This window comes from Mytilus galloprovincialis, chromosome 1 (assembly GCF_965363235.1).
Source record: "Mytilus galloprovincialis chromosome 1, xbMytGall1.hap1.1, whole genome shotgun sequence".
NCBI lineage: Eukaryota > Metazoa > Mollusca > Bivalvia > Mytilida > Mytilidae > Mytilus > Mytilus galloprovincialis.
The window spans coordinates 8,668,626-8,740,714 of record NC_134838.1 but is presented as its reverse complement, the minus strand read 5'-3'; the positions used below and the strand labels follow the sequence as shown (position 1 = coordinate 8,740,714).

The 72,089-nt window shown below is 32.8% G+C and overlaps 1 protein-coding gene across 5 annotated transcripts; it reads left to right on the top strand.

The window, feature by feature from the left end:
• The first annotated feature begins 21,452 nt into the window (after positions 1-21,452).
• LOC143064677 (uncharacterized) lies at positions 21,453-54,817 on the top strand. 5 transcript variants are annotated; one of them, XM_076237707.1, is made up of 17 exons: positions 21,453-21,640; positions 33,718-33,969; positions 44,577-44,715; positions 47,308-48,363; positions 48,887-49,035; positions 49,329-49,423; positions 49,656-49,720; positions 50,100-50,211; positions 50,532-50,629; positions 51,007-51,063; positions 51,483-51,657; positions 52,002-52,132; positions 52,462-52,508; positions 52,773-52,861; positions 53,067-53,152; positions 53,419-53,483; positions 53,932-54,817. In XM_076237707.1, the coding sequence occupies exons 1-17, from the start codon at positions 21,597-21,599 to the stop codon at positions 54,056-54,058; spliced, it is 2,787 nt and encodes a 928-aa protein (XP_076093822.1). In that variant the 5' UTR covers positions 21,453-21,596; the 3' UTR covers positions 54,059-54,817. The 5 variants fall into 5 exon arrangements, with proteins under 5 accessions (XP_076093822.1, XP_076093831.1, XP_076093814.1 ...); XM_076237716.1 differs by lacking the exon at positions 21,453-21,640 and adding an exon at positions 21,695-21,850; XM_076237699.1 differs by lacking the exon at positions 21,453-21,640 and adding an exon at positions 28,316-28,389.
• Positions 54,818-72,089: the final 17,272 nt, after the last annotated feature.

Sequence of the window (72,089 nt, the reverse complement as noted above, 5' to 3'; positions counted from 1 at the left end):
ATCGGTCTTTGCCAAGACAGTTTATCAAATTCTAAATCCCTTCTACCACCCAATCCCCGATACACTATCATCACATAAAGGACAGCAACTTGAACCATGAAAAGAAAAAAATCATAATTTTCATGTATGTTCTTTTTGGCTATTAAAAGACTTAAATAAATGTATGTTAATTTTGCAAAGCATATATGATTAAAATTTTAATTTCTAAAAGACACATCAATTTAGGTAATTTCTACGTCCCCAAACTTATTTATCAGTTTTATCAAGATGTAAAAATGTATACGCTAGCAATAAAAAAAACCTTTTTTTATCGAGTGATTATACACATTTCTTATAGCTAAAAATCTTATGTGTTTACGTTTAAAAACTATAAAATAAAGGCTCAAATTAAGTACTTTCAAGGCACATGGTGTATCAACATTTTATCATGAAACCAGTATCGTTATTTGTATATACTATATTCTTTTATCAATCTTATAAATTGCATGTGCAGTATATATCCGTGATGTCAACAATCTAATGTGAGTGTTCCGGACCATATAAGTATTTGGACCTCATGGGATGACTATTACTGAACAGCAAAATGTCTTAATGGAAGATGACTTCCAAAAATGTCTTAATGAACTATTAAACAAGAGTTCAACTGTTTTACTAACTGACAAAAAAAATCGATATGATAAAGAGTCTTATAATTGATACTAGAGACGAACAGAAAACAGATACACCCAACTTAGACAATTAATTGAAAGACAATGGGTTTTTAACTTGTAACTCGTGCTGTTTTGGCTAGCCTTTGAACTTTAAAATTAATACATTTCATGTAACCGTCATTGTTATTGATAAGTTTATTGTTTTATTGAATCGTTTCTAATGTATAAAATTGAGAACGGAAATGGTGAATGTGTCAAAGAGACAACAACCCGACCACAGAACAGACAACCGCAGAAGGTCATCAACAGGTCTTCAACGCAGCGAGAAATTCCAGCAACCGGAGGCGTCCTTCAGCTGGCCCCTAAACAAATATATATACTAACAAAGTCCAGAGGCTCCTGGCTTGGGACAGGCGCAAAAATGCGGTGGGGTTAAACATGTTTATGAGATCTGAACCCCCCCCCCCCCCATACCTTTAGCCAATGTAGAAAAGTAAAAGCATAACAATACGCACATTAAAATTCAGTTCAAGATAAGTCCGAGTCTGATGTCAGAAGATGAAACCAAAAAAATAAACAAAATTAAAATAATACATAAATAACAACAGACTACTAGCAGTTAACTGACATGCCAGCTCCAGACTTCAATTAAACTGATTGAAAGATTATGTCTTCATCGTGTGAATATCAGGCAAAATTTTTCCCGTTAGGGGTTTAGTATCATACCATCATAACACATATGAGAAGATATACCTATATGGTTCCAAATTGGGGGTTCCCCTTGGGCACTTATTTTTTCGCCACTCTTTCGCCAAAACAATATGTTTTTAGCCACTTTATTACTTTTTTCGCTAAATAACATAGAATGAAATTCAAAACAGTGTGGCTGTGGCCATTGATTGACACATTAAATTCATCCATTGACTGGGACAATTTAGGTGAACGTTTGTATGTAACGACCACTGCTCACTATGTACTTTTTAAAGACACTTAAACTATGGGGTCACCAAAGGTTCTCAACACCTTAATAAAGTAATTCGAAAAATTAATGAGAAATAACACGATGTTTTGATTTATATCAATTATATAAATCAAAACATAAAGGTTATTCCTGATTAATTTTTCGAATTATTTTATAATTAAAGGCGTTAAGAAACCTTTGGTGACCCCACAGTTTAAATGTCCATCGTAGGTACGTCGTGAACAGTGGTCGTTACAGACAAACGTTCACGTAAATTGTCCCAGTCAATGGATGAATTTAATGTGTCAATCAATGTCCACAGCCACACTGTTTTGAATTTCATTCTAACTATATCTTTTTTTTAATTTTTTTTCTACCCCACCCCACCCCTAAACCGTTATTTTTCCCGTTTGAATTGTTTTGAACTAGTTTAAGGGGCCCTTCATGGATTGTTGTACGGTGTGAGCCAAGGCCCCGCGTTGAAGGCCGTACCTTGGCCTATAATGGTTTACCTTTATAAATTGTTATTTTGAGGGAGAGTTGTCTCATCAGCACATATACCACATCTTCCTATATCTATCATATGGTCTGACCATACGCGTACAGTTTGAACATATGAAAATACGCATATGGTCGTGACCATACGCGTATGGTCCTACATTTTTTGTAATACTCATATGGTCCGGAACATAAGCATAGACAATTCGAATTGAGACGTACATGCATATATTGTATAAGATGAGATGTATGTTCTTAAAAGAGTATACATCTTAGGATATATTTCATGATCTATTTGTCTTGTATCTTGTATTATTTATTCTATTGTTTAAGAAATGGAAACCGAAAATGACTAAATGCTACAACTGTGAGGAGGAGTCTGATTATACAAATATAATAATTGGTATACAGCAACTAAACACCATGATAACTCCCTTGTAATAAAAGAAAAGTGGAAAATATGAATATTAATCAAGACATTAAAATTTTGTTCCTGGTGTCGTTCGATGCACTGGACAATCTAGCTGGTGATAGCATATGATATACACATTTTGTATTTGTCTATCATTGCTAAAAGAACATATTTTGGCTAATGATCTATAATTCATTTTTTCATTGTTGATTTTATCTGAAATTTTATTCACATTTTATGTTCAATGGCAATAAAAATGGGAGGGATTAAGTGTGTGTGTGTTTTTTTTATGTTTTTTTTTGTGTCTTTTATTAATCTTCGGAGTTCACCACAAGAAATATTATTAACTGTAAAATAAATCAAAAGTAGCATGAAATGAAGTAAAAATGAATATGAGACCCCTGCATAATGTTCTAGACACTGTTTTGTTAAGGATCAAGTTATATCTAAATGAACACTGGAAAGTAGTTGTATAACGCTCTCCAAACAGAATATTTGCATTAAATTAAAAAAAAAGATTTCTTTTTGATATGTTTTTGATGACTTATTGGGAAAATATGATATTTTCCTTCACTTAATTACAGTTGTAAACTAGAAAAAAGTCGTTTTTTAAAGCCTAGAATACCTTCAAATTTTCTGTAAAAAAAAACGGACCATTTGTCTAAAAACCCGGACGAAATCACAGTTGCTCTCGAAAAAACCCGGACAATAACAAACACTGATTTATTAAATAAATACAAGGAAATTGAGATTCTTTGTTGATCAAAACATATGTAGTATTCAATATAAGATGGGTAGTAATGTTAAAAACTGTTATAATTACGAAATGTCCGTTAATTGAACTTATCGCATGTTTTATCACTCGAAAAAGCCCGAACTACACTCGAAAAAAATGGACCAAATCACTCGAAAAACCACGATCCTAGCCGGACACTATACCTACCGTGAATTTATGTATTACTGAAAAATTATTACACCAGGGTTTTCGATATCACAAACTAGTCAAAACATTTACTAAATTTTATCATCGGTATAAGGACATCATTCGTAAATATAGCTCAACATGCAGACTTCTTATACGTTCAGGTATTTCACATCCAATTTTTTATGGAAATATTCTTTATAAAGCACAAAGGTGTCAGTATTCACCTCAGAAGCTAACAAAACCTTTGAATAGACTTATTAAGAAGGGATATAGCTACGATACTGTTGTCAGGTCATTAAAGATTGCATATTTTGGCGTTAATATTGATTCACTTATAGGGTCTTCGCATCGGAACTAAACACATTTATTCAAAAGACCGGTGGTGGCATGACACGGGTTATGTTCTTCTCATATATGTTATGATGGTATGATACTAAACCCCTAACGGGAAGGATTGTGCCTGATGTTCATATGATGAAATCATAATCTTTCAGTCAGTTTAATTGAAGTCTGGAGCTGGCATGTCAGTTAACTGCTAGTAGTCTGTTGTTATTTATGTATTATTGTCATTTTGTTTATTTTCTTTGGTTACATCTTCTGACATCAGACTCGGACTTCTCTTGGACTGAATTTTAATGTGCGTATTGTTATGCGTTAACTTTTCTACATTGGCTAGAGGTATAGGGGGAGGGTTGAGATCTCACAAACATGTTTAACCCCGCCGCATTTTTGCGCCTGTCCCAAGTCAGGAGCCTCTGGCCTTTGTTAGTCTTGTATTATTTTAATTTTAGTTTCTTGTGTACAATTTGGAAATTAGTATGGCGTTCATTATCACTGAACTAGTATATATTTGTTTAGGGGCCAGCTGAAGGACGCCTCCGGTGCGGGAATTTCTCGCTACATTGAAGACCTGTTGGAGACCTTCTGCTGTTGTTTTTTTCTATGGTCGGGTTGTTGTCTCTTTGGCACATTCCTATTTCCATTCTCAATTTTATAAACATTTTCATGTTAAAAATGTTTACTATTTAATATGCAGTTTCTTTAATCAGTAAGGAAAATAAGTTGCATGTATATAGGTGACATATAACATCGTGTTCGTTCCCCACCGGTTATCTAGTAAAACAAATGTTTTGACAGTTAGTCTGATAAGAACGAACCATTTCATGTCTGTTGTTTAAACTAGATATGTTTTTGCAGTACCTCGGTGTTGTGTAGCAAGTTCAACGTTATTTTAGTGAAACATTATTCACATCTATTTTCGCTGTGCAAGAACTTTAGCTCAATTTCACGAACTTCAATTCAATTAAAAAGAAGTGACATATTTCATAGGTAGATTTAATCTCAAGATTTCATATGTTTGAGTGCAGATACTATTGCAGAAATCAGTACCACACAGTCTATGGTGATATTATGATAACTATGCATTCGTGTTATGGATACCTTATTTTGATTACAGATAACGACGTACATGGCAGTGCTTTCCCATACATAATATATCATGTAACGTCCAAGTAATTTCAAACAGATTCTGAAAGTCGCCTGACAATTGCTTTGAACTCATTTCAACAAAAATTAAAATAGTATTTTCCCTCTATTTGCACTGGAGCTGAATGCTGTACTACGATGTCTGAAATGTGAATAATTCTGAAATAAAACGGGATAATACTGTACAACAAAAATATATTTTACTGAAACAACGCGGTCTTTCAAGAGTCAAGTACTATCACATAATGTAGCAATATGTTTTATCACAGCAGGCATTCAGTTTCGATCAACAAATGTCGATCAACAAACATACCATGCTGGATTTCAAATTTTCAGAATTGGTCACAAAATGTTGATATTGATGTAAATAAATTGGTATTTTTGTCAGTTTTATGAAATTCGGCGACAGACAGGTGACAGACACTACGTGGAGTGGATTTTGTAAATCATCTGACAGTACGGTTACAGCAGGTACCTATCAACCATTTCCCCCTGGTTGCATATACACCAATCAGCCATTTCTGTTTACACTATCCGTATTTAGTTAAAACTGATCTCATGTGTACCGATTTTATCAAAGGGCAATTCAATAACACAGAATTGTATAATTATATCAAAATAAGGAAATATTAAGAATATTTAACAATAAAGCAATGTTGCTAACGTACAAACAGTATATAGACAGAGATGATATTTTTATATGCAACTTTCCTCAGAAAGTGCAGGAAGGTGAATGATTAATTATAGAAGAAAAAAGGTTGAGGTCACATATTAAATGAGATTTTAACAACATTGTTACATGGCCTACATAGCCAAAGACGTTTTAAATTCATATTGTAGATATTTCCTCATACGGATAAGTCACCAATAAGTGCATTACAAAAATAGCTCTTCTTACTATTTAGGTAAAATAAGTTTTTTTAAAACTACAATGACAAATCTAAAATTATCCAATAAAAGGCATTAAATTGTATGAAACAATTATCATTCTGAAATTCATACTAACTAACAGTCATCATTAATCGAGAAAATGGGCTGGACACGTGTTACCGATTAGTATTTTATGGACGAAAATATTTTGATATTGTAAAAAAAGGTATTTTTGTTTGTGTTCATCATCATCATCATACTTTATTTTCTCCTAAAGGAGATTGACAAAATGCATATCAATTACGTATAATTACAAAGTTTTGAAATTAGATAATAGAATTAATGTCATTAAATATTTTGAATTCAAAAGTATTTACAGTCTACAGTATTTAAGATAGGAAAATCCTTCGTTAAGGACGTCTAAACAATGCTCTGGTGTTAAAAAGTCCAAGAGAGCTTTGGGATTGCCAAGCAGAAAACAGGACGCGTACTCGTCTGATTTTGAAAGCAGTGTGTATAAGAAATTGTCACTAGTCATTTCTGATAATCTTTTATATAGCAAGTGTCTTTGTGTTTGAAGTTCTGTGCACATTCTAATTTGATGGTAAAGTGTATCTTGAACAAAGTGTCCACATAGGTTGCATTTTCCGCTAGTCGGGGGAGTAGACCAAAGTTTAGCTACATGTTTAGCGGTTCGAAGTCTGTCAGTATATTTTGCATATTGCCATTGTTCTCAGACAATCTTAGAAATCGTGTAAAATCGTTGTCACTACGCATTCGCTCTTCCTTTTGATGTTTCTCATCCAGGTTAATCGCACTATTGACAATGTTTTTCCACTGTAATTTAGTTTGGAAACAGCCGGTAAACATATAGCTATTCAAAAAATTCAAAAGTGAATATTTTGATAAAATGTTAGTTACATCTGGGATGAATCCATGTTGTTTCCTACTGTTATCTCCGAAATACTGATAAAGTATATAAATGAAAATTTGTTTGGTAAGTGATTGGGCCTTCATTTCACAAAGTTTATACAGGAACATCAATTTCCGTTTTTCTACTAGTATAGGTAGTCTCTCGAGGTTGGTTATAGATTCACACATATCTGACCGTGTTCGTTTCGGAAAGCCTTGAATATGTTTAACAATGAAATGTTGGAAAGTTTTAAGACTTTGATGTCTTTTGGTTTTAACCCGTTCCATAGCTCACATCCGTAAAGTACCGCAGATATAACAATTTTGTTGTAGAGGCGACATACAGTTAACAGATTTAACAAACAAGATCCAGTACCGGCTATAGCAAAATAAGCATTGTGACCCTTCCTACATGAATGCTGAATATCTGTACTCGGTGATAAGTCAACCGTCCTTAATATTCCAAGATGCTTGGTCTCAGTTGAAATGTTAACACTTTTATCACCTAGATTGAATACAAGATCTAGTTCAGTTCTGTAGCCTAAGATAACAGATTTCAGAGGATTAAACTCAGCATATTTTGGAGTCTTTGAGGCGAAGTACCAATGCAAACTACATTGTCAGCAAATGATGGATTACTTGTACGAATATTTGAAATATTTGCGGTTCCAACGCATTCTAATTCATTTAAAAGGTCATTAATGTACACCAAGTAAAGGAAGGTCGATAGTACACCGCCTTGTCTTACGCCCTGTCGGACTTTGAAGGGTACTGATACGTGTTCATTGACGTAAACGGCACTTGTTATATCACTATAGCAATCAGAAATCACTTGTAAAGCTTTACTATTTATCCCAAGTTGGTGGTACAATTTATAAATTAGGCCGCTATGCCACACCGTATCAAACGCACGGGAACTGTCCAAAAACGCAACGTACAATTTGCATCCTAATTCTAAAAGGTAATATATAGCTTCTTGGAAGTTGAAGGAGGCAGTGATACAGCTAAGTCAATTAAGAAAACCTTGTTGTTGTGAATTTGGGAACAAATCATTTTGCAAAGAGATTAATAGTCGCTTCTTTAATATAGTTTCGAACAACGAAATACGACCGAATCTAATCACTGCATTAAAAATACGGAGAATGACTGTATGTAGTTTACTACCACTGTATCCACATGTACGTTTTGCAGCTTGTCATATCCTGGTACTTTTCGTAGCTTGAGGTTTCTAACCTCTGTTTCGATTTCGTACAAGGTTATTTCACCTCCTGGGAGGAGGCCATTATTTGTTGCACATGACTCGAGTGTGCGATCTACGAATTCAGTCACATGAGCCTTGAAATCACTGTCAAATTTTGCGTTTTCAGTTGTGTATAAATGTCTGCATAAAAGTCAGCAAAAGCATTTGAAATTTCTTCTGGAGATTTACATTTTCGGTTGTGATGTAGTATTTCTGAAATTTGGTTGGTTTTACGGTTTTTCAGACGTGATATTAAGCGCCAAAAGAGTCTGACATCACACTCAACTGCTTCGTCGATTTCACGGTAAGTTTTGTCCATGTAGGCATTACAGGCAAAACGTTGACGATTCCGGAATTCGTTTTTCGCAGATTTGTATTCGACGTAAGAAGGAAAGTTCGCCCCTCGGGGTCTGCCTTGGTTAATCCATTTCCTACGAGCCAAATGTTCAGCTGTATGTGCTTGTTTTACTTCATCTGACCAATACGGCTTAGTTTTGGGATTAAAGCTTCCCAACGGTATTGTTTCGTTTGCACAGTCTTTCAATTTATCGGTAAGTTTGTAAGCTAGTGTAACTAAATCGGACAAATTACATAACGGCAAGTCCAAGAGCTCATCTGCTATTTTATTGGTAAGTTCGTTGTATGCATCAAGACTGCTTTCCGATGCTTTGCGCCACGACGGCCAAACATTATTCCAACCGTTTGTTGAATTGCAAACATACGGTATACTCAGTTTCAAGAAAACAGGTAGGTGATCCGAAGTAAGACTTAATGTTCCTTCAGGAATATTTTCACAGGAAATTACGTCACCAGCTTATTCCTCGCTAACCAAGAAGTAATCCAGAAAAGTTCGAGTTGGTATGTACGTAAATGATGAAGCATCACTAAGCGTGCTTGCATTAACCGGGATAATGTTATTCCTTAACATGAAATCGGAAAATACGATTGATTTATTCACATTGGTTCGATCAAGGTCGGTTACTCTGCAACTAGTGTTGAAATCACCGGCTACAATTACGGGACCAAATTTTGAAAAGTTGCTGACATAATCTTCAACAATGTCCATTTCATATTTGTAATTCTGAATATTACTGTCTGCGGGTAAGTAGACCGAAAAAACAAATATTTAGTAGTTATCGTTACACTGTATTTCAATTCCTAGTATTCTTTCGGAGACGGGACAGTTAATTGGTTTTATGTTGAACTTCAATATTTTCTTGTACATAATTGCAACGCCACCTTTTCCACATTTACTGGTTTCAATATTAACACATGTATCCACTATACCTAAACTATGGTAATTAATATCTAATGTGTTAAGAAATTGCAGAGAGTGGTTAAATAACTTATGCTCCGATAGATAATACGGCAATGTCACAATTAATATACTTAAAGAGTTCAGATAAGCAGACTGATGATGACATGATACCACGTACATTTCAAGACATTAGAGAAAGCATGATTATAGTTATTAAATATCCAGAATGTACATGAATGTTACTAAGAGCCATCTTGATAGTGTCTCCGTTGAATTATCATTAGGTCTTTCCACCTTTCGTGTGGAAAGACCTATTGATTTTGTTCTGATTATTTTTTTTTTCTTCCGCCTAATTTTTTTCTTGCGGTGTAAAAATGTTTCAAAAGATGTCGCTTAGTTTTTTTGTATATGAGATCATATAGTCTATACGCTTTTGAAACTCACCCTGTTTAACCGAACACTTTTCTTTGTAAGAGTTATCTCCCCAAACACTGTTTTTCTTGTTATCAGATCTCCTCCGCAACCGTAAAAGAAAGCGACAAATTTATTTTTCCAAACTGCTCGTTATATCCTCAGGATGTTACGTTTTATTCTGACCGAAGCTTTACGAAGATCCCATATGAGAGTAATTTCCCCTTTTGTATTGAAATAAGTGAAATAAATTTGTAACTGGAAAACCATAAGTGATAGAGGCCTAGGGTCTTTTGATTTGAGGCCCTTGCTCAAAAAGTATGAAAATGAGGTCAAGGTCAAAGGTCAAGGTCATGTTCAAATTTTTGATTTTGGCTTGTTATCTCTTATTTTCAGAAATCATACAAGATATCGACAAAATATTTTCACACAATTGTTAGTTACGACATGTCGTAACACATAAATTTTAGTCGAAAGGGTACGTGGACATTTGACGCGAGTTTTCCCCCTTTTTATATCTAATATCATACGTATGGTAATATAACTCATTAACAATATAAAGTAGAGGACTAGAGTCTTTTGATTTGAGGTCCTTGGTTTATGACCTTGAAATTGAGCTCAAGGTCATATGCTAATTAAACGTTCTAGATTTTGACCTTTGCTTTTACCTCATATGTACACATGATAAAGCCATGGGACTTTTTGCATTAAGTTGTAAGCAAAGTGACCTTAAAAAACACAACCGGAAGTGACCTTTTGTAAACCGGAAGTAGCTATTTTTTGTACTAAATCAATGTAAAAGTATATAGAACCATATATTTTTGGAATCAGTGTCAAGTAAACTATCAAACAATACCGGAAGTAAACTTTTTAAACCGGAAGTAAAAGATTATCTCCCTTTAATATATATTTTTTTATAGAAACCATACATTTTTTTAATAAGCTTTCAAAAAGCTGTCATTTGGCGCTAAAATTTATATTTAAAACCAAATTTTAATATTTTAATATAAAAATATAAAAAAGGTCTTAACTGGTGGAAAGACCATCAATGGTTCTCTGAACAATTGGTTTTTAATTGTTATTGCGATCGTTCCATGCACGATTATTATACCAAGGTCGACAGATAATGATGTTAGGCCAAAACTCACTGTTTTTGGAGTAATGCTTTGATTCCATCGTAACGTTTATTCTACCGGAAATTCTTCCTTTGCCTGGTTTGAATAGTATGACGTGCGTAATATTAACACCACGTTGTTTCGCATAGCTCAATAGGCCCTCCTTACTCGAGGAAGGATCTATGTTTGTAATGTAAAATCTGGACGTCCGTTTTCGGCTTACACCGGTAAAGATCTCATTTATTGGTTTTGGATCATTATGACTCCCATTGATACGTACGGGAATTTGAAAAGCGGGTTCTAATGGTTTGGCCAATTTAGTAACTAGGCAGTCAGCTTTTTCGTTTATGCCTTCTAGAAGTTTGTCTCTATATGAATCGCATTTTATGTTCGTGTTCGTTGCTATTGGAATTTCCTTTCCGCAAGATGGCGTAATTAAATCAGCATTATTATCTGTTTCAATGATTTCTTTTGGGCGCTTCACGCAATGTTCTAGAAATCTACAGAGTCGTAAGCGCCAGGTATTATATGATCGGATTGTTGGGGGTCGATCTGATCAATTTCGGTTGAAATCAATGAATCGATTGACACATTTGACACAGTGGATTTATTCGTCGTATTAACGGGACACATAGGTGTAGATATGTGTTCACTCGTAGCTATTGTTGACGGTTGTTTATTTACTAGTATTTTGGGACTCAATACGGGTTGATTTTTTTCTGAATGCTTTTTGTAAAGACGTAATTGCGATACGATTTTGTTTGATTTCCGATTGGATTTCTTTCATTTTGCTACTATGTGCCATAAAATTGAACTCGCCCACGTCAGATGCTAACCAACTCATGGTCTTGATTTCCGATTCAAATTTCACTATTTTTGGAGTAATTTCAGCTTTTAGTAACTCAAATTGACGTTTGTGGTCGTCAATAACATTTTCAAGTTTTTCAATTTTTGCTTTTAATTTCTTTTCAATCCCGTCTTTACTTTTTAAAATATTTTCTAACCCATTGACTCTTTCAATTAGCAACTTCAATGTACTGTTAATATCAACCTGGTTAACGGGGTTTTGTTCACAAATGGTATCATTATTCAAATTGTCACTTGTTGAATTAACCGACCTACTGAAAACCGAGTCAAGCTCAGAGGCATCGCCTTCAGTAAACAATTGGACATGCTTTGATACTATATCTGCCCTTAAATTTTACTAAATAACATTTTTGTTCGCTTTGGAGATTCCGTATATCGTCAGGTTATCGGAATTCTAATGGGGACTAACTGTGCACCACTTATTGCGGACCTGTTTTTGTATTACTATGAGTTACAATTTATGACAAAAATCAGCAAAGACCCATCGAAACAACATCTGATACACAAATTTAATAATGATTTAAATATTTGGATGATATTTTAGCTCTCAATAATGACGACTTCAGTATGTATACTAAAGAAATGTATCCTGTTGAACTTACTTGAAATAGAGCTAATACTAACAAAGACCACCGCCCTTTCCTCGATCTTGATATATATATATCATTAACGGAAAGCTTAATACTAAAATTTATGATAAAAGAGATGATTTCTCATTTCCTATCGTTAATTATCCATTTTTAGATGGTGACGTTCCCTTGTCACTATCTTACGGTGTTTATATAACTCAACTTGTACGATTCGCTCGTGTAGGTAACAATGTTTAAGATTTTAACGAGAGAAAATTATGCATTACTGAAAAATTATTACACCAGGGTTTTCGATATCACAAACTAGTCAAAACATTTACTAAATTTTATCATCGGTAAAGGACATCATTCGTAAATATAGCTCAACATGCAGACTTCTTATACGTTCAGGTATTTCACATCCAATATTTTATGTAAATATTCTTTATAAAGCACAAAAATGTCAGTATTCACCTCAGAAGCTAACAAAACCTTTAAATAGACTTATTAAGAAGGCATATAGTTACGATACTGTTGTCAGGTCATTAAAGATTGCATATTTTGGCGTTAATATTGATTCACTTATAGGGTCTTTGCATCGGAACTAAACACATTTATTTATTAACAAACCAGTTGTTGGCATGCCACGGGTTATGTTCTTCTCATATATGTTATGATGGTATGATACTAAACACCTCACGGGGAGGATTGTGTCTGATATTCATATGATGAAGACATAATTTTTCAATCAGTTTAATTAAAGTCCGGAGCTGGCATGTCAGTTAACTGCTAGTATTTCTGATGTTATTTATGTACTATTGTCATTTTGTTTATTTTCTTTGGTTGCATCTTCTGACATCAGACTCGGACTTCTCTTCAACTGAATTTTAATGTGCGTATTGTTATGCGTTTACTTTTCTGCATTGGCTAGAGGTATAGGGGGAGGGTTGAGATCTCACAAACATGTTTAACTCCGCCGCATATTTTGCGCCTGTCCCAAGTCAGGAGCCTCTGGCCTTTGTTAGTCTTGTATTATTTTAACTTTTAGTTTCTTGTGTACAATTTGGAGTTTAGTATGATGTTCATTATCACTGAACCAGTATATATTTGTTCAGGGGCCAGCTGAAGGACGCCTCCGGGTGCGAGAATTTCTCGTTGCATTGAAGACCTGTTGGCGACCGTCTGCTGTTGTCTGCTCTATGGTCGGGTTGTTATCTCTTTGGCACATTCCCCATTTCCATTCTCAATTTTATTTGTAGAATATAACAATCCTTGGCGTATTTTTGTATGCTACTAGATTTATTTGTGGTTTTTCTATTGCAAAGTTTCCCTTTTGGGCACTCTTCTATCTCGCCCGCTCGTGATAGCAGAATATTTCAGTACCAAGTTACTAATAAATTCGTTGCCTTTTAAAGTATGCACAATCATGTCAATGTATTTTTCTCTGGGAAGGCCATCTAAAACCTTATCTAAGTACATTATAGTTTGCTGCGATGGAATGTATGAGTCTTGACTGAATGTGATACTATCTTGCGAATTGGACAGGCTTATGTCATTGTTTACATTTTGGGACTCCAACCATTGGTCACATTGATGATTGAGATGAGTTCAATACATCCATTGCATCAGTTTTTTGTATTGTTCCATTTGTTTTACCTTCTAAATTGCTATTAAGTCTTACTGACACTAATTCTGTAAAGGTTGGACTTATTGAATCGTCATTATAATTGGAATTCTGACCACTGTCAGGAGGACGACCACAACACGTCGCCATCTTTAATCTTTTTCAAGTCACCATATGGCCTTCAACAATGTTAGTGTAAATGCTCTTTTGTTCCGACGTTGGAAAGTTCCGGGCGGAAAGAACTAACTAGCCGAAAAGTTCCGAAGGAACTTAATAACTAGTTACTTTGTTCTTCCTCTGGTTTAAAAGTTCCACCGGAACAAAGTGACTAGTTGAAAAGTTCCAACGGAACATATCAACTAGTTAGAAAGTTCCTTTTTGCAAAATTAGTTAAAACCGGAACTAACAAACTAGCCCAAAAGTTAAAACGGAACTTACCAACCAGTCACAAAGTTCCATTTGGAGAATTGATGCAAAGTAAAAGTGTAACATATTATATTTGAACCTTTCAAAGGGGAACCAAGATACTGATTACAAAAGTCAAAAGGAACTTATCAACTAGTCACAAAGTTCCTCTTTGGCAAATTAGTCAAAACCGGAACTAAGAAACTAGCCCAGAAGTTCCTCCTCATGTGGGTACTTTTAAAAATATCAATTTCAGATTAATGTATAACAATGAATTACAACTTATTCCGTTATGAAGGCAACATTCTGACCGAATTAACTAGTTGTTCTGTTCCGCCAGAACTATTCAACTAGATACATTGTTCTGGGACTTTTTAACTAGCTACTTTTTTTCATGTATGTTCTTTTTGGCTATTAAAAGACTTATGTATGTTAATTTTGCAAAGCATATATAGTTTTTATTACAAAAAAGAATAGCATCTGACAACTAGAGGCTCTCAAGAGCCTGTGTCGCTCACCTTGGTCTATGTGCATATTAACAATGGAGACGGATAAATTCATGACAAAATTGTGTTTTGGTGATGGTGATGTGTTTGTAGATCTTTCTTTACTGAACATTCTTGTTGCTACAATTATCTCTATCTATAATAAACTTGGCCCAGTAATTACAGTGGAAAATATTTCCTAAAAATTTACAGAAATTAACAAAAATTTATGAAAATTGTTAACAATTGACTATAAAGAGCAATAACTCCTTAAGGGGTCAATTGACAATTTTGGTCATGTTGACTTATTTGTAGATCTTATTTTGCTGAACATTATTGCTGTTTACAGTTTATCTCTATCTATAATAATATTCAAGATAATAACCAAGATCTGCAAAATTTCTTTAAAATTACTAATTCGGGGGCAGCAACCCAACAACAGGTTGTCCGATTTGTCTGAAAATTTCAGGGCAGATAGATCTTGACCTGATAATTGATTTTATCCATGTCAGATTTGCTCTAAATGCTTTGGTTTTTGAGTTATAAGCCAAAAACTGCATTTTACCCCTATGTTCTATTTTTAGCCATGGCAGCTATCTTGGTTGGTTGGCGGGGTCACGCCACACATTTTTTTTAACTAGATATCCTAATAATAATTGTGGCTAAGTTTGGTTAAGTTTGGCCTAGTAGTTTCAGAGGAGAAGATTTTTGTAAAAGATTACAAAAATTTACGAATAAATGGTCAAAATTGACTATAAAGGGCAATAACTCCTTAAGGGGTCATCTGACCATTTTAGTCATATTAATTTATTTGTAGATCTTACTTTGCTGAACATTATTGCTGATTACATTTTATCTCTTTCTATAATAATATTCAAGATAATAACCAAAATCTGCAAAACTTCCTTCAACTTGATGAACAATTTTACTCCATGTCAGATTTGCTCTAAATGCTTTGGTTTCAGAGATATAAGCCAAAATCTACATTTCACCCCTATGTTCTATTTTTAGCCATGGCGGCCATCTTGGTTGGTTGGCCGGATCACGCCACACATTTTTTAAACTAGATACCCCAAAGATGATTGTGGCCAAGTTTGGATTAATTTGGCCCAGTAGTTCCAGAGAAGATTTTTGTAATAGATTACTAAGATTTACGAAAAATGGTTAAAAATTGACTATAAAGGACAATAACTCCTAAAGGGGTCAACTGACCATTTCCGTCATGTTGACTTATTTGTAAATCTTACTTGCGTGAACATTATTGCTGTTTACAGTTTATCTCTATCTGTAATAATATTCAAGATAATTACCAAAAACAGCAAAATTTCCTTAAAATTACCAATTCAGGGGCAGCAACCCAACAACCGGTTGTCTGATTCTTCTGAAAATTTCAGGGCAGAGAGATCTTAACCTGATAAACAATCTTACCCCATGTCAGATTTGCTCTAAATGCTTTCGTTTTTGAGTTATAAGCCAAAAACTGCATTTTACCCCTATGTTCTATTTTTAGCCATGGCAGCCATCTTGGTTGGTTGGCGGGGTCACGCCACACATTTTTAAACTAGATACCCCAATGATGATTGTGGCCAAGTTTGGTTAAATTTGGCCCAGTAGTTTCAGAGGAGAAGATTTTTGTAAAAGTTAACGACGACGGACGACGACGGACGCCGGACGCCAAGTGATGGGAAAAGCTCACTTGGCCCTTTGGGCCAGGTGAACTTAAAATAATGTAAACAACTCTTGCCTGTACGATCTAAAAGACACATCAATTTAAGTAATTTCTACGTCCCAAAACTTATTTATCAGTTTTATCAAGATGTAAAAATTTATACGCTAGCAATAAAAAAAAAAAACCCATTACCTTGAAAAGTGTTGTGGTTTAAAAAACATAATAAACATTTATTCAGGTATTAGACCGAGTTATCTGATAAAATATAAGTTCGAAAATGAATAAGTATTGTTCCTTTTTAAAGATTTTCGATTTCATTAGTATATTATTATTTACGCATAAATAACATCTTTTATGACGCCATAATAACGTGTGAAGTTGTTTAACTGCTGATTGTAGAATTAGTAAGATTTCGACCTTGATTTAGCTAGTGTCATGTAATTTTCCTTGACCTTTCATTATTCTTACAAACCTTTTGTCCTGGTTCACTGCTCGACAGTAGAACCTACCGACACGAAGCAGAGATTGGATCAGGATCACAGAATAACTAACCTATAAAAGCGGAATAAATAAACTATGCATCATAAATTGACTAAAATTTCTGAAACCTAAGATTTTGAAGTAAAGAAGGTTATAGTTTGCTAAAATCTTTCCTTAAGTGACGCTTTTAAAGTCACTTAGTACAACATTGTTCTGGTGCATAGCATATTCTTATTTTTAGAATAGTCGCGCACTAAAGAGTTGTTTCATTGTGGATAAATTGTTAACATTTCTTTTGTAAGTTAACTTTCATGTTTACATGAAAATGAATCAAGTGAAAATAATTGTCTCTTTGCTCATGGTGATCTGAGGTATTGTGTTGCACAGTACATTGCTAGTGCATAGTCTGATCATTATTCTTATTTGAAGCGATGTTACATCGTAAATATATTCTTTATAATGGCGTGTAATTGTCTGGACAGAAAATTCTGACCAGAAGTCAACAAAATTCAAAAACGCTTTCATTCATATCGTGAAGCATAACGAGGTTTATACAAACAGGAATCGAATAATGTCCCAACAATCTGAAAAACTATTCTAAAATCAAAACATTTAAAAACATTTTAATGTTTTTAATGTTAACCATTTAATATGCAGTTTCTTTAATCTGTAAGGAAAATAAGTTGCATACATATAGGTGACATATAACATCGTTTTCGTTCCCAACCGGTTATCAAGTAAAACAAATGTTTTGACAGTTAGTCTGATAAGAACGAACCATTTCATGTCTGTTGTTTAAACTAGATATTTTTTTGCAGTCCCTCGGTGTTGTGTAGCAAGTTAAACGTTAGTTCAGTGAAACATTATTCGCATCTATATTCGCTGTGCAAGAACTTTAGCTCAATTCCACAAACTTCAATTAAAAAAAGTGACCTATTTCATAGGTAGATTTAATCTCAAGATTTCATATGTTTGGGTGCAGATAATATTGCAGAAATCAGTACCACACAGTCTATGGTGATATTATGATAACTATGCGTTCGTGTTATGGATACCTTATTTTGATTACAGATAACGATCGATCTACATATATAGCAGCGCTTTCCTATAACACATCAATATAACTTCCAAGTGATTTCGAACAGATTCTGAAAGTCGCCTGACAATTGCTATGAACTCATTTCAACAAAAATTAAAATAGCATTTTCCCCTCTATTTACACTGGAATTTTATGCTGTACTACTACTCCAATGTCTGATTCTTGATAATTCTACAATAAAACGAGATAATAATGTACAACAAAAACATATCTTAATGAAACAACTCAGTCTTTCAAGAGTAAAGTACTATCACATAATGTAGCAATCTGTCTTATCAAAGAAGGCTTCAGTTTCGATCAACAAATGTTCATCAACAAACATACTTGCTGGCTTTCAAATTTTCAGAATTAATCACAAAATGTTGATGTTGATGTTTAAAATAAATTGGTATTAAATTTGTCAGCATTGTGAGATTCGGCAACAGACAGGTGACACTAAGTGAAGAGGATTTTGTGAATCATATGTAGACAGTACGGTTACAGCAGGTAACAACCATTTCGGTTTACACTATCAGTATTTTGTTCAAACTGATTTCCTGTGTACTGATTCTATCAAAGAGCAATTCAATAACACAAAATTGTATAGTTATATCAAAATAAGCAAATATTAAGAATGTGTATAATAAAGCAATTGTTGCTGACGTACGAACGGTAGACCGAGGTGATATTTTTAAAATATAACTTTTTTTCAGAAAGTGCAGAAAGGTGAATGATCAATGATAGAAGAAAAAAGGTTGAGATCACATATTAAATGAGATTTTAACAACATTGTTACATGGCCTTACATAGCCAAAGACGTTTAAAATTCATATTGTATTTTTCTTAATGCTAGAACAATTAGATAATTGCATATATTTATTTTTGGTTTTCTTAATTTATATGTAAGAATAACAAAGCTAAGCCAGACTGAATATAAATGTTATGCAACAAAGTTTCAAAACGCAGTTCGGTGGAATAGAGATTTTACCAAAAGAAAGGTAGTGGGGCATTTGATATTTCTTATCTGAATATCTTTGGAATATAAAATAGTTTTACTTTCCGATGCGGTTATTAATAAATCATATTTTGTGGAATGAAGTCTTGTATTTTGTGATAGCTTCCTGTTTACATTATGTTTTTCAATGTTTGTGGCTATTGCTGCTGTCGCGATGTAGTTTAGAATATCAATATTTGTAAAAATGATGTTTTTTTTTTTTTAAGAAATTGCATGGTTTCTTACTTAACTGATATATACATTTCTGATATAAATTCTGTGAAGTTTTTTTTTTATTGTGAGTTTAACTTTTATGACACATTGTCTAAAGAGACAATCATGAATAGGTGATATTGGTGCGCGCGTAAAACTGGATTCCACTCCCCTCTCAATATTAATTGCTTGTACTAACTCAGGCTTTTTGAGCCATGTGTTGTTCGGTGTTTTTCTCCTTTATTATGTATACATGAACATCTTAGTTTGGCGTTGATGGTTGGTTTTGTCTACTATCCACTATTGTCGGGGATTCCTGTGACCCCTTTGATGTATTCATGACAATAGGGAACACCCCTGTGATGTAATATCAAATCAAATTATTTATTGGTGTAAAATCCAAATATTGGATTGTAACCAAGGCCAAACAGAACAATATTTACAAATATACAAAATTCAAAGTTAACAAACATTCATATAACATAAGTTTATCAAATATTTATATATTTTGGGGAGGTGATACTTTTGCTTATTTTCAAAAAGTATACAGTTTTACTGTACTAAAACAAGAAAACAAGTTCTTAAGTAAACTAAGACACATTGGTGGCCTTCGGCTGTTTTCTGTTCTTTGGTCGGGTTGTTGTCTCTTCGACACAGTTCCCATTTCCATTCTCAAATTTAAAATATCACATTTGTAGTGTCAGCTATGTTATTCCATATATAACATACGAATCCTTAGTACACCTAAGTCATTAACCCCTTTAACAATAAAATTTGTTATGTCATACTCGTTATATGAAGAAAAAAAAATAAGTCATGTTTTTTTACATCAGAAATGGTTGAATTTGTGTACGATAGTGGCTATCCAGCATCTGTCAAAATGAACACGATGTTTAGCAATTTTGAAAAATAAATTTAAACATTTGCTGAAAGATTTTTTTTTTAACACAATTTTCACTACACAACAAACGACAAAGTGAGAGAACAAACATTTTTAAAAGTAGATAATAGGGTAAATATTTGTTTCATACTTTGATTCGACAAGACCTATTTGTAATTGATATTAAATTCAATGACACTCAATTGCGTGTCCGTACCAGTGGCGGATCCAGAGGGGGGGTTCCGGGGGTCCGCACCCCCCCTTTATTTTGGCCGATCAATGCATTTGAATCGGGACAATTTTGCACCCCCCCTGCACCCCCCCTTTGCCCTGGGCTAGCACCCCCCCCTTTCGAAAATTCCTGCATCCGCCACTGCGTACCAAGTCAGGCGATCTCAGTCTCTTTTCACAAAAAAAAATCTTGGATTGCAAGTTTTTATTGAAATATGCATGTCTTACGAATATTTATACTCTCAAGATATTTTGTGTAAAAAAACGCTAGATCGTATGTTTTTTGTTTTTATCCCTTTCCGCACACGGTTTTTCTGGTGAGTCGGTTGTTGCCGGTTGCTGGTTGTAATAATTTTCACCATTTATATTGTTCTCTCACTTGTCTTTTGTTGTGTTGTCCAATATATTGTAATTGGGATTACCGATTATCCTTTTGTCATAGAGACAAGTATCAAATCACCATAAATTAATAAAAATTAAGGTTATTTTTTTATTTACAAATATTCGTTATAAATGGTGAAAATTATTACACAAACTTCGACAAAACAATAATAGCAATTCACACTATTGTATATCGTTCATCCTAGACATACAGGTAAAACTTAACAACAAACGTATCATTATCTAATAATCAAGTCGATTACGTAATCAATTATTATATTTTATAGAAAAAAGTATAATAAAGACCATGAATAATTAATCAAATCACCTGAGTGAATCATAATTTCCTTGTATCATTTTACATATATCAAGTTAATATTTAATAAAGTAAGGTGCATATAGTAAACAGTCTCGTAATTTATAAGAAAAATTGTAATTGACTGTTATAGGTAGTATTTAACTGGCGACCCACAGAGAGACCCCACTACCTTTAATATTCTCTTCAAAGCCTTATTACAGTTAAATGAACCCTGAGAAATCTAAACAAATTCCATTCAATAGCTTATTATGTCCGAACAATGAACAAAAATCTTACGTATTGAATGGCAGAGTTCCTGAAGCATGTCAAATCATATTTCCCACCTTAACACAGCGAAAAAAACATCCAAAACAATATACGGAAACAACTTGTTGTTGTTTTACGCATTTACGAGATGAATTATTAAAGATGGTTCCTTCAAAGATAATATTTAATACAATAATGCAGAAGATAATTGGTTTTTGTCCGACTGCTGTTGACACAACGTGGGACAGGTAGCTTCGTCTCACCTGAACAGTTATAAACATTCTGCCTTCGCGTTGGAAGTATCCAATAGGAACATTGAACTGAAGTCTATATTTGTATTCTTATTGAAGAAAAAACTGGTTCCAAATACAATAGTGTTATTTTTGAAGACCTGCAAGACAAGTTTTCCAGGTTTAGAATGAGCGGTGATCAAAGCTCATTCAGTGAAGCAGATGATACAAGGTAAGGACAAAGTGTAGGAATCTCGAAAGGACGATATTATTGTTATTAACTGCACATGTGTGATATATAATATCAATATCTATATAAGTACATATATTTTTATGGATTCTGATAATTGGAATTACCAAAGAGAGCATTACGCATGCAAGAGAGGTACATGTTTTGAAATTTGAGCCATACCAAAATACTTTGTATTTACAAACCAAAGAGGTAAGGTATCGTTTTTATTTTAGAAAGTTTTTAGAAAAGTTCTATAGATTTAATTATTCTCAACCAATCAAAATTCTGCTTTTTGTAACCTTGGTTAATTGGTATTAGTAAATAGATAATTCCATGCAGTTCTTATACTGCATTGGGGGTCTCGGGAAATCAAGATTCCTCTTATATTGTCTGAGAACTAATATATTTAATCGAACAAAGTGTGTATACATGTAAATAATTTTATAATAGGCTATTTGAATTTTTGAAGCATAGTCCACTATTACCTTTCACAGATTTAATTTTAAATGAAAATAAAAATTAAATAAAAATGATTTGTGCATGTTTCAGTTAAATTTGATGAACTTAAATTCAAAGTGGAATTTTAATTAGATCAAAAGAAATTTACATGCAGACATTACACCTCGTTAATAAAGTTTTACTGTCATAGATGACAAGTTTTACAATTGTATTGTAGTAAATCTCTTATTATCCTGTATACAGAAACCACTTGGTGCACATTTTATGTGTGGGTCGTATTAAAAGCTTAACACACAATTAGAAAATACATGAGTGCAAAGGAAAAAGTCTGATTGCGATCAAGACGTACTTTTAAATTTAATTATTTTTGGCAAATTTGCAAGTTGGCTGATTCGTGACATTTCCATTAAAATTCCATCAATATTTTGTCAATATCTAAGTAAATGATAGTGTAAAAACACAGTTTGACTATGTATCCTTCAAAAGAGACATTTAATAGGTGACACCAGTTCTGATTTTTATCTGTCTACCTCAGGCACAGAAGTTCTTATAATTAACGGTATTTTATTTTATACCTTTTCCCACGGCCATAATTTGTTAGTATTTAAAGTAAACTTTCACTAGAATTGATCAGAATTGTTTAAATCAGTGAAGTATCTTAATAATTGGTGGTAGCTGTGACCTCTTAGCTCCTTCAACAGCAGGTGGGAAGGTCATTACGGGTGCCATCTTATTTATGTCCCATTTTCTTTTCATTCAGTTTCAGTTTAAATAATGTGTGAAAGATATTCATTGGATGTTCTTTCACTAAGGGACAGGGAAATCAATATTGAAATAAAAACGAATGACCGCTACCCCGCTACCGTTTATAATTTCACGGTTGCTTTTTGTCAACCCACTCAAAGCCTCTTTTATAATTTCGAGTTAGAGGTGTCAATGATTGGTGTGATTATCTTTTTGCATGTGTGCTTATAAAGCAAATTATAAAGTACTGGTTCAGTGTTTTAATTCATAACTAAATATGCAAATATCAAATTTTTATACTTTATATACAGAAAACATATATTTTTTCGCTCCTAGTTAAAATCTTCTCACACCGATGTTACGTTACACTTGCCCTTTTAAAACCCATTCATCGTCAATAAAATAAATGGAATTTTCTTAATAGTTCAAAACTAATGCAAAATATTATTTTCATTCTGTGGTGTAATGGTTGGATACACATACTAATATATCTGAATGAAACGCACCTAAATTGTATGGTAAATTGTCAGATAACCAACACCCTTTTTGGTTGTATATTGTTTTGGTTCTCAGACGTTCTCCCACACTCTTTTATTCACACCACACAGTCTGTGAAACATTGTCGGGATTCTAGTATTAAATCATTATTTTCTTTCAAAATTTTGTAGTAGTATAAAAAAAATGAGACATGGTATTATTGTCTATTAGACAACTGTCCAACAGAGTCCAATTACGTTGACAATAGCAATTGCAGGTCACCGTACGGCATTCAACAGTAATAAAAACCCAGACCGCATAATAAGCTATTGAATACATGTTAAAACAATAAAACAAAACAAAACAGCAGCCTGATTTATGACAAGACAGTAAACGAAAAGCAATGACGACCACTCTTGACTTGGGACAAGCATGCACATAGAGAATGTGGCTTGACTAAATTGTGATAGGGCTCAACCCTCCCAATAATCTTTGACAAGTAGAACATAAGAAAAACTGTAAAAATCATTTGGAAGTCAGTTAACTCTTCATTTCTCTAAGGAAAACAATAATAAATAAAGCACAAGACAAACGTACCGATCTAAGAGGACTCGAAATGACTGAAAGCCAGTTTAAAGCAAATAACAACTAATAACTAAATCATGTTCTCCCAGACTTGGTTAACTACGACATCAATTATGTAACACAAGTATCTTCACATTTCAATTTAAATTTGTGACCAAAATATTCACCGATACATCATTCCACGTTTTCAAAATGATGTGATTTTAACGATATGATAGCCCCGGGTATAGAATTAAAATTGAAGTTCAGACTATATACATTTAAAGTATTGTAGTGGTTACGATTAAATCATCCTTAACTGAATAAAAGAGGAATAAAAAGCCGACATCTTCTCTTACATAGTACCTTTAAAATTTCACACAGCTTTTCATTTCAAAGTATTAAAATGACAATAACAATAAAATAAAAAGTCGATATAACACAAGCATAGATTTGTTCTTTTAAAGCTTTCATAATAAGTAAATATACAAAAAGTAAAATCACAAAAATACTGAACTCAGAGGAAAATCTAATCGGAAAGTCCATAATCACATGACAAACACATCAAAAACGATTGGACAAGAACTGTCATATTCCTGACTTGGTACAGGCATTTTCAAATGGTGGATTAAACCTGGTTTTAAAGCGCTAAACCTCTCACTTTGATGACAGTCTCATCAAATATATTGTAATTGTCTACACTAACCATCATATGAAGATTAACAAATTTGTCAAAGTGAACATGTTTTTCTGTGTGTTTCAAAAACACACCACCCGAACTAAATAGCTTTTCTACCGGTTTCACTGTTTTTGTGACCATTAGTTTTTCTCTAGATTGTGGTTAGTGCTTTCATAGATGTATAACATCTTTGGTATGGTGTATATTGTATAACATAGATATTAAATAAATCTAGCCTCGAGGGTTTTTGAATATGCATCGAGTATAAAGTAATGTAATAATAACAAGAAATTTCACACTAAAGTTTTCAGCGCATTACAAGGTCTTCGAACCATTGCGCTTAAATACTATCTGGGTTCTGTGAGAAATAACATACATATACAATGGAGATCTACTATTTTGTTGATATAGTGAATTTTATAATATACATGTAAAAAAAACCTAAAAAGATGCAAAATGTTCATAACTCTCCTTCACGTTTTTTGATATTCATTCATTTTGACCGTTTTAAACAATTTGTTTTCATCTTTATTGTGGTTAATGTGGTATATATTGTATAACATTGGTAATATATCTAGCCGCGAGGGGTACATAATGTGCATCGAGTAAAAAGTGATATAATGTTAAAATAAAATTTCACTTTGCAACGCGATTCAAGTTCCTTGAATACTGTCTTGCTTCTGACGGAAATAACATACATTTACTATAATTCATTTTATGGTTATCATTTATCTACTTCCACCTCCATTACTACCCCCCCCCCAAAAAAAACTTTGGCCACCGAATCTAGAAAATCGTATTTACATTTTCACAAAAATCAATCTATAGTAGTACATCACTACATCGTTTGTGTCGGAATACACCATCATTCAGTTTCTCGTCGTAAAGAAAAACCGCCAAACATGTAGAAACAGTTATACTTATAACAGAGTGATTATATTAATAATCAATCCACATTAAATGTTTTGAAGAATGTCAGCCAAAGATCGATACAATAATTGTCTGTTTAGCAACTCTTGAATCATTGATGTCAAACTAGCAATCCAAACTTCCTGGATACCAAACCGCTTATGACATTGTTTTAACTCCTGAATCATTGATGTCTCAAACTAGCAATCCAAACTTCCTGGATACCAAACCGCTTATGACATTGTTTTAAACACTCAATGAAATTATTATAGATCCCAACCGATTTCTTTTTATTTCATTACTAGTAGTCTTGCATTCTATTTAAGAAGTTTGCTATTTACCACTTTTCATGGGATTGTAACTTTTGTAATTAATTGGAACCGAATACTCTGTGTAATTGATTCTATGTAAAAATTGAACTGTTTCTTTAATCGCCACCATTTGTTCCTTTCTTCTCAATATATATAATTTCTGCTTGAGATACATTTGTAAACGATGAAGCGATAATTTGCATGTTAAAAGTTACTGAGCAACACGGCTGCAGCTTGTAACGTTTTAAAATTATGTTTTTGATCTATAGAAAAGAAACGAGACAATTGTCTACAGCGAGACGAAAGCAAACTCTTGTAATTATAGTTATTAAAGGTACTAAATAGAAAAGATATTAATCCCATAATTTTTTTTAGAACAAGTTCAAAGTTAAGGACTTAGGTTGGAAGTCATGGGTTAGATATGTTTTACTTATTGCAATTGCTTTTTTTTATATAGTTTGTTCTTACGTTGTATTGTTACACCACTATCTCAGTTTAGGGGAGGGTTATTTATTGCCTTCACACTAGTTTAACCTGAGAGTTTAACCCGCCACATTCTGAATGCGCCTTTCCCAAGTTAGGAGCCTATTATTCAGTGCTTTTCGTTTGTTGCTGTATATCATTATTTTGTTCATAAACCATGCTGTTAGTTCTCTCGTTTGAATTGTTTTACGTTTGCCATTTCTGGGCTTTTGATAATTGATTATGTCGACTCGTATGGGTTTTACTTATTGTTGAAGACCGTGCGGTGACCTATAGTTTATTTTTGTTCCATTTAGTTTTTTCTGGAGAGTTGTGTCACTGGCAATCACACCACATCTTCTCATTTTTATATTTTTCACTTGAATATATTCCAAAAATGAAAACAATCATTCGATTTCACACTTGGTTAATTGATTGATAATTGTTTGTTTAACGTCCAGTTTTAAATTTTCATGTGTATTTAAGACGATAAAGATAAAAAATAAATACGATAAATCAGTTCTACAAAGTGCGTGGACCGTGGTGAAGGATGTGAATTTCTTCTGCAAAGTAAACATGAAGAATTTTAATGCATATTTCGAACGAATGTCCTAGAGAAATGAGTTTTTTTTGTGCATATTCAAGACAAATGTTAATGACAAATGAGAGTTTTTATGCATATTCAAGACAAATGCTAATGACAAATTAGAGTTTTTATGCATATTCAAGACAAATGCGTTTTTTAATGCATATTCAAGACAAATGCTTATGACAAATGAGAGTTTTTATGCATATTCAAAACAAATGCTAATGGCAAATGAGTTTTTTGTATCCATATTCAAGACAAATGCTAATGACAAATGCGTTTTTTTATGCATATTCAAGACAAACGCTTATGACAAATTAGAGTTTTTATGCATATTCAAAACAAATGCTAATGGCAAATGAGTTTTTATGCATATTAAAGACGAAAGTTTATGAAACAAGGGAGTTTTGATTCATATTCAGAACGAATGTCAATGAAACATGAGGTAATGATTGAAAATTGACCATGACATTTATTCAACCCAGACATGTTTTATAAACGTGTCAGTAAACGTATATGCCGACAAGATTTGATGTGATAAAAAATAAAGGGCTTAATAGTGTTTAACTCAAATTTGACAAACAGATAGATTTTAAATCACTTATGAAAAGTGTCCGGTTTCTTAAATTATCAGTTCGAAATAAAATAAAATAAAGAACAATTATTTAGAAACAACCACATACTATGTCAGCATGAAAACAACACATAAAATTTGAATGATCACTTGGACAAGAAATAGGTAGGAATAGTTATCAAAGGTACCAGGATTATAATTTAGTACGCCAGACGCGCGTTTCGTCTACATAAGACTCATCTCAAAATATTCATAAAGCCAAACAAGTACAAAGTTAAAGAGCATTGAGGATCCAAAATTCAAAAAAAAAAGGGTTGCGTAGGAACTAACAGGAACACAAACAGAACTTACATGCATGTTATGGTTGTGGAAATTGATAAGTGAGGCTAAGTAAAAATCGGATAATAATCGCAGACAACCCCTTAACCCTAATCTATCTACTTGTATTTTTGAGGAGCCTGTAATTCAGTGGTTGTCGGTTGTTTATGTGTTACATATTTGTTTTTCGTTCAATTTTTTTTATATAAATAAGGCCGTTAGTTTTCTCGTTTGAATTGTTTTCCATTGTCATATCGGGGCCTTTTATAGCTGACTATGCGGTATGGGCTTTACTCATTGTTGAAGGCCATACGGTGACCTATAGTTGTTAATGCATGTGTCATTTTGGTCTCTTGTGGACAGTTGTCTCATTGGCAATCATACCACATCTTCTTTTTTATAGCAGTACATAACATTTTTAGAATCTAACATGTTGATATGTTAAAAGCTTTAAAAAATATAATTTCTTAGTTCCAATATTTTTTTCTTGTATTCATCACTGCATGTTATGCATGTTAAAGTTGATTAGCGTCCATGATAGTTGGGTGGTTCTTTCGAACGCACCTGATAGTCTGAGTAGTCGAATGGACCGCAGATTACTATCCAAATGAGTGAAGAAGTATTCTATCAATTAACATTCTGGGGGAAAACAGAGGTTCCACAAAGGTAAAGTGCGAATAATATAATATCCCACATACATCAGCAAGTCAAAGTTGGTAGATGAGGATGGTTTTGCCAGTTTTGTCAAAAAAGAATTGGGTTTGTTTACATCGGTCCACATGTCCACTACCATGTGTTCAATAAAAAAAAATATCTCGTTAATACAAAATAATGCAAAGAGTTTTTTAACCAAGATTTATTACTTATCAGTGCTGTAGGTTAACATTTTCAACTATTTAACTCTCAGATTTAACTAGTTGTATAACAATTTCCTATTTGTTACGGTCGTTGACATGACATGCAATGTCGGGGTAATGTCGTTTCTTATATTCACCTCCCCCTGATATGTACAGATATACTTTAACAAAAGAAACACAAAACGATGTTGCAGACGATTTTATGCAGTCAGTTTTTATATACACTTATTTTGTATTTTTGTATGGCTGAAGAAGTTTTATCATGTATCAGAAATTGACATCAAAACTACAAATCTACTGAAATAAATTATATTTTAAAAGCATCAGCCGTATTAAAATGTCCTAAACACACACCTATATTGATATTGAATATGTAAATTATATATTGTCAAAAGAGTACCGAGCAGTGTGTAGCATTTGATGTACAGAGAATGATGTAGAATTTATCTATTCAATGGAGTTTGTTAGGTACATTTTTGAATACTGTATGAACACTTTTTATTCGCCGTAAAATATAAAATTAACAATTTTTCTTCTTTGAAAGTCTCAAGGGACATTCTACGTTATTATATTGATTTTTTTTATGTAACTTAGACTAGTTCAAACAGTATTCTTAAAAGCTTGTATTCATGTTTGGAAAGAATTAAACCCCCAAAATGAGAAGTTCTTCAAATATTAAATGAAAAGCAAACATCTTTCATCATTGTAAATTAATAATGAGATTTTCTTAATGTTTACTTTAACAAATTGAAGGGAAAATATACGTATTCACGAAACTTCAACATTAATATCATTTGCATAAACAAATTTCCTCAACTTAAACATCAATTTCACAAGTACATTAAAACAAATATTACCTGGTTCATACAGGTATTGACATCTCATTAACAAATTATTCAGACATGATAAGTTTTTGCACTACTTAAACTAGTGAAATGCCAAATTTAGTATAAATTTGTTTCATATTTTGTCTACAGAACATAAATAAAAACAATTTGTGTCATGATGATGGAGACCACAGTTAAATCATTATTAAAATTTAATAATATCCATACTTCATAAGGTCTTAAAAATCAATTAAAAATCATTAATAATAGGAGGAGTATGTTTGAGGCATGATTGAAGTTACACTTTTATTAAAGTATTTGCTGAAACAAGAAATGCAGAAAACTTTCAATAATGATATGAGGATCTGAATGGGGTTTACAGAATATAGAGTTATGGAAAAACATATAAATCACACAGAAAATGGTATAAAAAATCAGAATATGGCGATTAATGGGAAATAATGATAAAAAGAGAGTAAAATGGCATTAGATATATAGGAATGAAGGACTCCTCCCCAATTCAGACCCTCATGATGCAGTACAATATGCTCATTTCCACGAGGACAATATGTAAAGTTACATGGGTCATGAAAATTTGACAAGACTTTTGTTAAAAAAACAAAGACACGTTCTGGCCAATTATTTGATTCTGTATGGTATGGGTTTTGCTCATCATTGAAGACCGTAAGATGACCTATGATTTCTTACACCTGCACGTCATTTGAACTCTATAGTGGATAGCTGTCTCATTGTCAATCATACCACATCTCCTTATCTTTTATGTTTATACTTTTATAGATACATTGTTTGAATTGCCCTCGTCTGACTTTGTGTGATATATTTGTCACTGAACGTAAAGCATAACAACAATCATATTCCAAACTACTATGAATGAATATTATAATGTTAAAAAGATTATGTATTGTTGACAGGTAATATGTAAAAACTCATACATTCACAATTTTTGCACATTTGATGCATATGTTGACAAAATTACATTGTTGGCGCAAATACGGAACAGATTTTACCACTGGTTGTATAAGTATATAAATTTCAATAATTTGTCCATATGCAGGTCAAGGGTGTGGGGCTGACCCCCTTTTCTGTGAAATAATGGTTAATTATTTAGGGAATCAACGAAGAACCGACTGGAGCGCCACCTTCTTTTATGTCAGTCAGAGCCCCCCCCCCCCCACCTTTTTATGAAATTTTCTTAATCCGCAACTGCAATATCTATGTAATCTGTATTAAATGTGTCAGCATACATACTTTGGTTTTATTTTGAAGTTTAATTGTCAAGAATGCAAGTTAATGTGTATTATCATTGAAAATATTGACATACTACTCCTAAATTTTAGAGTATACTTCTTTTATAGTAAGAATCCTATAGTCGAAGGACAAAAAAAATCAATATGAACTCTGGTTTGAAACTTTTTGTATTATTTTGTGTACTCTGGATTGGGAAGTAATTTATTTATTTAAAAGAACTGTACTTTTATGTTTTTGATTTTGAAGGACGTCGAATTTATTATGTATTCTTTTGGGACAATTTCTTTTATGTTATCAACTTTGTTTTGTTGGGCACTCTATTCCCTCATTTCAGTTGCTATAAATGAATACAAACTGTATTGCACATCTGGTTTTAAAGTAAAAATTGACTATTAGCTTTTGCCTGTTCGGTGTTATTGAAATGACTCAAATTCGTTTTGTATGTAAAGTATCAATTTTATGTATTCATTTGTAGAACCTACAAGGTTATTGAATAGTACAATTATTCTCCAACCTTTAGTCGATGTATTATTGGTAAAAATAAGAATTGATAGGCTTCCCAAGACGTGTATTGTCAAGTTAATTCATAAACAAAACTATTGATACTTTTGTACAATTATTTTCCTCGGATTAATGGCCTTGTCAATCAATATTAGTGAAAACAGAAAAAGAATTCGATCTGATCAATTATGGATAAAGTCAAAGCAATTGACAATTTAATGAAATATAGGCCAGGTAATAAACTGAGATATTCAATGAAAATACATGAAAATAAATGAAATAAATATTGAAATTCATTTCCTCTTCGTTGATTCATTGTAGTATGGACAACAAGCCAAACAAATAAAAACTGATGAGTCGTTTCTCTATTGCAACATTTCAACGGTCTGACAATTTAGATCGCCCCACAACGAATCCAAACAAATGAACACATTTTGATGTGTGGGCTGGTCTTAGCTAGTAATTTAAAGTTCTATATTTATATCCTTTATTATTTAAGAAGGTCACAGTCACGCTTTGACAGTATGCTACGCCTTATGGCTTATATTTAACATTTCAAAATATAAATCTTTTTATAATTGGTATATAAAGACTTGTGAATTACCTTTGGTAGCCAGTATAACATGAGTTATTACTAATAACATACAAAGAGCAAAATACTACTTTTTAAGATGAATCTCGAAGATGTTTTAATAGGAAATTGCAGCAAAATAACATGCTATGTGAGAAAGGTATAGCTGTAAAGATTTAAAAAAATGTCAATGTTACAACCCCCTCCCCTCCCCTAAAAATTTCAGATTTTTATACATGTAACAGACAGTATAATAAAACTACTAGATTAGTGTATATAGTATACTCTCTAAAATATATGTTTGGTATTGGAACAACATTAAAATGGGTCAATATAAAGTTGTGGCATTAGTATAATGTTGCAACTACTGAGATGGTAATTATACCAAAACTTTATAACAAATTTAATAAATGTGAGTTTGACAGTATATAGATTAAATAAATTATGTCCGTTGAAAAAGTGGTAAAACAATTCAACCGGGTCCGTTCGGATGAAGTATGTCCATTTGAACTGAGCGTCCATAGTTTGTTCTAATGTTCTGCTAGTACAGTACATCACTGCTCCGAGTTACAAAGAGTGGGACGTATGAAAAAAATTGAGAAGTAGTAAAACATTTGACTCAATTTCCCTTATTGATGCTGAAGAAATGTCAAAGGTTTTTTTTTGTCTAGGTCGACAAACTATATGAATTTGTGTTTAGGTGTTTGCTGGTTGAATGGAAATACAGTGGTCTCTCGTTATCTGTTTACCTCAGAATTCTTGTTATCTCGAATTATATTTCCTTCTCTCTGATATTTAAATTCTTTGAGATAACGAGAGTCGACTTTAGTTTGATTTAGTAGTTTATCATGTGTATGAAAAATCCATGGTGTACGAACAAGACAACCTAGTATATGAAAGATTGTTTTAAATATCAACTTTAGCCTCAGTTGCAAGTGTATGCTCAATTGTAAGTTCAATCTCAAATGTCAGTTTAATTGCTAGTTCCATCTCACTTGCAAGATCAATTTTGATGAAGATGGTTTCAAGGATCTTGATTCTCTCCTTACCTATTCTGTACGAAGCATACACTCTTTCTTATTTAGAAAAGTTCTTGTTCAAGATTTACATGAAATAGATTATGCAGTTAACAAAATGTAAATAAAAAGGCAACATTAAGATGATTACATTTGTAATTGCACAACTTGTATTATAAAAAGTTACATAAAATGTGCAAATGATGGATTAAGTCTATAAATATATATAGAGTAGCTCTATCAAAACTGAACCCGTAAAAATTGACAATTCAAAAACATAAAAACGTTTTTTTAATAAATGCCTAATATAACTGACAAGTAAAGGAACATTTAAAGAAGAAAGTATATCGTGAATCAAAACTACATGCATGATAAAGTTTTTATTTGGTATTTTTATAAAAGATCTTAAAATTTACATAACTTCATAATTGAAACCTGAGATTCGCTGTTTATAATGTGAATTTCATAACCGTATGCATGGTAGTCAAAATTTTATTTTTTTTCACAACAACGTGTTTTCTGATTAAAAACAGTTTGAATATATAGTTATTTTAAATGTTTGAGACATCTAAGCCTTACAAGTGGAGTGTCTATAGAGAAGCACCAGAGCGTACCACAATAATTACGTGGAATAAACATACGTGAAAGGAATAAGATCATAAATAAAATCTTTCAATCATTAAATCTACCCTTTATGAAAGTGCTACTTATTTATTTGTAAAGATTAAAACCATGAAGTTGAGTCATTTTTCAGATCCACCCTTGTGTAACACAACAAATCATAAATGGAAGTGTACTAGCAAAATGTCCGATGTTGGCTCATTAATTAAACCTTGGTAAGAATTGAGAATTGTGAGGATTTACGTGTAGAGGAACAAGTATTCGTACAATACATCGATACAAGAAGATGTGATACAGTCCACATGTGATAGAAGTTTTCTTTTCTTTTTCAGCGAAGAACTCAAAGCCGGTCTTTCAGAAAACAACAACGTGCCAGATAAAAAAGGACACATTGAACAGGATGGCCCACCAGACGATATCCGGGCATTTTTCGGCCATCCACTGGCTGCAACAACATCTATTAATGGTGAAGACACACAATCATCCGCTGCCGCATTACTACATGAATATATCAACCTACCCGCCTTAGATAAAAGTGGATTGAAAATAGGAGAAAAACTTCATTTATTACAAGAACTCATTAGGTATGTACATGTTTTATTTCGACATTAGGGAAGGGGTTAGTGTCTGTGTTTGATAACAGAGTTGAGAAGAATAATGAGTAAGTCAAGTCGTTTAGTTATTTGTTCTCTATTATCTTTCAACTGCTAGTTGAACCACTAAATGGTTTTTTTATGACAGTTTCCGAGGAAGTTGAGTGCCGGTTCTGTTATCAGTATACTTTTTGTCGACCCTACTATACTATCACAGTAAGGGAAACTAAGGGATAGTGCTCCAGCGGTTACAGCAGCGTTTACTTACTACATAAAAGCGTTTTATTTCAGAGTGTAGAAGACTTGGCCTTGAAGTCATAAAACTTTCGAGTCAGTTTTTTGTATTCATACTCCAAAATCAACCAATCAAAATGCTGGATTTCATGTTTCGATCATGATTTTTGTGCTCCAATCACTGAGCAAAGTTTTATGACTTCAACCCCTGGATGCTTCATACTTTGTATATATATATGGGTTCCTTATGATATGACGTTTTCGTCCGTTATATTTCCATTGTCCGTCACCTCATGTTCATGGTTCAGTGACTTCTTGAAGGATTTTCATAATGTAAATTTTTATCTTATGGGTAACATGATCACTCTTTTTAGTATGTGCGTACCTTGCAAGGTCTTCATGCCTGTCCTTGGCAGTTTTCACTTGACATCGACCTCATTTCATGGATCGGTGAACAAGGTTAACTTTTTGTGGTGAAGTCCAGACCTTAGATACCTTTTAAAAAAGCAATAGGTCTGCCATATTTGGTGTATGGAAGGATTGGAAAGTTTACACTGGCAGGTGTCATGTGACCATAACCTCATTTGGTTAAATGTAAAAGTAAGTTTTACAGTGTATTTTGGTCTGTTTTCTTATACTGTATATATGCAGTAGGTCAACCGAATTTGGTGCATGGAATTTTTCATGGTATGATATGTTTCTTGTATACTATAGTGTCAACTATATTCGGTGTAGGGAATCATTGATTTTACGGTGTACATGTATTTCCGATTTGGTTTATCTCACCTAGACCTCCATGTCTTTGGTCATGTTTACTAGTATGCTAATATGATAGGTGTAGTGAAACCTTATTTTTAGAACTATCAGCAAAAAAACAATGTTCAGTAAAGCAGATGGTACTTTTCAACTTGTTCAATTTTTGTGTATTATAATTAGAGTAATTTATATTGCAAATTTGATCAAACCAATATATTCTAAATAGAAGATCTTCAACCTGAAATACTTTAGATTGAAGGTTTGCTTTGAACTAGCTGTCAGTTACAGAGAGTACTCTAAGGTCGGTTCTCAGTTACAGGGAGTACTCTAAGGTCGGCTGTCGGTTACAGAGAGTACTCTAAGGTCGGCTTTCAGTTACAGAGAGTACTCTAAGGTCGGCTGTCTGTTACAGAGAGTACTCTAAGGTCGGCTGTCAGTTACAGAGAGTACTCTAAGGTCGGCTGTCAGTTACAGAGAGTACACTAAGGTCGGCTGTCAGTTACAGAGAGTACTCTAAGGTCGGCTGTCAGTTACAGAGAGTACTCTAAGAAGGTCGGTTCTCAGTTGTGACATTGTCTAATTACTGGAATTCTTCATTAATATATTTCTGTTTTGGTCCGTTTAAAATTGTAATCGGCCAGCCACTCCTTCCAATAATAAAAAGAAAATCGTTTAAATGGATAGTTACATAATAAAATAGTTACATAATGAATGTCTCTTTATGTTATTAACCTGGCAGCCTGTCATTTCTAAGAAGCTTTCATATATAGGTCAACCGAATTTGGTGCATGGAATTTTTCATGGTATGATATGTTTCTTGTATACAATAGTGTCAACTATATTCGGTGTAGGGAATCATTGATTTTACGGTGTACATGTATTTCCGATTTGGTTTATCTCACCTAGACCTCTATGTCTTTGGTCATGTTTACTAGTATGCTAATATGATAGGTGTAGTGAAACCTTATTTTTAGAACTATCAGCAAAAAAACAATGTTCAGTAAAGCAGATGGTACTTTTCAACTTGTGCAATTTTTGTGTATTATAATTAGAGTAATTTATATTGCAAATTTGATCAAACCAATATATTCTAAATAGAAGATCTTCAACCTGAAATACTTTAGATTGAAGGTTTGCTTTGAACTAGCTGTCAGTTACAGAGAGTACTCTAAGGTCGGTTCTCAGTTACAGGGAGTACTCTAAGGTCGGCTGTCGGTTACAGAGAGTACTCTAAGGTCGGCTTTCAGTTACAGAGAGTACTCTAAGGTCGGCTGTCTGTTACAGAGAGTACTCTAAGGTCGGCTGTCAGTTACAGAGAGTACTCTAAGGTCGGTTCTCAGTTGTGACATTGTCTAATTACTGGAATTCTTCATTAATATATTTCTGTTTTGGTCCGTTTAAAATTGTAATCGGCCAGCCACTCCTTCCAATAATAAAAAGAAAATCGTTTAAATGGATAGTTACATAATAAAATAGTTACATAATGAATGTCTCTTTATGTTATTAACCTGGCAGCCTGTCATTTCTAAGAAGCTTTCATGTATGGTTACCTAAGAATTCACTGTTTTAATATTAACATTCGGACTAATTAACACAAATAAAGGACTTAAGTTTAAAGGTAAAATGAGTGTTTCCTTCCATCAGAAAAGCATATGTACAAACTTTTTGTTTCGGATTTCAATCAGACGTATCTGATATCTTGGTATGCCGTGTCAATAAAACATTAAATATTAAAAGATACATTCTATGTTGAAAACGGACCACGCTCAAGACACCAACTTAGAATTAACCAATTGTAAATTTAATTGCTTTTTTAATAAATTTTTCGGGTAAACTTCACATTGAATGAATGAATGAATACTTTATTTGCAAGAAGCATATAATACATGCTATGGCAAACGAAAATATATACAATATATGACAAACAAAAGACAGCAGAGAACAGTAGTTACAGAGTATACAATAATATTATGACAATATATGTGATCTTATTTTCCAAGCTGCATTTAAATAGTTACATAGTTTTACTGTCAGAGATTTAGAATTAGCTTGTAATAAATTATCTAACTTGTGCCGATTTGGCCAAGAACAGTAGAATAAAGGTAAAAATTCAATACGCACAGATCTATACGTTGGACATGATAAAACAAAATGATACTCGTCCTCTAAAACATTCTTTAAGGTCATTAACGATCTTACATCGCAATATTTCTAAGAAAGGTTCATTTTTTTTTTGCTCACCCGGTCCGAATTTTGCAGCTTTTGGTTATTATCATTAGGGTATTTAGTTTTAAAATTGTGTCCAATGACCCCGCCCGCGAACCAAGATGGCTGACATGGCTAAAAATAGTACATAGGGTTATATGCAGTTTTTGGCTCATATCCCTGAAACCAAAGCATTTGAAGCAAATCTGATTAGGAAAATTTTGTTCACAAGGTCAAGATCTTTCTGCCCTGAAATTTTCAGACCAGTCAGGCAACCCATTGTTGGAATGCTGCCACTGAATTGGTAATTTTATGAAAATTTAGCTTTTGGTTATTATCTAGAATATTATTATAGATAGAGAGGAACTGTAAACAGCAATCATGTAAAGCAAAGTAAGACCTAAAAATAAGTCAACATGACCAAAATTGTCAATTGACTCTGAAGGAGTTATTTTCCTTTTATAGTCAATTTTTAACAATTTTCATAAATTGTGTAAATTTTTACAATATTTTATACTGTAACTACTAGGCCAACTAAATTATAGATAGAGTTAATTGTAAGCAGCAAGAATGTTCAGTAAAGTAAGATCTACAAACACATCACCATCACCAAAACACAATTTTGTCATGAATCCATCTGTGGCCTTTGTTTAATATGCACATATACCAAGGTGAGCGACACAGGCTCTTTAGAGCCTCTAGTTTAATGTTTCCTACTCTTGTAAAGCATATGATTGACCAACTCGTCTGAAAACTGACCAGAACAAATAACATATTTCTTATGTAAAACTGAATTCCTGAAATCTTTTAAAGTAGAACTTTACCAATACAACTTCAATGAAATATGGTTCGTCTGACGTTGACCTCTTTATTCGTTGACCAAAGTTATGTTAGCTTTGTACATGTAATCATGAGTAGAGAAAAGACCTAATGTTTATATAAAAAATGAATTAATCTACCTTGACCTAATTTCTTGCTTTATAGGTCAAAGATATCATAATAAGGTCAATTTTGTCACTACAAGTAGAAGGAAAATACATAGAATCGGTGTGTGTTTGATACATTTATCTGACCTTGTCCTCACGTTTATGGTTCGTTGATCAACTTTAAGTTTTTGTGATAAGATTTATTTCTCAATGAATGGAAGTTACTGGTCAACTATTGTATTATGTCTAATAAAATATAGTAAAGAGTATTTATATGTCTATTTGATATGATCAACCTTGACCTTGACTTCCGTCTTATATACGTTTATCTGATATGGTTAACCTTTACCTTGAATTCCGTCTTGTATATGTCTATCTGATATGGTTTACCCTGACCTTGAATTCTGTCTTGTATATGTCTATCTGATATGGTTTACCTTGACCTTGAATTCCGTCTTGTATATGTCTATCTGATATGGTTTACCTTGACCTTGACCTCCGTCTTGTACATGTCTATCTGATATGGTTTACCGTGACCTTGCTTTCTGTCTTGTATATGTCTATCTGATATGGTTTACCTTGACTTTGACTTCCGTCTGGTATATTTCTATCTGATATGGGTTACGTTGACCTTGACAAACTACTAGGTTTGTTTTAAATTATTTTACAATCCAAATCTAGGTGGTGCCACCTCTAGGGGAAATATCTTTGTACTTATCGAGTCATACCAGGAAACTGGAATAATGTTTAGTGGAATTTGATGAAAAATTCGACAGACGCTTCGATTTTAGCTTCCATGTGATGACGCATATAAATCAGTTGATTGAGCTATGCTCATAAGTGTTGCCTTCGTTTTATCAGTTTTTCAGTTACTTTGGATGACGAGTCAATCATATTTTGTCTATGGAGTGGATGCACTGAAGTTTAACATGTTCTTCTGACAGGAGTGCCTTGGCCTTGGCCATATTTCATTGTTTATTGATTATTGCATAGTTGTCACAGGCACTCGTCTCATATTTTTCCCCCTATATACCTTTATATAAATATAAAGGTATATAGGATTTTTTTTCTGAGACGAGTGCCTGTGATAGTGGTATGGCGAATGCCTTCTGACCTTGTCATTATTTTAAAAATTATTAAAGGTCCGTTGTAAATTTTCTTGCTTAGGTTCTTCAGTAACGTTGAAAGTTATTGAAACTAGACATTTATTTACAAAAATTAGAATTAGTGACCATAATTTGCTCATTGAGAAGGGCAGATATCTAAAAATACCTCGAGACAATAAAACATGTCCAACTTGTAAAACCTTAGAAGATGAAAATCACTTTCTCCTCCACTGTCAAATTAATAATGTTTTACGTATAAAACTTTTTAATGACATGGCAATAGATAATCCTATGTTTCCAAATCTATCTGATGCTCAAAAACTAGTAGTCCTACTAAATCCTTCTTATATAAACCAAGTGAAAAAAAAACAGGTTCCTTTATAAAACAGTCTTTAGAGCTGAGGACAGGGGACTCTTAGTTAGTTTTACTTGTATATGTTCCGGACCGTATGAGTATTTGGACCGTGCGCGTACGGTCCGGACCGTATACGTATACTAGTACGGTCCGACCATACGCGTACGGTCGGACCGTATGAGTATACGCGTATGGTCCAGTACGAGCTGACCATACATGTTATTGGATCGTGTGGGTTAAATCTAAACAAACATTTTTAATTTTAGTTTCTTGTGTACAATTCGGAAATTAGTATGGCGTTCATTATCACTAAACTAGTATGTATTTGTTTAGGGGCCAGCTGAAGGACGCCTCCGGGTGCGGGAATGTCTCGCTACATTGAAGACCTGTGGGTGACCTTCTGCTGTTGTTTTTTCTATGGTCGGGTTGTTGTCTCTTTGACACATTCCCCATTTCCATTCTCAATTTTATTTATCACAATCTTTTTTTGTAGTTTTACAAATTGTTATTATTACAACTAGATGTAGAAAATGAACAAACGAACAATTGAAATTAAATATTTGTTTAACTGTATATCTGAATCCTAATTTGGTACTCTCGCCCAATGTAACACTTGCTACCACAAGTAACGGTATATTTTTACATTTACATGTTTGATGTTCATGCATGTTCCGGTCTTCGCATTTCATTTTTTTGTAAAGTTGCTAAATATTTCAAAACAATTGTCCTCCCAAATTATGTTTACTTCCAATATCTTCAATTACAGTGATCATAATTCAATCAATGTACTGGTCGACATGATAAATACAAGAGATTCAGGGGCGGATGCAGGAATTTTCGAAAGGGGGGGTGCTAACCCAGGGCACCCAGGGCAAAAGGGGGGGGGTGCAAAACATATGTCCCGATACAAATGCATTGATCGGCAAAAATAAAGGGGGGGTGCGCACCCCCGGAACCCCCCCCCCCCCCTTGGATCCGCCACTGAGATTAACAGATTTAAATTTTTAAATAGTTAAAATGTAAAGTTTTTATTTCAATTACAATTGAGCTTTTTTATATTAATTTGAGAGTTAAGTTATGTTGATCTGTTGTATGCATTTGTATATAGTAAACTTGACCAACTTCTTAATATTAGTCAGACCGCACGCGGGTGCTCATACGGTCTGGAACATATATATATATAGATATGTGTGTGTTCAACTCAGTTATTTTATTGTTGTTGTTACTTTTGTTTATGTCACAAGTATAATCGTTACTTATATGACAAATAAAGATTATTATATATTTGGTGTATACAATAAATGCAAGGTGTACATATTAGTCTTATCAATAGACCATAACCTTTTTGTTGGGATTCATTGGTTTTCTTGGTAAAAGCTGCAGATTAAGTTATCGTCATGGTTTTACGTGTAATATGTATAAAAACTATATAGGTCATCATGTAAAGATCATGAAGTGCAACTGCAACAGTGCCAAATAACGTTGAATGTCAGCATTTAGATTTGGGTAAATATTAAGCACCATGCAGTTATAGTATAAACGACCTGCATACTAACACTGTGGTCAAAGGTTTCAAGGGATCCTATATTTATGTAATGTTTCGCATGTTTTAGGTTTAACAATATTTCCTATAGCAAATAAAACAAATATAAGTTATAACCTTAAAAATAAAACTCAGCTAACACCACAGATCAACATGAAATTTGGCAAAGGAAATTTACGATGAATATTGACATGTGAAGAATATTAATAGTGTATATGCACATTTGATAATGAAATCTGTGTTTCACAGATGAGGACGGATATGTCCAAATTGTCGTAACCAGAATCCCGACCGCTTTTCCTCGAATGTTAATAGACTCATCATTATGTTTGAACTTACACGAGCAACACGACGGGTGCCACATGGGGAGCAGTATCTGCTTATCTGAGGTCATTTCAGATTATTTGGGTCTGTGATTCGTATTGCTCGGTCTTTATATTTCTATATGTTGTTTGTCTTGTGGTCTTTTTTTGTGGTTATTTTGCCATTTAGTTGTCCGTATATTTTCAAATCATTACCATAGTCTTGAATACCAACAAAGGCATGACACCTTGAATATCGATAGAAAAAGATACGTACTTGAATGCTGAAAACATAATACATTTTAACAATTTTCTATTGCCAAATGTGAAAAAAGTCTATATATTTCTATAAGGTTAACAAACCTCTAATAATATAAAATACACAGACATGTGTCAAATCAAAATTATGCAAATATTTCAAAATTATTATGTAACATTTAAATTAAAATATAAATCATATTACACACAAGATGCAATGACGAAGCAGAAGAATACGAGATCTAAACCATTTGAATATGAACTATAAATATATATAATATATATATATCAATATTAATCATATATTTATCTTCTTAAATGCACTAGTGCACCTTTTGTATTCGCTGAATATGCCATTAGTAAGGTTAGTCATATAGGCGAATGTGATGCTCACATTAATTAAGGATAAGAAGCACCACAGAGAAAAATAGGAAACATTCATTTTCAATATCATGTTGTTGCTTTTAGCCACGATATATGAACTTAAAATTATGACCGGCATTCTACTTTTTTGATTCGCCAACATCGGAATCAACCGATAGACGTCTACGGTTAAATGTTAAACCAAATTTAGTTATGCGAGTTGTCTGCAACAGTTGGATGTGTACTGTATAATATTCAATTTTGACAACTTAGCATTACTTAATATTTTATAGAAATGTCGATGTATAATTATTTTTTTCAAAATAAAATAAAAAGTTTAAATTATTACAAGTTTAGAAAATTTTATTTTCCATCTTTTTATGCTTGGTGGTTTACATGATAAACACAAGTTTCCGTCTTTCTATGTTTGGGTGGTATAGTGCACACGCACACGCGCTGTTTCAATCTTTCTATGGTTTGGTGGTTATTTTCCATCTTTCTATGTTTTTGTGGTTATTTCCCATCTTTCTATGTTTGGGTGGACACTGGTTATTTTCCAATCATTTTTTGTGGTTATTCTCCAATCTGTCTTTGTTTTGGTGATTATTTCCCATCTTTTTATGTGTTGGTTGTTATTTCCCATCTTTTTATGTGTTTGCTGTTATTTTCCATCTTTCTATTGGTGTCGCCCGCAAAATTGTTTAACACCGCCATATTCTGTATGTGCCTGTCCCAAGTAAGGAACCTGTAATTCAGAGGTTGTCGTTTGTTACTGTGTTACATATTTTTTTTTAATTTAGTATTTTAGGTCTTTAGTTTTTCTCGTTTCAATTGATTTGCATTTGCTATTCCGGGGCCTTTTATATCTGACTAAGCGGTATGTGCTTTGTTCATTGTTAAAGGACGTACGGTAACCTATAGTTGTTAATTTCTGTGTCTTTTATGAAGTGTTGTTTCTTTGCCAATCATATCACATCTTCTTTTATTTTATTTTTTTATATAAGTCACTTCTACTGTGTGGAATTCTTTACCATTTAGATATACTAGTAATCATTATTACTGAAAGATAGTTACGATTGTATTTTTTTTCTCTCATTTTTTCGTATTTTGGTGGTGGACTAGACTTAGTTCTCTTCTTTCATATGATTTTCTTTAACAAAGACTCGGACACATGTAACAGGAGGTCGCATATATGATACATATTCCTGAATAAATAAACAGTTTATTACGATCAAATTTGATATCCCATATTATATCTATTTTAAAGATGTTTAAAGTTGAGTGACCCTGTCAAATAAGAATTGAATTTCATCTATTTTGAATGATAGTTTTTACAAAGTATATTCGGCAACGTTATGAAGCAAACATAAAATAGCAATGCAACATTTTCTGTAAAATTTATTATATTCAATGCAGGACATGATTTTTGACACCAGGATTGCTGGTAATCACTGAAAGAATAAGTTTAGAAAGTATAATACCTCTCTGTTTTAACATGATAAAAAACAAGTGTAAGGAAGATTTGTGCAGTTTATAGATATTTCCAGGCATTTAAAGCTTGATATATGTTCAGAAATACGACTGTGGAATGAAAGAACCTAAACTTGCAGTTTTTTCCATATTATTCTTCAAGGTCATGTGTCTAATAAATCATTTGTTTAACAAGTCTTTTCACTTATGTAGTGTTTGGAATTATAAGTATTATTTTGATATGTGTTTCTTATTTAAGCAATGCGATTATTTGTCGTTTGTATTTATCATTATATGTTTCGAGTTTATATCTTTTTAGCAGCTTACACGTGTTTTTCGTCCTTTTGTCATGCCGCAGTCGTATAATGCGACCGATGTAGACCTTCATTACCATTTATACCCAGTACACACCACATTGACAAGCGAGGGCATGCGTGATCGATGCTTTTAATATTGCATTGAAAATCAATAGTTATATTTACCTTCAATTAAAAAAATGTTATACTTTAGTGAACCAGTGTGATGATGCATCACTTAGGTAAACTTACAAACCGTTTCTGCCTTCAGAATACCCTTCCGTTTGTGAATCTTTTCGCGTCCTACATTAATTGGTCATTTTATACTTTTTAGCCGCAAATAAAATCGAAATACAATATTTTTCTTTCCGATTAAAAGTGCGATAATTGAGGAATTAGACATTTGAAGGTTGAATGTTATGTTAATTATAGTAAACCTTATATATAAACTTCCCGTGTATAGTCCTGGTACCAGTCGAGTGTGAAGTCATAAACTGATGTTAAGATCGTTGTCATATTAAATATTTTCACATAAGTGTCTTGTTGGCCTGGAGTTTTTATGTTGAAAGTATAGCCTAGGTCGAGATTTTAGTCAAATGAATATTAAATATTGATCATGTATTGTAGTATTCATGTAGTGGATTACTCAGCTTGAAATTAGACATTGTAGTATTATGCATGCTCACTGTAGATCATGTACAATTGCATGTTAAAAGTGATCGTCAAGTGGTAGAGCTTAAACTTCCGTATAGAAAACTGTGACAATATCATACACTTTTTTCAGGGACAAAAAGGAGGACTTACAGGGAACCGATGGATCGAATGACTACATGAGCGTCTTGCAAACTGAAGTTGACAGATTTTTTAATATGCAAGAAATGCAGGAAAAATCAAAATCAGAAGACATTGTGGCCACAAGCCAGGTAAGATAATCATAATTGATGATAATTTCATAATCAGCTATCGTTATGATTTTGCAATTCAAACTTTGGACAAAATACCTTCCGGTAAGGTAAAAATATTGAAATTGAATTAAATCTACCATCTTTAAATTATCTGATAGTAGTCAATAAATTTGTAGATAATTAGTACAGTTAATTTAGCCTCGAGATGGTTGTTAATTAGTAATATCATGTTATGTAGAATCGTATCTGATTTAGTTGACATTGATCTAATAATTAATACATGACTTTCATTTGAAGATATGGAAATACATATTTTTAATTATGATGACAGGAAAAAATGCATATTGACATGCTATTGTTGTATTGTTTAACTTTATCTCTTTAAAAAGATTGAGAAAAATGATAAATGTTTGTCATTTTAGTTTCAAATAACTTTTTTTTTAATAATTTTGATGCATAGGAAAATGGAATGAAATAAATTTTCTACTTGATGAACAAAATAAAAATGAAAGAAAATTTAAACTGGCTTGCAATAATACCACATCTACTTTTAAAATTTGCTGCATTACAGTTTAAAAAAAGTTAATAATTTGCTTAGGCTCGTTGATGCAAACTAAATGTGTCTTGCAGGAGTAAACATAGATATTAAGATAAAATACATCTATACGTGTAGGTTTATCTGTTGAAATGCTAGACTTTTAGGGTGTAGTTAACAATTTCAAACAATTTTATGTGAACCTGATGGTCTCCTGCTCCATTAAGCTTCTATACATTTGTACTTATTTAGATTGAAATTTAATTTAAAAACGTCTCATCACATCATATTACGTAAGAAAGTCAACCACACTTTTCCATTTAAATCTTTCGTGTCAAAAATTAAGTCCTTCAGTAAATTAGAGGTTTATGAAAAGAAACTATTCCTATTAAAGTAAGTGGGCAAAGCACAATATTACAAAGTTTATTTAAAAATACTCCTACTGTCTGAACATTCAAATTCTTTTCAATTGTACTATGTACTAAGCCTTTCTAAAAAAAAATCAGAATAACCCAAGTATCTTAAGACACATTGATATATATTTCTTTTGAATATAACGACTGATCAATATGATTTCTGTAATTTGTTTAAAAAAATAGTCTTTATATTGAAGTGAGTTTCAAATAATGCTGAAACTACGCGTTTTAATCTTTAATAAAGTTAAAGAATTTGGAAGTATCCATAAACAACTAAGTAAAGAAACAAATTTTAACTGATTAATGTTCAGTGGCAAATATTTCAGGCATGTTCAGGACTTTGTCCATTTTGAAAAGGAGATCACATTCATACTGAAATTAAGCTACAGATATAAATAACAATTGCTTTAGTCCACGTTATTTGGCCTTTAATTGATAGCAGTCTCATTGGCAAATATACCACATCTTCTTACTTCGTACATAATAACTACTCCCTATAGAAAAATATTATTTAAAAAATATGCATCATAATAAGCAATGACAGTTTGAATATTTGTAACCTAGTCAGTCGTAAACTTTGACATGTTTTTGTTACATTCGTACAAGTTTCTTGATTGTACCACATAGATAATTGATAAATTTTAAAACGTTTTCAATCATAATGCTTCTTAACAATTCAACCAAATCCACCCTAGGATGACTACTATGATACGTAGGAAAAGTTTAAATTGTGCATCACTCAGCAATATGCCAGCAGTTTCTATAAAAGACTATGTTATTCTAATTGATTCGACATTTATATGGATGAATATTTATAGAAATAAAGATACACAATTATGCTTAACACGAAGAACGACAAAGTACAAAAATCTAGAAAAAAGTAATTTCTTAAGAGTAGAATAATGCATGGCTCATATCAAAGAAGTCATGCTCGTTATCTTCTTCTTTAGCACTTACTGTAGATATTCTAACTTCTGATAAAACCCTTTCAAGTTGAAAGAGTTCGAAAAAATACAGGGAAATGTACTTTGTGATGTGTTTCCCAAATTCTACCTTTATGAGCAAGATGATGGCAATGGCACATCGATATATCTATATGTTTCTTTAAACCGAAGACGAGTTTGCTAAACTATTAAAAAAATTCAAATTTGTTTAATTGTAAAACCATAGAAGATGAAAACCACTTGCTCTTGTACAGTCAAAATAATAAAAATATTAGGTATGAATAAGCAAGAGTCCTCTGCATCAAAGACTTTAAATAATTTAAACAATAGTGGTTCAATGTCAGAGAGAGAAAAAAATCAGGTCAATATCAGAAAAATATCAACTTGTTTGTACAAGGCTGAGAAACTAGGGAAGGACAAGGTTATACCGAGTCTTTCCACACTTTTGTGTCGAATACAAAAATTTTTTTTTTTGACATTGACCTAATATTGTTTTTATAATGCAACTTAAATTATTACATTGATGGCTATTTAAATTGTAACACAAATTTCAAACTTATTTTCATCCCTTACTGAACCCCTGATTCTGGAAAAAGTGTTCCATGATGAAATAGACATTGCATAAACTAAAGATGTGTTACTCTTAGTAGGGAATGAACAAAACTAGTTGCCGTATTAAATGTCTACGATTACTATATTTGATTTAAATTTTCAGGAGCTTGTTGAAACTCAGGGAATTCTAGAAAATGTAACGAATAACAGAGAAGTGAGAAATGAAAATGACATTGTGTTCTCATCTGCAGAGGATTTATCATCATGTATCACAACTAGTGCTTCAAATCACGATTCAGATGATGTCATTTATACCACATCAATAGTGCAATCTCAAACAACTCCTCACCAAACATCAGATTCATGTATCATTACAAACTGTGACAAAATTCTCCCAAATTATAACGAATCAATTAAACATAAAAACAATGGAAGCAAACATCAGAATGATATACATAGAAATATTTATGAAACAAGACCAACTAAAACAATTGTTAAAGCACTTTCAGAAAAAATAATGAAAAATAAAGTTAGTCAGCAAGGCGTGACAATGCCTCCGAGCAGTACAGTACCGTTGACTAATGAGAATAACGGTATATCAGCAAGTGCAATGTCACGTGACGATAGTGTGTCTGATCCAATAGAAAAACCCGAGGACTTCCAAATTGTCTCAACGGGTACTTTAACGGCGCCAAACACGGAATCTCCAGTCACAACTTCGTTGACAACTCAAGATAATAGTGAAAACATGTCTCATCGTTTAGGTTCACACACAGTACTTGAAGTGGACCCTGTGTCCCTTCATATGTCAGTCGCTCATAATAATTGTTATCCAGATATGCTAGTAAACAATTTGCAACATTTAGTAAGTCTTCAACAATCTACAGGCACAAGTATCCAAGAGCCAATTACCACAACGCCAATGAGACAGAACTCGTATCCAGTAACGACAAACAATTTCTACTCTCAGAACACCAACTATATGTATCCGCCAGTAACGTCATCATTAGAGAATCAGGTTGCTGACAGAGATATAATGTTGGAACGTTTTATACAACAGCAACAGTTCTACCAAGAGCAACAGCAGCAACATCACCAACCAGCACATCCACAGACGTACCCGTATGCTACCAACATCAAAGAAAACTACACAATGAAATCTCCTGATAGTGGATATCACGAACCTTGCTTATCTCCAACAGAACAACAGAACTCATTGGTAAGCACTATCTTCCACATGACTTTTTAAAATTCCAATACATTTTTTTTTTAAATTTAATTTTCTTTTGAAATATCTGTTCTGGGAAATAATGAATAGTATATTATATCAAAATAGAAATAAGGAAATTCAACGTAAAAATTTTAATCAAAATTTAAATTTCAGCTCCATTATTATTCATTTGTCTTCATTAAACCAAGTTAATACATGATTTACACGATAGATGTTTATCAGAAAACATATAATTATTAAAGATTAAACGTGAGAACATATATCAGACATCTGATCTTTATCTTCAACGATTTTCATTAAATGTAATAATTTGATAATTAGTGGTGTCAATGATATTATTGAGATGGAAATGATATGTTTTAGTTAACGTAACCCAAGGGTTTTTGTACACATTCTGTATTATTGAAGTTTCATCGGAAAAAAATTAATACAGAATTGAAAGAGTTTAAGTGAAAATTCAGCGAAATAGGAATTGCACATGTGTTAATGAAGACAAATTTAATGTTTCTAGTTTTATAAAAAGGAGGACAGTAATTTCCAGGAGACGCCTGTTGCACCTCAGAAAACTGGAAAAAGACGGAAGTCGGCACCAGTGGTATTTCCTAAACAACGATGGGCGTCGGACAAACTAACCGCATATCACCCGACGATTCCAAAATTGTAAGTTATTTAGTCTTGCAAATTGATGTTTCTGTATTTTTTACGATTTTGATGGATAATTTAGCTTCTTTGTAATCATAAATGTGTTTGCAAGAGGAAAAAAAAAATTACTAATAAAATTCCAATTAAATACCTCCTTGTAGTTAATATACATGTTTTAGCGATATTGTGGGTATATCATTTATTCTGGCGGTATTGTGTGTTTATCATTTATTCTGGCGGTATTGTGTGTTTGTCATTTATTCTGGCGGTATTGTGTGTATATATAATTTTATAAATTATTATCTTTTCAGAGAAATTAATCCAACTGGTTATAATTACTTCATGGATACTCCTATCTCGACCTCAGTGCGGTTTGATGAAGACAGAATCACATACGTAAACAAAGGTAAACACTTACTATAGATGTGAATTTTGCGCTTTTTTTTTTAATTCTTTGTTTATTTCAATTTTACTTCAAACGTTTTAAAATGGTTTGGTTCACATTTAGACAAGACTTTTTGTCAAAACAGGGAAAATAGTTTTAAGACAGTATAACTTACGTCTAAGCAAGAATATAGAAAAAAAACGAAGAAAGGTGGGAATGACAGATTTGACAACTTATTATTTTTATTTTACAGGCCAGTATTATGCATTAAGCTTAGAGTTTGCAGGGGACAGAATACCACCGTCACAGATGGTTAAGGTAAGGACATTTATTTCTGTTGTACTTACTTCATGTATTATTTTCCCTCAGTAATTTTTTATTCAACATGGTATCGAAAACATTTCAGAACCTTTTAGAACTACTTCATATGTGCCTTGAATTTGAGTATTGGGTTCAAATAGACAAAAAAAAATACTTCTGTTCTCCTATAAAGAAAACATCAATGTTTTAAACTCATGTATTGTCTTTACCCTGGCCCCTGTGTGCTCCACTCTTCGGAAATGGCGAACTCAGATACTAGTAGAATATCTTATTCTCAATACCAGTTCATTGAAGAATCATAAATCAATCCGTTGTTTTTATACAGTACTTCCATCTAGAAATCCATGAACAGTATATTTTTTGGTTTATCTTACAGTCAGTAATCATGGTTGTGTTCAGGGATGACAAATCACTAGAGGACGAGAGAAAGGCATGGGAGTTTTGGCATTCACGGCAGCATAGCTATAAACAGAGAGTCATTGATATTGGTAAGCAAACATATTTAGTTATAAGTAGTATCCTCCTCAATTCCTTGTAGTTACTGAGTTATAGGCAAATAAAATGGAAATTCAGCCAATAATATTATTTTTTACACAACTTGAAAGTAAAAAATATTTTGTAAAATCCTTTCAAAGAAACCAGCCTAATATATAATTTGGCACATCATACATGTACGTGTTTTCTACAGTTTTGACTGGTCATGATTGTAGCTTTATTCAAAGCAATTGTCTTTGATAATCCATATCAAAGTTTAAGAGTAAATCGTAGTTTGAAATATATTCGATGTTTTTACTGTTGATATTTTCAGATACAAAGGACAGCCAAGGTGTACAAGCTAGTAATATAAACGAGATAGCATTTAATGCCGTGGCTGTCAAATGGAATCCAAGAGACTCGAATGTTAAGGTAAACAGTCATATCAATCAATATTTACTATATAATGTTCAGTTGATTTTAAGGTTTAAAATAACGCTTTTCCGACATTTTTTCACACGAGAATAATTTCATGTTAACAGCATTTGGCTCAAATGAATAAATGTTGCTTTGTAAGTTGCAATAATGTATGATTTCTGTCAATGTTTTTACGTAATTTACTTAAATTCCGAACATCACATGCAGATTATGACGGCATTGCGTCTGGATACGTAATCTTCAACATCGCTGCATCAAACACTTTGAGCTTTAAGCTTTAATCACCAATAATTCATCAGTGCTGAATGAAAATAAATGGCTTTTTCATCGATTTTCTTTCATTTTAAGTAATAAAGTTTTAATGATTACAGGTAAATGTGGCGGTACACTGTCTCAGCACAGATTTCAGCAATCAAAAAGGTGTCAAGGTGTGTATAGATATTACTCTTCATCAATTTTCCATTAGGGTTTTATGATGTTACAAGAAAAATTACTAATGTAATCAAAATCAATTTCATGCTCTTAGTTGTTGGAAATTGAATAAATGAATATAATTGAGTTTTTAGTCAATAAAAACAACCAAAAATTAGTTGTTGGACATACATCTATGGCTTAGCTGAATTGTAATGTGTATTATACTTGTTAACCAAACGAAAGCTGAAGTGCGACACAAGTTGATCAAATGTATGTATTTCACGCACTAGCTGTCGTCCTTTTTGACTTGTCGTTAATTTAAAAATCGGTAAAGAATGACAAATACATATTAAAAATAGAAGAAGCTTTAGTTTAATATAGCTAGAAATTTTATAAGTTAATTAAGTTTTATGTTTGCATTTTTCTTTTAAAGGGTCTTCCATTACACATTCAGATCGATACATTTGAAAATCAAAAAGATATATACCCTATCCATAGAGGGTATTGTCAAATCAAGGTGTTCTGTGACAAGGGGGCTGAAAGAAAGACAAGAGATGAGGAAAAGAGACGAACTGTTAGAACTAAAGACGGACAAGAAACTATCAAACGTAAGTCTTCTCTATTATTTTGTTTTTAAATTGAGTGATTTCCAATTATATATTAACTTTATCCTTGGAACATTTTTTTTGTTATTTCAATTATTTATTTTATATATATATATTTTTTTTTTTTTATAAAAAGTACTTTTAATTAAAAATATTTTCAAGAAAAAGATGAATGGTATATAACATAGAGTGTAAGTAAAAGTTACCTTTAGTTGCTCACAAAAACGCCATTTGGACTCTTTTTGACTGTTGTCTCATTGCCATTTATACCACCTCTCTTTTTTTTTCTTATTATTAAAAATTGAGAAACTTGATTACATTTTGTATTACCATTTCTTTTCTACCAGGAAAACGAAGTGAGATGGAGATGCACTGGCCACCATGTGAACGATCAGCTTTCTACAGCATGGCCGACTCTAAAACATTTCCGGTTTTGTTTACCCCAGTCAGTAGTGATCAGGATGACAGCGTCAATAAGGTACTTTGGAATACAATGGTTTTTTTAAAGGTCTAAAGTTGATTTATAACAATTTCCATGATGCAAAAACTATGTATTATTCAAAAAGTAAGATTTCATTACCAAGAAATTGTCCACATCCATCATTGATATTCATCTGTTTTTTAAGGGAAGTTATTTTTTTCGAAAAAATTAAATGTAACAGTATTAATTGGGCTTGGTAAAATTATTATCAAATTTCTTAGGTGAAATTACCTTTGTCTTGTAAAATATGTTGAAACATTTCCTTGATTTAATGTATGAAACCATTTTCTTACAAAGAAATGAAATATTTGTTTTATTCCTTTCAGGCTAGTCCTATGAGTATAGGTGTGACAGACGATGACGGAAACTCGAGGTAAGAACACATTTATATTACAACTTGGATTTACCTTCATTTGTTATGAAAATAAAGATAAATATTTAGTGGTTTGTAGAAAATATGAAGCAAGAACCTTGATATAAATACTGAAATTCGTCAATTAATTGTTTCAAGAATTTTTTTCCAAAAGGACAGAAAAACTGTAGACCAAAAACGATGATTTGATTTTATTTTTAGTATTTATTGAGTAAAAAATTTTAACTCTGGATTTAATTGAATTTTACTATTATTACTTTACAGTTTGACGAGTGCAGAAGGATTTGAAGATATACTTTGTCCGCCTGCAAAGAGAAGCAGAACAGATGCATATTATCATGATCTCCCAAAAGGTATTTTTTCTGAGAAGTCCATTACTTCTGTTGCATCTTTTATCATTATTCATTAAAAGTTGTCGTTAACTATATATATCTACAATTTCGAAATTTTAATGTCCGCACTGGAAGTTGAAATTAAAAAAATATATATTCAAACAATAAAAAACAAATAGAAGTTATTAATTTTCTGTCATGTCATTATATTGTGTTTTCCTTTCAGTGTTATTGTATGTTCGAGAACACAACGAGACGATCTATACAGCACTCATGCTACGCACACCAACTCTTCAAGGACTTCTCCAAGCTGTAAGTTTATTGTAAATCTACTTTTTATAATGATGATCATCATTAGTACTTGTTGAATATTTAATATATTCATGCTATCCCAGTTTACTTTATGTTTACACATTTAAATTCGTGAACCCTTTGAATACGTCTGTACAATTACATATTAGTATTATTATGTCAGTATTATATGGTCAGCAATATGATGCCTATTGAAAAGTTGAATAAAGATGGTGTGTAAACGATTACGTGAATTTAAGAATTAAAGATATTTATTTCATTTAAAGGTCGAAGAAAAGTATAAAATACCAGCTGTTAAAGTCAAGAGTACTTACAAAAGATCAAAAAAGGGGTGAGTAATTAAACTTATTTAGAAAAAAGTGCAGCATATTAAAGTTTAGAATATGGAAATTCATTTTATGTTTAAAACTGGTAAAATTACATTGGTATTTTCGGTTACATTCCTAGGCTACCACCCAGTAAAGTTAACACATAATAAAATACTTATTGTAATAAAAGAGCTAGACTTCTAGTATAACATTTTTAGGTTGTAACTATGCATGGCAACACAAAAGTGGTAATAAAACAGCATATCCTGTAGATTATTAAAGAAAAAAAACCATACCGGAATGAAGCAAGGTTTATAACTATTTACCTGAACAATACTTTGAACAACCATTTGGAATTTAAAATTGCTCAATTAATAGTTTAGATGTACTGTACCCATCGCCATCGTCGTTGACTTTTCATTGAAGACTTTTTATAGCTTTAAACTAAATATGCTTATTTTATTATTTCAGAATATTGGTCCGATTAGATGACAACATTGTACGACATTACTCTCACGAATCTACGTTTGTTATAGAACTCAATCAAATGAACGATGACAAGGACTATGAAATCATTCTGTCGGAACTGGATGTCTAGTTCCCTATCATGTGACATTATTCCATTTCATACAGTGCTGAATTGTTGAATTTACATGTTTATTTGGGACTGTGTTTGGTGGGTTGGTGCTAAACAAGCATAATACAATTGCATACTACGATAATCTATGCCATCATACGACATATGAATATGACAATGTGACATACTGCTGACAGCAGAGATCTCTAGTCTTTCTTGTTCCATTTTTGTGGCATTATATACTCTTTAATGAGGATTTAAACGGGTGCAGGGTATCAACAAAATGTGTAGTCTGAGATCCTGGATCACAGTTTTACAGAACCGACGTGAAACAGATATTGGGCCAGGATACCAGGCTACAAAACGTTCAGAATAAGAATAATCTCCTGATCTTATGATTTTCCTGTTAAATTACACTTTAGTGTTCATAGATGAATTAGAAACACATGAAACATACCCGTTTAGACCCTCTTTGTTCGTCTTAATCTCTTTTACAATACTCTTGTTTTCTATTGAAGAATTGTTTATACCAAAGTTGATATTTGTTTTGTCTATGTTTGTTAATGTTTTTGTACAGAGAATGTGTATAGTTATTTTTCTACTTTTTAAAACCTGAGGTACGGTTATTTGTCTCAATTCATTGTACATTGTATCATTCATGTGACACGACATTCCTTATAAGCAATATTTTGAGTTTGGTCAGAAGAATTATATGACCAAAATATATTTATAACAGGGTATGAAATTGAAAAAGAATCAAAATTAAAATATGAAATTATACTTGCAATCTTGTTTTTTCTTAGACATGTATTCCACCAACTGCTTTGGATATACAGGAATTTGAATGTTCTATTCCAATAATTTCTAGAGGGTTGACTGTTCACCCATACGAAAACAAGTATCTCTCATCGCCGTGCTTGCAAAACCAGTTAAGGATTGTCTACATAAGATTTATATAAAGAAATCGTGAAAAAACTAGATTATTCCTTTCAAATTTTTTAATGAATGTGTCGCCGTTAAAAGCAAAGACTGACTGCATATAACAAACGCCAAAATGATTGTCAGAAAGGTCAACACATTCTTTTCGATATGGTTTGGGTTCTGTTTTACACCTTCTGATGTTGCCTTTGTTCCACCCATTACAATGGGTTTTGGCAATTATTCGGTTGAAACTTCAGGGCTTTAAATGTGTTTCTTTATCCGATTCTTTGGCAGTTCAGTTTATGGGAAACATTTATGGCATGAATCCGTGCGCAATGGCATTCGGTAATTTGATAAGCAGTTGACGTTTCGGTCGTAAACATGTCTCGCAAATGACGTTGTGTTATCAAATTCTATGGACATTGCATTGATGTTGATCGAGTCATTGATGGTCAGCAACAAATCCCGTCTACCTGTATCGTTGTCGGAAGGACAGTAAGACGAGTTTCTGAAGTCAAAATATATGTTTGCAGCACATTCACCTTTTCCTGTTTGCAGTACTCTTATGGGCTGATTCAGTTTTTTATTCCTCATTCTTGGCAATATTGAGATGCAACATTTTTTAATTGATTTAAGTGTGACCAAGGATTGAAAGAACTGTTTCACGAAGCAAGAAAAACTGAAAAAATCTTTTATGGGTTCGAAATTTCGAGTTTAGCAATTCGTTCGGCTTCAAATATCCGGTATCTCCAATAAACACAAGTTGGTTTTTTCTAAAGTGTAAGAAGTATGGTAAGCATGAACAGTAGTTGTATGATAATCAAACATGATTTGTTAAAACAAATCAAGAAAATGAGTGTTGCGTTTTTAATTTCAGTCAGTATACTACCTTATATCTTTATTCTCACAAAGCCAACGCATTACATCAGTACATGGATGACAAATACGACAATAAATATTTGAAATATGTACAAAACAAGCGAGAGAGGTTACAAATGTTATAATATATTTTTTTTTATAGAAGAACTAAGCTTCTTAAAACTGGTTCTCCTGTATTTGACTAAAATTCAGAGAAATTAGGGTTTTGGTCTTGTCAACGTTTACTTATTTTCCAAACTTTGCAATAGTTATGAAAGGCATAGATTTTGCGTCTGCAGATCCTGTACTGTTTCTGCCAACAACACCTGTGTCATTTGCGTATACTATGATGAAAAACTTTAGATATATTTCAAATTCTCTTTCAAGATCTTCTGATATGGTTTTTTAATAAGTACTGTAATATTTTTACTGGCGAAAAAATCTTCTAAATCCTTTAAAAATAAAGAAAATATGAAAGGTGATAATATTTCTCCGTGTACGTCGTTGTCACATGCAAATTATCCCGAATAACAATTGTATATGTTATACCAGATTCAGTATCACAGTTCATATTTAATATATTAAACTTATAATCTTACCATTTATATTGTTTAATAACATTTTATAAAACAAACCATCTCGCCATCGAAAGCCTTCTCAAAATCTATGAAGGCACAAAAGATATTTTTTACATTGTAAAAAAAACCAGGATATCATCTGAAGTAGAGTAGTAGTTTGATATAATGTTAGACGAGCAGTATAATTTTCGGAAAATATGTTTCACTCATACGTTTAATATCAACATGTAGAACTACTTAAATAAACAGTGGCGTAGCTTGCATATATGCTCAGATGCTCAAGCATCCACATCAATTTGACAAAATATTTTTTTTTTAATAATTATATAATGACAGTTGACAGCATATACACATGATGGTATCCGAATGTATATGAGAATATGAGAATAGCTTCCAATCATTTCCGAAGCCATATGGGTGGTTTTTCCTTTATGTAAACAAGATGGATAAAAAATCTGAAACATCATATCCTAATATCGTTTTCTTTGGCACGAAAGACGACGACTCTATTTGTAATGAAGTGTTTTTATTCCAGGACTCACGAATACCCTTTTCCATCTAGGTACAAATATTAATGTAGTTTTCAATAAAAGATCAGAGATCCAATGTCCCCCGCATCCAAGAATCATTTTTATGTACAAGAGGGCAAAAACTAAGCAAAGCACTTTTTCCTTTTTTTAATTGATATCTCGAGAGAAAAAGCTTCCAAACAAATACAATGAGATTTGCATTTATAATTTATATTTCCAAGGGGCATATATTGGTTAGAAATATTTGATCAGGATTTATACTCGCATGTGTGGAAGACATTGCTACATGATGATATAAGTTCACAAAAATCTGGCAAGAATTGTACAAATGACAGCGCTAACAAGACTGGACGAACGGACGCCCGGTATTTCCATATCATCTTGCAGCAATGAGTTAAGACAAGTAATCAAAAACCCCACTGGGAGGCTTAAATTCCAGGAAAAGAGGGGGGGGGGGGGGTCACTTGGGAGAAAACTTGTAGATTTTTGTAAAAATAATAATGTATTTATATACAATGGCAGAATTGGAAATGACAAAGCTGGGAAATCGACCAGCAAAAACTTGATTGTAGTAGATTATGCCTTGAGCACGGCTCATTTATTTAAATTTGTAAAACATTTTGAAGTACTAGAATTTAGCAAACTGTACTCAGATATTCATTCGCCATTCTCACTTGTTTTAGGAGAGATTAGGCCTGAACTTATGCATCAAAACGAATGTGATAGAAACATTCCAGTAAGAATTAAACCATGGAAATTTGAGAAATCATTGGATTTTAAAAATAATATTGATCTTTCACGAGTTGAAGCAGTTCTAGAAAATTTAGACATTTTGAATACAAATACGACGGATGTTCAGAAAGACAGCATGAATCAAGTTGTACAAGAAATTTCTAATATACTTTTAGAATCTGCAAAAAATTCTCTTGGTTTAACCTGCGAAAAGCAAAATTCTGAAAATTCTAAAAAGCAACCAAACTAGTTATGGTTTAATTATGACTGTTATAAAGCTAGAAAAGAGCTTAGGAGAGCTAAGCGGCTATATAAACATTATGGTTCAAATGTATTTAAACATAGAGTTAAAATTTCTGAAATGTATTATAAAAATATTATGGATGAAAATATAATTAAATTTAGTCGTGATATGCGTAAAAAGATGAAATATATGAGAGTAAAAAATTCGAAAGAATTTTGGAAAATCCTTAATCAAGATAGAAAAAGAGAGAAATCAAAAATTTCTCTGGAAACATTATTCCATTTTTTTTAAAGATCTGAATAAAAACAAACATGACAAAAGAGAAGATTTTAGTATACAAAATAACATGGATCCAGAAAACTCCAATGAAATTTTAAATGGGAAAATTACTAAAGATGAGATAAAAAAAGCTGTAAAAAATGCCAAAAATAATAAAGCACCAGGAGAAGATAAAATAATTAACGAATATATTTGTTCTTCTTTGGATAGTATGATAGATATTTATGTTCAATTATTTAACTTAGTTTTTGATTCAGGTATTTTGCCTGAAGCATGGCTTATAGGTCACATGATACCAGTATACAAAAACAAAGGAGACAAGATGAATCCTAAAAATTATAGACCTACTACATTGTTATCTTGTTTAGGAAAAGTTTTTATATCCATTTTGAATGATAGATTAAATATTTTTATGGAAGAATATAAATTATAACATGAAAACCAAGCTGGTTTTAGGCATGGTTACTCAACAAATGATCACATATTTGCATTGTATGCATTATTTGAATTACTCTCTCTCAGAAAGAAAAAAGCTGCACTGTGCATTTGTCGATTTCGACAAAGCATTTGACTTTGTTCACCGTAACTCATTATTTTTTAAGCTTGTTCGTACAAATATTACTGGCAAATTTTTAAGAATTATACAAAATATGTATGAAAATGTAAAGTCATGTATTAAACATAACAATGAAACTTCGGAGATCTTTTTCTCTGAAATTGGAGTAAGACAGGGAGAAAATTTATCGCCTGTATTATTTTCACTATATTTAAATGATTTGCAATCATATTTAGAAACAAAAGATATTAAAGGTTTAGAATCTATCAGCAAAGATGCTGAAAATGAACTTACAGTGTATTTAAAAATATTTTTGCTTTTATATGCAGATGACACCATTTTATTAGCAGAATCGGTTGAAGATCTACACCTTATGCTTGATAATTTTTCACAATATTGTCTCATGTGGAAACTTAAAGTAAATGTAGAGAAAACTAAAGTTTTAGTTTTTTCAAAAGGCAGGATGTCAAAACACAAAATTTTATTTAAATAATAATGAGCTTGAAAAAGTTAAAGATTATAAATATCTTGGTATATTCTTTTGTAAAAGTGGATCGTTCTTGTCTACAAGAAAGTATCTAAAGGAACAGGCAACTAAAGCCATGTTTGGATTATTGAAGAAATGTAGAAGAAATAACTTATCTATAGAATGTCAAATTGATTTGTTTAAAAAACTTGTAGAACCTGTAATATTATATGGATCAGAAATTTGGGGTTTTGAAAATTTAGATGTTCTTGAAAGTATACATTTGCGATTTTGTAAAATTATATTGCACTTGAAGCAATCTACACCCAACTTTATTGTATATGGTGAGCTAGGAATATTTCCTATATCGATACAAATAAAGATACGTATGATAAATTTCTGGTGTAGACTTGTTAGAGGAAATGAAACAAAATTTTCATCCTTATTATATAAATTGTTACATGTTTACTACACAGATTATGGTTATGAATCTAAGTGGTTAAAGTTTATAAAGAATATTTTAGATGATTGTGGTATGTCAAATGTTTGGCAAAACCAAACTGTTTTTTCGTCATTATGGATTTCAAAGTGTATTGAACAGAAACTTAAGGATCAGTTTATACAATTTTGGTATTCAGAAATGTTCAAGTCTCCAAAAGCATTGTGCTATAGATTGTTTAAAACTAATTTTTGTTTTGAAAAATATATCTCTGAGTTATCACCCTATTATATGTACATCCTTTGTAAATTTAGATGTGGTAGTCATCAATTACCAGTCGAGACCGGGAGATGGCGCAATGTGACAAGAAGCGAAAGAGTGTGCTCTCTATGTGACTCTATGGATATCGGTGATGAATATCACTATATTATGACATGTAGATACTTTATCAATGAAAGAATAAATCTGCTTCCCCCTTTTTGTCACGAAAATGTTAACATTTATATGTTTGAACAGTTATTTGCTTCCAACAATGTAATTGTATTAGAAAAACTATGTAAATTTATTAAGAACGTCCAAGAGAAGGTCGTTCCTCCAGGTTAGAACTTCTTAGTATCACTTTATATATTTATATGTAATTCACACATGCTATATATAAGTTTGTATATTGTTAATATGTATATGTTCTCTGTAACAATTGTTTTAAGAGAATAAAGTATTCATTCACTTCGGTTCCTATATTCCGAAGTTCCATATACAGAAGTGCCGCTGTAATGGGTTTGTTTTTGAGATGTCAAATATAAGATTTGGTGTGAAATTTTTACATTAAATATTTCTGAATTTAATGATGATAGTATTGTTCATAAAATTCTGTTGGAAATATAATGTATACTGGTGGGTATTTTGAAATTAAACGAAAATCTAACCAGTGTCGGATTCTAGGGGAATACACTGACATGCATACAGGAAAAATTTAATTTTCTGCACAAAAAAGTCCCAAAATTTTTTCGCCTCGCTCCGCTCGCCGACAGTTCGCATCCACATCGTTCCAACACTCGCTACACCACTGATAAAGGCTAAAATTATTGAAAACTGCGTGAAAGATCGTCATAAGCTTTCAATATTTCATTTATACATACTGCTATCTGCCAAAAAAAACCTAAGGTGTTGCAACTCACTGAATTGCATTTTTCACAATAAACCATATCCTCCCCCCATAAAAAATATAACAAGCAAGTCTATCTGTCAGTAGGCAGTGGCGGATTCAGAGGGGGGCGTAGAGGGCGTACGCCCCCCCTTTTGCTGGCACTTTTTTTTTTTTTTTTTTTTTTTTTTTATAAAATGATTAATAATCAGCCTAGACTTTGTGAATTTTGTTGTGTATTTAACTTTAATGCGACAGTTCTCCACTTATAAAGATATTTTTCGCTCGTATTCACTGTAATATATTATTGATTATGTCAAAGTTATGTGATTCGCTACGGTGGAGTTGACAAGTATGTCGAAAAAAAATCCGTCACTCAGTCATTTTGAAATTCAGATTACAGTAACACATGTTTAGGCTAAGGATGATGCCTTCAAAGTATTGAGCAAGGACGTATTGACTTCTTTATCACAATTCCACCCAACAGAAAATTATACTCCATTACACTCTAAAAAAAACCGGGCGTAATTTATTTGGGGGGGGGGGAGGGGGGGGAGGATTGCATATGAATCCCATATCTGACCGGAAGGTCTGTTCCGCCGAACCGATATACTGAATATTTTTTTCAAAGCCCGACTGCAACCGGCCTGCTGGGTGTGGCCTATATGACTCCATGTGTCGAACGTTATTCATAACTTCATTTTCGTTTCCGATTCATTCGTAGCCTTTTGGTTGATTTGTAACCCTCGCTTCCATTTGAAACCAAACATTTCAATGGAAAAAAATTCTTGTTTGTTTTTCCTCGTGTCGGTCGTATTGTAAATTTCATTGAATAGCCGTATATCTTGTTCACAACAAGAAATCTGTAAAGTTATGCTAACTAACCATACAACAAACGGGAATTTCCCATGTCCATTTTTTACTGACAAATTCCACTTCAAATATATTAAATAGTACATAGCTTTGGATCCATTCAATTATTTTATAATAGACAATCAATGTAGAGAATACGGCACCAAAAATGTCCAGCCCCTACACTTTAACTAAAATGCATTTTACACTTATTTTATGTTTTTTAGAAAAAAAATGGTCCCCAAAAATTTTTCGCCTCGCTCCGCTCAGCGAAATATATTACTTCGCCCCCCCCTTTCCAAAATCCTGGATCCACCCATGGTAGGAATAGACTACTTCGAAAGGAGGGTATTATACATTACCTACAAATAATGACTTCACGGTTCAGCTAGCAAGCAGGCTAACCAAAGATACTACCTGTACCTACACACTCAATGCAATCGGCTGTAATTCCATTCAAACTTTATTTATTGAAATAAATGTTTTGAACAGTTTATTGCAAGATGTGTGAACAAAACACCTGTTATACGTTTTGTACCTGGGAAATGAAAACATTTCAACTTGAAATAGAAGGTTCAGATTTCTATGCCGTTCTAATGTTATTTTCCCACCGGTCTAAGTTATCCTCTTTCTTTTCAATTACTTTATATGTTTTGTTGCTCATGACAATAATAAAAATAGAAAAATAGCAGACATTAAAAAAAAACTCTTTCAGTAGATCCCAGCGTGAATAATTGCATTTGATGCATCATCAACGTAGGCACTAAAGAAAAGAAAATTAATATCTTTTCATAGCGGGTGTCAATTCACACTCTTATGCCTTTGTAGAAATATACCCAGGGCATATTTTGGTAATTTTTCACTTTATTGTCGATAAATAAATCTCTCTCTAACATATGATCAAACAAAATATGATATTTTATTTACACTGGTTTCTAGGCGTTAATAGGATTTTTTTTATTTTTGGGTTTTCTTGATGCCCGCGTCACACTGTCCCGATTTTTATATACGATGGACACCCGAATGCGAAAATTGTAAGTTCGTACGAAGTTGGTCCCGATCTCGTTAAAATACCCAAAAGTGACCGAAGCAAGTACGATGAATAACGAAGTCTATACGAGGGTGCCGAAAGTATATACGATAGCAAAAGATGGACATACGAAGGTTAACCGAAGACAGTATTTAAGCTTCATATCTCAACCGAAGCCTACAAGATGGATCACGAAGGCTACACGATGGATTACGATGATGGCGCGATGGCCATACAATGTCTAAAAGACGTCGTGTACAGCTTACGATGCATTTAAATTATATGCCGAAGGCATCACGCGTTTTAAATTGTTTGATCAATATTGAATATACATTATATTGTACATTTAATTCTTGTTTAATCATAAGACGGAAGACCGTGGGTATTTCCAGTTACTGAATAATTTGGTTGATTTCTAAAAAAAATAGTTTATGTATCAAATATGCGTATTCAATTTACCATTTTCTGCATGTGTCATATACAAATATAGTGTCCATATTTGTCCCCAATATGTTTCATACGAGGGGATGCCTGGCTCGGTATTGCCTTGTTTGAACTGTAAAATGTGTGCACTAGTCTGAATAATCACCCATAATTATGCCCATGTTTACGGATCTATCTTAAAGGTAAGGTAATGGGTTCGTTGATCCCTTTTGTTCAAAAAGAGCTCTTTCCAGGAGAATATCATAATAATATAGACTAAAGGAAGGATGTGGGGAAAGCAACAAATGCGGCAAAATATGACATATAGAAAACAAAATGTTTATGGAGTAAACATTCGTGTGACAACAACTCAGACGATACATAAAATCAGAATAACGAAGAAAAAGTTGGTTTCCCTATATACGTGTACCTGCAGTGTTGGTATACGAGGCGCGTTTATGATTTTTATTATGTTATTTGATATGAAAAATTGACAAAAAATAATATTTTATTTGTAAAAGTAAATCCTGAGCCTGTAATACCTGCTCTTCTTGTTCCATTTGAATTAATAGAAACAACGCTGTCGCCTTTCTTGTTCTCATAGAATCATATGATATGAGCTCCATGTTTTGTGAACGTCTTTCTTAACTGTCGTATTAGACTGACCAGTGCATATCGCACATGGCACTTTAAATGTATTTAAGCGCGAAAATTAACTTACATTTAGCTGGATTTATTGCCGTCGTAGTTCCATCTTGTCACCTTCGTACTTTTATTCGATGGCATCACGACGGGATTACGAGGTCTTCACGAAGTCGTGTTGCCATCGTAAGACCTTCGGTTAGCTTCGTGATTCATTCGTGTAGACATCGTAATGTCAAAACTGCCCGATGGAAACGATGGAAACACGAATGCAATACGATGTTCAAAGATGCATTCCCGGTGACATTACGATGGTGAGGATGGTGATACGAACTCAATACGAACCCTCAACATCGGACGCACTTTCGGGGATTTTTTAACATGTTAAAAAATGTAGAACCCTTCCCGAAGTTGTCCCCGAAGGCTAGAAAAAGTGGCCGATGGTTCTACGATGGTTAAAGATGTCACTACGAATAGCCCGATCTGGATACGATCAGTCCCGATTTTGAAAATTTCCATAATCGTGTTGCCATCGGCGTAAAAATCGGGACAGTGTGACGCGGGCATGACCAAAGGCATTATTAATAAAATCAATTGAAGTAAAAAAGTGAGTTGTCAGCAGTGAGGCATTTTTTGTGCATTAATACTACATAGATTATTTTATTTTAACAGTGACTAATGTGATATATTTTTTCACAATGGGGTTTGTGAGATTTTTTGTTTGTTTATTTCGTTTGTCTAGTATTGTTCTGTTCTTTACATTCGTTCTGTATTCTTAACTGCATATCTGTTTTAACCGATGAGTGATTAAGATGTCACCTTACATTACTAGCGAGGCACACTATGAGGTTAAGGAGTCAAAGCCTCAGTGCCATCCAAAAACTGAATGCAGATTGGGAGCGGACGCTGAATATGCGATAACCGATATCGCAAAATAGTGAGCAACATTTACAAATGCAAATTGTTGAATATTATACAGGTTGATTTAACTAGCCTAACGTCCAGTGACAAGTATTTCATTCATGTTCAGGACAAAATCAAATCAGTCATAATCCAATAAATAGGTTTGAGAAGAGGGTCGTCGATAATGATACATGCACGAATTCGAGACAGAGGAAGACATTTTGTATTTCAAAAAGCTCCTTTATGGTCTCTTTGGACCACATTTAATGATTGTTTTACATACAGATAGTGTGGCACCTTCCCTACATGAAACCTTAAGATTCAATACGGACTAGTTGATGTGTATTTAAAGAACCCCACAGACTCCCTTTTTAGCATGTGTAACAATGGTTTACGTTTTACTTCAGGACGGGAGAAGCCCATGGATGATCACATGTTTTTATGCCAGTCAATCCTTGTGGTTAACAATGAGAACACCCATTAACTGCATTAAATGGTAACAGCAATTTTTAATGGGTCAATCAAAAAGGGTGGATATTGAATTTAAACTGCAACTGGGAAAAAGGTGAATGTTGGAATGTATCCAAGTATACTGAATTTAGACTGCCACTGGGAAAAGGGTGTAAGTTGGAAAGTGTCCGAGTATACTGAATTTAGACTACCACTGGGAAAAGGGAGAATGTTGAAAAGTATCCGAGTATACTGAATTTAGACTGCCACTGGGAAAATGGTGAATATTGGAAAATGAACGAGTATACTGAATTTACATTGCCACTGGTAAAATGGTGAATGTTGGAAAGTGTCAGAGTATACTGAATTTAGACTACCACTGGGAAAAGGGGTAATGTTGAAAAGTGTCCGAGTATACTGAATTTAGACTACCACTGCATGTGAAAAGGGGGGGATGTTGAAAGTCCGAGTATACTGAATTTACACTGCCACTGGGAAAGGGGGGATATTGGAAAGTGTCCGAGTATACAGTGGCGTAGCTAGGTCATTTTTACGTGTACGCCCGAACCCCGATGAGGGGCCTGAAGGAAAAAAAATCGTACAATAACATTGTTACCCGACATCCGTCAGGACGACATAACTTATTTCAGCTGATCTATTGATTGTTATCCATTATATCCAATTTATCACAAATAAATCGATATATATATTTTTTTTCCGTGTTTGGTTTCAATTAGATATTAATCAAAATTGTAAATGGTTTCATTTGTGTAGTACAGTGGCAAATTCAAAAGGGACACATAATTGAAATAATAAGCATATTTCTTACTGAATATATATATATTTAAGAATGACCAAAAGAATGACAGAACATAGAAATATAGAAATGCACCCCCTCCCCAACTCCCTGTTGTCCCCAATCCAGACCCTCATATATCACTGTGACGTATAGTTTTGTTTAATATATTTAACTGGTTTTGTCTTCAAAAAGAATATTTTATTTGTATACAAAGTGTTGTTAATATATGTAATGGACAATATATACCATGCCCTGTCAGTCGAAGTCGTAATCTCATTTCAATGAAAGCAGGTATTTGAAAGCTTGCCTCCCTGTGCAATATGTTATTAAACGGAGATCAGACCAGTCTGATTTATATTGCGCAAAGATAAGACCGCCTGTCAGTATAAAACTGGAAAATGAACGGAAAAAAATTGCTACAGAAATTAACCACGAAAAAAAACTTCAAGAAAGTTTAATTAAATTCGACGAAGGTTTAAACAAGTAATTGATATGTAACAAATTTAAACTATGGATTTGTAAAGTGATGCAAAAAGAAATTCCTTTTATTCATAAAATACGGAACAACTCATTATATAGAATTTCCTTTTGCTCTCGATACTCGTTTGACCATAAACAGTTTTTGTCCAGCTACCGTAATTTTTTTACGAAGGTTTGACAAAGTCATTGATACTTTCAAACTTAAACCACGTAATGAACCTACATGTACATAGTTATATTAGTGGCACCGCCGAAGAAATTTAGGACCAAAATGTCTCGCTTTCGCCGGACTAAGGTGTCCGCCGAGTACAAAATTGAGAATGGAAATGGGGAATGTGCCAAAGAGACAACAACCCGACCATAGAAAAAAACAACAACAGAAGGTCACCAACAGGTCTTCAATGTAGCGAGAAATTCCCGCACCCGGAGAGGTCCTTCAGCTGGCCCCTAAACAAATATATACTAGTTCAGTGATAATGAACGCCATACTAATTTCCAAATTGTACACAAGAAACTAAAATTAAAATAATACAAGACTAACAAAGGCCAGAGGCTCCTGACTTGGGACAGGCGCAAAAATGCGGCGGGGTTAAACATGTTTGTGAGATCTCAACCCTCCCCCTATACCTCTAGCCAATGTAGAAAAGTAAACGCATAACAATACGCACATTAAAATTCAGTTTAAGAGAAGTCCGAGTCTGATGTCAAAAGATGTAACCAAAGAAAATAAGCAAAATGACAATAATACATAAATAACAACAGACTACTAGCAGTTAACTGACATGCCAGCTCCAGACTTCAATTAAATTGACTAAAAGCATATGAACATCAGGCACAATCCTTCCCGTTAGGGGTTTAGTATCATAGATACCATCATAACATATATGAGAAGAACATAACCCGTGTCATGCCAATAATTGGTTTTTGAATAAATGTGTTTAGTTCCGATGCAAAGACCCTATAAGTGAATCAATATTAACGCCAAAATATGCAATCTTTAATGACCTGACAACAGTATCGTAACTATATCCCTTCTTAATAAGTCTATTCAAAGGTTTTGTTAGTTTTTGAGGTGAATACTGACACCTTTGTGCTTTATAAAGAATATTTCCATAAAAAATTGGATGTGAAATACCTGAACGTATAAGAAGTCTGCATGTTGAGCTATATTTACGAATGATGTCCTTATACCGATGATAAAATTTAGTAAATGTTTTGACTAGTTTGTGATATCGAAAACCCTGGTGTAATAATTTTTCAGTAATACATAAATTTCTCTCGTTAAAATCTAAAACATTGTTACATACTCGAGCGAATCGTACAAGTTGAGATATATAAACACCGTAAGATGGTGACAAGGGAGCGTCACCATCTAAAAATGGATAATTAACGATAGGAAATGAAAAATCATCTCTTTTATCATAAATTTTACCATTCAGCTTTCCGTTAGTGATATAGATATCAAGATCGAGGAAAGGGCAGTGGTCATTGTTAGTATTAGCTTTATTTTTAAAGTAAGTTCAACAGGATAAATTTCTTTAATATACATACTGAAGTCGTCATTATTGAGAGCCAAAATATCATCCAAATATCTAAAAGTATTATTAAATTTGTTTATCAGATGTTGTTTCGATGGGTCTTTGCTTATTTTTGTCATAAATTGTAACTCATAGCAATACAAAAACAGGTCCGCAATAAGTGGTGCACAGTTTGTCCCCATTGGAATTCCGATAATCTGACGATATACGGAATCCCCAAAGCGAACAAAAATGTTATCTAGTAAAAATTCAAGGGCATATATAGTATCAAAGCATGTCCAATTGACATAGTTTTTTTGTTTATTGCTACTAAAAAATGTCCTAAAAGAGTTTGAACATATATATTCACATGCTGACTTTTTAAATGCCCATTTAATTAGGTGTGTGAATTTTTTCTTAATGAGAATGTGAGGCAATGTGGTATACAGGGTAGAAAAATCAAAACTTTGAACAGATTCAAAATCACCAATATAAGCATGCAATTTATCAAGTACTTCCAACGAGTTCTTGACACTCCAAAAATAATTAATTCCACTATTTTCGAAGGCCTTATTTGAACAATTTATTATCAGGTTTTTAATTGTACCAAGTGTGCTGGTAAGAAAAATAGACAATTTAGTAGTGGAGCAATGGCTTGAAGACGAAATAAATCTATATTTGTAAGGTGTTTTGTGTAGCTTCGGAAGCCAGTACATTGTTGGGACTTTCATTGTATTTGGCTCTGCTTGTAAAGCGGTAGCTAAAAGTTTATGTTTGTTACAGATGTCGTTTTCTGAAAATGGAGTCAGTTAGAATGTTGGTGAAATTGGTGATTTCTTTTTTGTCAGAACCTTAATGTAAAATTTACGTCAAACAATAATAATATTATTAGCAGCTTTATCGGCCGGGACAAAAACAAATTTCTTGGCTAGTTCTTTTAGTTTATGTTTGATACGAGAAATAGTTTTTTTGTGGTTATTGTTAATAGTAAAATGTTCTTTAAAATGTTGAATACGTATATCAAATATCTTCATTACTGAATTAAAAAAAGCGTCCAAAGATTTTTTGTCAGCTTTTTCCCGTTTTATCCATTTCATACAGTAAGTATGGAGTGAGTCGTGGATGATATTACGACACTCATTCCAATTAATAATAGACGGGGGACGATATTTAGGTCCTTTACTGAGGAATGATTTTAACTCTCGGTCTTGAACGATGTTAAGATCTCCTGTTATAACATGGGAAATGGGTCCATAAATATATTCGGAGGTACTACAATTACATGAAGTAGGTGTATTTTCACTGATATTAACATCTTTACACAGTTGACTATAATTAAACTCAAATTTCCGGGTAGATTTCTTGTAAATATAACAAATAAGAGGTAGCTCAGTATTGTCAAAATATCCAGGAATTTGTTCTTTAACAGAATGGTCGTTAAATATACCGGCAATATTTAAAAAATCAAAACCTTTATTGACATACTTTATTTTAATAAAATGTCTTTTATGATCTTCAGGGCGATCAATTTTGGGAAATAGTTTAGAATAACAATATGCCATAATAATTTGAACAATTTCATACTTAGGACTGCTATATGAAATTGTGTTGCAATCCTCCTAAATTTTATTTAACTTATTAACCGGTAATGAACAGAGTTTTGTTAACAGATAATGTCTTCCGTTGTTTTTTGAAATAGAAATTAGGTCCGAAATATTGGTGATTAGTCCGAAATTTTCTTTGATTGCGATTTGTTCTACGGCCGTGAGAACGGTTTTTACGAACAGTTTTAGAAACTATATCCAAAATGTTAACGGAATCGGTTCTAGATATATTACCAATTCCCATGATATTATCATTAAGACCGAGAGGGTAGACTGTTTGTAATTTTTTAATCCAATTTAATTCAATTATTTTCCGTGATCGAATAAACTTTGAATGAGATTCACCAGGCTGCTTATTTACTACTTCTAAAGGTTGAACTGCTAAATATTTAAAAGGATGGTTGTGCTTCTTAAGGTGTTGGTAACTGATACTTTTGAATTTATTGGGTCTTTTAAAACGATACAGATGTTCTTGAGTGCGTTTAGATAAATATCGTCCAGTTTCTCCTATGTACTGAATACCACATCCCGGTTTGTTTCATGTGAGTAAATAAATAATACTATTTGTTTTTCAAGTTATATCAGTTTCAAAATTCAAAGAAAATGTGCGACCATTAAACGTGGACCTTACCGTATTGTTGGTGGAAAGACGGGGACATGTAAGTCATTTTTTGGCATGACACTTATCGATAGAAGGGTAACCACGATTTTTATTGTTAAAAATGTTAGCGATGGTAGTATTTTTAGATAACCGATTTTGAAGATTGAGACGTGTAGATACCCTTTGAACAAGTTTAGTATTTAATATTTTTCCATTTCTAAGCTTCATAATTGTTTTTTGTTAGTGAATTATATTATAAAGGAGCAAAGACTGGCGTCCAGAATATGAACCAGCATACAATAATTTGAGTTATGTAAAATTGATAAATCTGTTCGGCTAAAAATGTCAAACGCTATCAGTATTAATTACCCGAAAAAGATAGGGTATATCAGGGTAGGACTGATGGCTGACTAAATAGTAGAATGGGGCTGAATATCAAAATACTACTTTTAGATAAATATTCCTAAAGTAATGAACTAGAGCAGTTCTCGCTCGGACACACACTCCATAATCTAGTATATTATAAGAGCATAAACCTGAAGCACGGGGAGGCGCTCTACTGCCTCCACACGGCACTAAAGACAAACTCTGTAAAAAATAAAATTGAGAATGGAAATGGGGAATGTGCCAAAGAGACAACAACCCGACCATAGAAAAAAAACAACAGCAGAAGGTCACCAACAGGTCTTCAATGTAGCGAGAAATTCCCGCACCCGGAGAGGTCCTTCAGCTGGCCCCTAAACAAATATATACTAGTTCAGTGATAATGAACGCCATACTAATTTCCAAATTGTACACAAGAAACTAAAATTAAAATAATACAAGACTAACAAAGGCCAGAGGCTCCTGACTTGGGACAGGCGCAAAAATGCGGCGGGGTTAAACATGGTTGTGAGATCTCAACCCTCCCCCTATACCTCTAGCCAATGTAGAAAAGTAAACGCATAACAATACGCACATTAAAATTCAGTTTAAGAGAAGTCCGAGTCTGATGTCAGAAGATGTAACCAAAGAAAATAAACAAAATGACAATGATAGTACACCACGGCCGACACTCGGCTAACCGAGAGATAGTCGGTTAATCTATATTGAGTATGCGGCTATATCGGCGGTTGGTCTGTTAATCGGGTTGGTTATACGTCTGTTAAGAGTAAAACGCACAATTTTAATATTAAAATCTATTTAATATACAGATTTTAGGTACATTATAAGAATCAAATCAAAAAAAGAAAAGTGTCTGACAAAATGATATATATCATAGAACATTTTCCAACTGTAAAAACATTTCATAGTCTACGCAGTTTTCAGTAAAACTAAAAGGCGTCGCGCAAGTATGTAGTATTTATGCTTATACGCATAGCAATTTTTGTAATGAAAGGCGAAAAAAACAATTTTAGATATCATTTAAAGGACACAAAATCGTACTTTGGTTCTAAAATATAAATTGAAATTAGTAAATATTTCATAATTGTAATATAACGTCAGTAATACCACGTTTTAGTGAACATTATGGGAATAAAGTCTGTTAATGGGTTGGACAATTGAAATTGTGTCAGTTAAGAGTTATTCAGCCACGACAATAGTTGTGCTACCTTTATATTTTCCCTTTGAAAAAGTTAAGAATGAGATGCTCTTGAGTAAAAAAAAATGACAATACGCTGCAACAGTATCCTTCTAGTAAGAACATTTTTATTTTGACTTCCTTTGCATTTTATTAAGGAGTGTGTCACTTCAATATATGGATATGGATTGCCTGCTAGAATATGCATGAATGTATTATTAACGTTTTCTTCAGCCTTAATTTTTTTGTCTGTTCAAAGTAGCACGTTCTCAAATCCGTCCGAAAGTGTCTTTCTAATACAACACAGGGCACATATAACGTGTTGTTGTTCTCATATGCACATGATATTTGTCACTGGAGTTAAACTATAAATCGTCAACATCATCCGATTGGTTCTTTTCTTCTATTACTGAATCATCTGTTGTTTACAAATCAGTCTAAAG

Coding starts and splice junctions, on each gene's coding strand:
- LOC143064677 (XM_076237680.1), top strand. CDS start 33,497: ATGAAGTTGAGTCATTTTTCAGATCCACCCTTGTGTAACACAACAAAT. Junction 33,970..44,576: donor TTATTACAAGAACTCATTAG/GTATGTACATGT, acceptor CACTTTTTTCAG/GGACAAAAAGGAGGACTTAC. Junction 50,212..50,531: donor ACAGAGAGTCATTGATATTG/GTAAGCAAACAT, acceptor TGATATTTTCAG/ATACAAAGGACAGCCAAGGT.